This window comes from Eupeodes corollae, chromosome 3, assembly GCF_945859685.1.
Source record: "Eupeodes corollae chromosome 3, idEupCoro1.1, whole genome shotgun sequence".
Lineage (NCBI taxonomy): Eukaryota > Metazoa > Arthropoda > Insecta > Diptera > Syrphidae > Eupeodes > Eupeodes corollae.
The window spans coordinates 114640575-114712663 of NC_079149.1; the positions used below are offsets into that span (position 1 = coordinate 114640575).

The 72089-nt window shown below is 32.4% G+C and overlaps 4 protein-coding genes and 1 long non-coding RNA gene across 5 annotated transcripts; 2 read left to right on the plus strand and 3 right to left on the minus strand.

Moving 5' to 3' along the window:
- Nucleotides 1-12875: 12875 nt before the first annotated feature.
- LOC129952334 (uncharacterized) lies at nucleotides 12876-13472 on the plus strand. The gene is made up of 2 exons (XR_008782295.1): nucleotides 12876-13207; nucleotides 13268-13472. It is a non-coding gene; the product is annotated as an uncharacterized LOC129952334 (long non-coding RNA).
- A 4718-nt stretch (nucleotides 13473-18190) lies between these two features.
- LOC129952581 (phosrestin-2) lies at nucleotides 18191-24209 on the plus strand. The gene is made up of 5 exons (XM_056065238.1): nucleotides 18191-18555; nucleotides 22567-23132; nucleotides 23206-23447; nucleotides 23518-23647; nucleotides 23710-24209. The coding sequence occupies exons 1-5, from the start codon at nucleotides 18447-18449 to the stop codon at nucleotides 23767-23769; spliced, it is 1107 nt and encodes a 368-aa protein (XP_055921213.1). The 5' UTR covers nucleotides 18191-18446; the 3' UTR covers nucleotides 23770-24209.
- A 7264-nt stretch (nucleotides 24210-31473) lies between these two features.
- Nucleotides 31474-33867, minus strand: LOC129951193 (protein croquemort-like). The gene is made up of 5 exons (XM_056063228.1): nucleotides 33699-33867; nucleotides 33323-33625; nucleotides 31884-32683; nucleotides 31725-31818; nucleotides 31474-31656 (listed from the first exon to the last, which is right to left on the minus strand). Exons 1-5 carry the CDS (start codon nucleotides 33825-33827, stop codon nucleotides 31513-31515), a joined length of 1470 nt encoding a protein of 489 aa, XP_055919203.1. The 5' UTR covers nucleotides 33828-33867; the 3' UTR covers nucleotides 31474-31512.
- A 9173-nt stretch (nucleotides 33868-43040) lies between these two features.
- LOC129950316 (venom serine protease-like) lies at nucleotides 43041-44939 on the minus strand. The gene is made up of 5 exons (XM_056062211.1): nucleotides 44784-44939; nucleotides 44506-44723; nucleotides 44037-44361; nucleotides 43552-43810; nucleotides 43041-43424 (listed from the first exon to the last, which is right to left on the minus strand). The coding sequence occupies exons 1-5, from the start codon at nucleotides 44803-44805 to the stop codon at nucleotides 43070-43072; spliced, it is 1179 nt and encodes a 392-aa protein (XP_055918186.1). The 5' UTR covers nucleotides 44806-44939; the 3' UTR covers nucleotides 43041-43069.
- A 6351-nt stretch (nucleotides 44940-51290) lies between these two features.
- On the minus strand, nucleotides 51291-58131 carry LOC129951386 (protein croquemort-like). The gene is made up of 6 exons (XM_056063507.1): nucleotides 58028-58131; nucleotides 57805-57962; nucleotides 57435-57737; nucleotides 55842-56644; nucleotides 55694-55784; nucleotides 51291-51549 (listed from the first exon to the last, which is right to left on the minus strand). The coding sequence occupies exons 2-6, from the start codon at nucleotides 57931-57933 to the stop codon at nucleotides 51400-51402; spliced, it is 1476 nt and encodes a 491-aa protein (XP_055919482.1). The 5' UTR covers nucleotides 57934-57962; nucleotides 58028-58131; the 3' UTR covers nucleotides 51291-51399.
- Nucleotides 58132-72089: the final 13958 nt, after the last annotated feature.

Genomic DNA, 72089 nt, shown 5'->3' on the forward strand with positions numbered 1-72089 from the left:
CCTTTTAGTAATGTGTTCCCGCAAAAGCTTCAAAATGTCAATTCCCAAAAGAAAAAATCTCTAGAGTTTTTATTTCTAAGCATATTTTAATCCGGATATCCTCGAGGTTTCAGCGCGTGATTGTAAAGAGCCACAGATCCACTCACATATGTATTAAAATTTTTAATAAAGTTACGCCATTTGTTGCTAATGAAAACAATAAAAGATTAAGTGCCGTTAAACGTGATTTCATGGCGAATTTTGTTTGTTGGTAAATTGTGTGTCAGATAATTTTTCAACTCAAAAAAAAAAAAAAAAAAAAAAACACTATAAACGTTAAAATGTGTTGTTTTTAATTACGAGTGTTAAAATATGATTTGTACCTGTACCTACTGATTTATATTCCTTAATTTTATTCTTTCCTTTCCTCCCCCTCTCCATTAGTCCTTATGTATCTCTGTAGAGTTGCACTCAACAACCGTGACACCATATTTTAATAAAACGAGTACCCTTCTAAGAAATAAAAATATTAAGTAAAACCCCAAATATAAATACACCACCTACCCCCAAGAGGGAAGAAGTACCGCACCGTTGCGTTGCTTAAATTTTTAATATACTTCCACCATAATAATTATATATGTTTCTACGTACATGTATATAAGGGAATATAAACAGTAACATACAGAGAGCCAACTTATGATTTATTAGACTCGAGTAATTGTCGCATTACAAAAAGATTACTCGCTTATATATTTTTAAATAAAAGTCGAATTAATTTTACGTTCCATGCGCATATTTATATTCTCGAGCATTAATTTTCAGAAAGAGGAAATTCATTGCCATACTTTATTAAATAAAAGAAATACACACACACGCACACACACGCACACACACACACAAAATAAGGACTTTTTCCTTGCTGCTTTATGCTGCGACTGCGAGAGGCTGTGAATGAAAATGCCTATTTTTCCGTTTTTCATTCTGTAGGTGTTGTAGGTATATAGTGGTACATCGTCTATATGGGGGTGGATGTGCGTGTGAATGTTTGAGTAACTCAGTGATAATGACGACCAAAGGATAACTTTAATAGGCGTGTTGTATCCTACGAGAAAAAAGAAACAAAAACACAAAATTTCAAAAAAGAAAAAGACCCAAAGAAAATGTATTTTTGTGTTTTTTTTTTCGTGAAATACTTTTTTATCTGAAAGGATGTAAATCCTCTGTAATCGTGTTTAAAAAACGAAACCAAAACGCGTTATTTTTATTTTGTATTTTTCTTACAACGGCAATAGAAATCAAAATATAATGTTTTGTTTGAATATAGAGTAAGAGTTACATTTATATCGTTGTATAGGTATATGTACAAAAAAGTGAAGCATAAAATAATCCCTTTGATAACATTGCTTTGTATAGGCTTAGATGGGATGAAAACGCTCTTATTTATGAAGTCTTGACACTTTTTTATTTTTTTTTCTTCATTTTCTTATTTCGTCGTTCTTGTGAGTTGTTGGAGATCGATATAAAAAGGGTTGAATTTTTTTCGTTAAACCGCGATAAAGTGACAGTGCTGAGAAATGATAAAGTTTCTTTGTAATAAAGTTTTTCTGATACGTAATTTAGAAACATTTGAAAACTTGAAATTAAAGAAGGAATGGTTTTTTTGCAGGGTGTTTGATGAAACTCATATGTTTTTGAAAAGATATTTGATATCCTTTTTAGCTAGTTCACTGGGATTATGATGAAGTTTGCGTCTTAGTGAAAGAGCAGGGCAAGTGCAGAGAAGGTGAGAGATTGCTTCCTCTTTTTCTACGTCCATACAGCTCCTAAAGAAGTCATTTGAGGCTACACCAAGTCGTATTGCGGGTCTGCTTATAAGACAGTGTCTCGTAAGAACATTAGGGAGCTAATATGAAGTTTGCTTTGAGATAACAAGTCTTTAGAGCGCTTTAGGTCCAGTGAAGGCCATATGAGTATTGTGGCTGCTCATGTTGGTAAATTGTGCCACCTAGAATTTGATATCGCAAAAGCTGTTTTTTTTTATTTGTAAGACCTATTTAAACTAAATCTAAAAACCATAATTGTCAACACTTTCTAAATCGTTGTACGTTTTTTTATTTAATGGCTGAAATATAAGCCCTATTTCGAATTGCATTGTTATCGGCAACCTTTACTAATCCCGAAACAAATTATAACCAAAAATGTACCTTCGTATTGGAAACTTTCTTTCAATTTTGCATTATGAATGGATTTCTTGATAAGGTTCTTCAGATTCGTAAAAGTTTCCGAATATGCATAAATAAATTTACTATTCTGATAATAAAAGTCTGGGAACACTTTTTTAAATAATTAAAAAAGAATTAAAATGTGAACCTTACTAAAAAAACTTACCCATTTGGAGTATTTTGTTTTAAAAACCGTCAGCCAATGACATTCACTACCGAACCCGATCGCGAGACACGGAATCAAAATTTAAAAACATTTACTTTCAACTACTACACACTTAAAAGCTTTTCTTTCTTAAAAAATTAACTTTTATTATATTTTATTTCACTTTTTTACAACACTATGGAAAAAATAATAAAATAATCACTAAACAGACAGAATTCAAATTTTCAAATAAACCGCCAATCCACGATTATCAACGAACACTACCGAACCGAATACGAATACCCACCCCCGACCCAACGAGCTACACGATGAATGAAAATAAAAAGAAAACGAATTGCATTCTATTTCACATTTTACACAAAAATACTTCACATAAAATCAAACTTTATAACTTTCTTAATATTTTGTTTTAATTTATTTAAACGCACATTAAATGTAAAAATTTTAATTAATAATTTTATTTTCAATTTGAGACGATCGCAGACACAAAGCACAAGAATTTACAAACTAACTGTTGCTGTTAATTCCCACAGATTAATGATCAATGCTGTCGAACGTACTGCAAAAGCAAAAGCAAGCACTATAACGAATTATGTACGCAAGTTAGAAAAAGAATTAAGTTCCAAGATAAAGTTTTGGGATGCAGAAAATAAATCCCTAGGAATTACTCTGCTAATACAATTTTTTCCAAATATAATTCAAAAACTTGTCGATGACCCTGGTGATAAATGGAGGGCTCTTTTAAAGTATGATAAGTATAGGTTTGAAATCCAAAGATTATTCGAGCGCTATCTTTAATTTAAGAAAACGCAAAGGTTTATAGTTATATAAAGTAGATATGTATCTAAGATTATTTTTTTTATGAATCAAAATCAAATGGGGTGGCGCAACAGTCCGTTGTGAACCAGGGCCTAGTGACTTACAACTCTCAACCATTCCTGTGTGCGAGTACTGTTGTCAGGAATGGAAGGGACCTACAATTTTAGGCCGAATCCGAACGGCTAGTTTGAGAAAGCACTTTTTCATGACAAGAATTACTCTTGAAGGATTTGTCAATTCCTCGCAAGAGGCAGTACCCGCGAAAATTAATTTTTTTAAATTAAGGTGGCACAGGCAGGGATTGAACCCAAGACCCCTTGCATGACAGTCCAACGCACTAACCATCATGCCACGGGTACTACTTTTTTTTTATGAATAAAAATAAAAATAAAAAATATGAATTAAAAAAAAATGTATGCGTATTGCTTTTGTCCAAATATTATGCAAATTTGTTTCTAATGTTCTGCTTTGGAATTTTCCAAAACGACAGCACTGCCAAAGAAAGAAGAAGGTGAACATTGTAGCTGAATGAAACAATGAATGAATTAATGAATTATGGTGCACTAACACTTTGTTTAGGTTAAAAGAGTGGATTGAGGGATTGAATCGAATCTGAATGTAAATTTCGATCCAAGGTACGCTACATGATGAAAAATTCAATTCAAATGGAATCGTAATGAAATTCATTATGTATAATAAATATACATGCAAATATTTCATAATTTAACAAAATTATGCAAAACTTGGAATTTTCTTCAAAGGAACTTCAAAAAACAATCAACAATGAATGTTGAATTTGATTTAGTTGAGATATTCGGGACTCTAAACGAACTAATTTTGACATTTTTGATTGATTTTTTTAACAAGATCATGAGTTGCAAATGATGAGGCCATTTTTAAGGAATTTATTTAGCCTAACGGATGATTTACCTAATTTTAAACGATTTTAACATCTTCTATGTCTTAACAATTTGCTTAAGTCAACATCGTCAAAATCCCAGAATGGCTACTTAGCCTTTAAGCAATTTCCTAGATCCATATGACACCTGTGCAATTATTCCTATTAGAGGATGGGATTGAATTTTCCAGTCAACAGTAGGGAATTCCCATTTATAGGTCCGTTTAAGCGTATTTGCTTTGTTTATTTTCACGAACTGTCACTTTTTAGAAATGTTTGGATACTCGTTTTTTAATAAAAGGAAATTAGAAATTTACTTATTAGCAAAACAGAAAGAAAGCTTTACAAACGAACAAGAACAATGCTTGCAATTACTGAATTTTATTATCAATCAATTTGTTAAGATAGTTCATCGCGGGCTTCTTCTGAAATATGCACAATTGTCGATTTTGGAGTGAATATCAGCCAGAAGCATTGCCAGAGCTACCAATGCATCCAGAAAAAGTAGCAGTTTGGTGCGGTGGCATCATTGGACCGTACTTCTTCGAAGATGATGGGAATCGTAACATAACTGTGAATGGGGAGCTCTACCGTGAGATGATATCCACCTTTTTTTTTTTTGCCAAAATGTAAGAAACATGTGGTTTTAAAAAGACAGTGACACATGCTACACATTGATTTATTGAGAGGCGAGTTCGTGCGATTTAACGCCTTTAGACTTTTTTTGTGGGGTTATGTTAAAGCTCATGTCTATGTGGACAAGTCCGCTTCAATTGACGCATTGGAAGACAACATTGAAGCATTTATTCCTGAGATACCGGCCGAAAAATTGAAAACAGTACGTCAAAATTGGACTTAGCGGATAGACATTTGCATGAAATAATCTTCAAAAATTAAATTATATGAACCGTACTATCGATTTAAATAAAGATTTCATGCAATTTTCTTGAAAAACATTCCTATAGCTATATATGTATATAGTAATTTAGAGCATGTTTGCAGTATCTATAGACAATTGACCATTCAAAGTCTCGATTAAGGATATCATAGAGCAGAGTTGGGGAAAGAAAATTCAGTTCGAAATAGAGCCGTCGAATCTCTTTGGAATAGAGAACACAATGCAAAGAAGTGTGTAATGTTTTCTGGTTCTCCGGTGTAACAAAGGCTATAGATTTGTGGAAGATCAGTTCGATGTCGCATAGAGTTCAGATTCAGTATTTCGACTCGGGCTATAAATATGTAACTAATAGCTTCACATGGAAACTCGTTACTGAAATAATTAGCCTTTAATGTTATTTGATGGTTGAGGTTTCCAAACACATTTCTTGATAATATTGTTGAGGCTCTTGAAAGATGTTCTCTGAAGATATGTTCATCAGTTATGGCGATCAGATTATTGAACATGCTGTGCCATTGATTCAAATTGGACTCCAAAAAGAATAGATTACTGCCACTTGAGGAAACTATCTGGTTTCATTCCTTAAACAGGAAGGCATTTGCTTGTAATAAGCCTTGTCATAATAGATTTGTGAAGGCTTCCCACTTAATAACTTTCAAAATGCACTCTGAGTTAGCATAATTGGGCAATCTGAACAAGCGTTTGAAGAAATACCTTTGCACGGCCTCAAACTCCTCCAGTTGTAAATATCCAAAAACTTGGGTACCGTAGCACATGCAGCAGTTCAAAGTTGCTTGAAAAACACGATATTTGGATTTAAGATCGATTTTTGCTTTGAGTAAAACTTAGGCCACTTCAAGCTTAGAACTATATTTTCTTTCACGTATTTCGAAACATTAAGATTGTAAGACAGCAAAACTTCAAGATATTTAAAATAATGAACTACCTTAATAGGCGCATTGTTTAGGGACAAGTTTCCTTCTGCGACTTTTCTTCTCTGACGCGGTTCAAAAATCATTATTTTTGTTTTCTTAGTATTGACTCAGATACTCCAGGATTCACTAAATGTATTAAGTTTGTTGATTTGTAGCTGAACGGAAGATGGATTGTCACTTTCCTTCCTAATATATTTTATAAAGCTTTCACAAATAATAAGGTTGTAATCTTAATGTGAATTATGAATTAATAAATATGAATATGAATATGAATATGAATATACAAACTAATCAATTACAGAGAAGCCGAAACATTGTCACTTTGAGTTATTCAGTCCTTTAATAGCTAGAATTTTATCAAAAAATTCAGTTTTTGTATTCTATATAAAATATATGTACATTTATGTATATGATAGCAATTAATTCCTTAGAACTGGAAGCTTGCAATACAAATTTATTTTACTCACTAATATTAATTGTTAAAGAAATAATTTTTTTGCACAGCACTTTATCGACAAAAATGATCACTTCTGGATAAAAATTTCTCAAACGAAGTTGACATTCATTCAAAGATTGGACTGTATGATTAAAATTTCTATTGAAAATAAATATTATTAAAAGTCCTTTAAAATAAATAAAAGAATCATTTAAAAAAAAAACATTTAGATAAATACAAAAAACAGTGTTGGAAAAAATGCATAATTTCAAAAGAAATCACTGTAAGAATCTAGCAAATAAATTTTGTATATCATCAAAAATTTCCATCGAAATATTATGTCCTTAAGGATAAAACTCACTGCTACATACTTACTCTCATTTTGTTCCATATATAGAGTTCTTTATAAATGTACATAACTTCATAATGTACACATAGTTCATATACATACATATGTATAGTGTATACCCGCTATAGTATGTTGGATTATTTATATAAATGTTTAATTTAGAATCGGGAACCCGTTCCTTATAAGAGTATACCTACAGAGAGCAAGAGTGTTGCAAGTTCCATGCATATAGAAAGCAAGCATCATCATTTAAGCTACCTTGTTATATAAACTTACTTGTTATGCGTGCCACAACGTTTTACCAATTTACCCTTTTCCCGTCTTTATTTTTTGGCGAAAATTATAACATAAAATTCATAGCAAAATATTATTTAGTTTTTAAGTACGAGCTAGAAGACTCCACAAGGCATATAAAGACGTATAGAGTGGCGCACTGATGTACTATTTTAGAGGAGGGTTTGTTTTTTTTTGGGAACACATCACGTATTTAAGTAAGTATAGAACATAAAGCGTATATCCTAAATATCCGACCGTCTTAACAGAATTAATTAAATATTTATGTGGTTTATGAGTCTCATATGTATGTACATGTACGAGTATACTATATACGGTACATAGGGGGGAAAACGAGAGATTCTTAGCCTTAGTTAAGTTAAGCTTCTTAGCACATAATTTATAAGTTTTTATGAGGTGGAAAATGGTGTGTTCTTTCCTATGTAAAAATGCAAACATGTACAAGTAGATTAGGGACCCTTATACAATATAGGAATGTTTTTGGAATTTTGTAAAAAAAATTGTGTTTTTATCCTTGACGTTATCTATGGTTGAGATTTGTTGATTCATTATGTGTGACAAAAAGTGATTTGTCCTCTATAAAGCTTGAAAGGTGGCGCAAAATTTGTCACCATCCAACAATCACGTTCAGTACAACTATTCATGATATTTTCACATGTATTTGGTATTTTTTTAAGTGGTATTCTATAACTTTGAAAGGGAATACAACATAGCTTAACGGTGAAGAATGTAGTACCCGTGGCGTGATGGTAAGTGCGTAGGATTTGTATACTAAAGGTTTAATTGGGCTCATTCCCTGCCAACTACAAGTTGGTTGTTTATTTAATGAACAAAAAAATTAGTGCGGTAAACACTGACTGTACCTTTCAGGTTAGTATCGCTTTTAAAAAAGAACGGACCAATTATTTCACCAACCAATAAAGCACACATAAAAGTCAGTTTTTGTATATGTAAAGGTGTTTCAGCATACACTTGAAGAATTACCATCGTTCCAAATATGGCTGTTTTAAGTATTGGCATTCAACCAAAAATGTGCCTCATCGCTAAACAAAATTATGTCTTTCAAAAGTGAACAAAAATTGTTTTTGAAATAAATTTGCACAGTTTTGGAAGAGTTGTTAGTTCATAAAAGTTTAAAAACCAACCAATATAAAAATAAATAGAAGCTGGGATGCGACAAACACTGAGAACTTCCCATCCCGTCTGTCGATTTGTCTTGCTTGAAAAGTTTGTAGATTTACGTGTTTTGTTAAAAAGTTGGCAGTTGAATTTTCCTTAAAGTTTAAAATTGCTAACAGTATTTTTCTTGATAGTGAAATAGTTTTTATTTCTTATATAAACAAATACAATTGGGATGAATGAATCTAACTCGAATTCAATAGCTTCAATTGTTCACGAGATATCTAAACCGAACATCAAATTTTTACCAATTTTGCGTACTATTTTTTGTAGATTTAATTTTTTTTTATGAAGAAACGGAGTGTTGGATTTTTATAAAAAATGTTTCGAATGTCAAAAACAATATTTTAGTAAATATTTATTTATATTATATTTTTTAGTAAATATTTTTAATTTTTGAAAAGATATTTGAGTCGAAAATCAATGTTTACCAACTTTTGTTTACTTTTTTTAAGGTTTTATTTTTTGTAAAGACAACTGTCAATTCGATTTTTATCAAAATTTTACCCAATGTTGAAAATAATATTCTTTATTAGAAAAAATTAGTTTAAAGCTAATATTTCAAAGTTTTGGAAAGATATTCAAGTCGAAAATCAATTTTTACCAACTTTTGTTAATTTATTTTAGGCTTTTAATTTTTTTTTAAAAACTGTCCATTCAATTTTTCTCAAAATGTAACTGAATTCTGATACCAATATTTTTTTAAAAGATACAATAAGTTTAAAGCCAATATCTCAATGTTTTGAAAAGATATTTGATTCGAAAATCAATTTTTACCAACTTTGAAAAATGTTGTTTTTAGGTTTTATGTTTTTATAAAAAAAATGTCCATTCAATTTTTCTCAAAATGTAATTGAATTCTGACAGCAACATTTTTTAAAAGAAACAATAAGTTTAATGCCAATATCTCAAAGTTTTGAAAAGATATTAGAGTCGGAAAACGATTTTTACCAACTTTGAGTAATGTTTTTTCAGGTTTTTATTTTTTGTAAGAAAACTGTCAAATTGATTTTTCTCAAAATGTTCCTAGATGTCAAAAACGTCATTCTCCGTTGCACAAAATTGTTTTGAAGACATAATCATGTTATGTTCGTAAAATTTTCGAGGTGACAAATATTTTTTTTCAGATTTTTAATATAATAAAAAACATTAATTGGAAATGTTTCCAAAAATATATTTGTTTAGTAACGCTAGAGACTTGAATTATAAATTTATTTCAAGTCTCTAGCGTTATTGATTCGTGAGATATTTAGGGTTAACCAAAATGTTCCCCTTTTTTTTAAACTGCTATGGTAAAATTACCATCGGCGTAATTTTGTTAAGAGTCTTTTCTGCATCTTTTTGCATTATGTACATAACAAAGTTTTATTTGAAGTCGATATCTCTACTGCTTCTTGAGATATGGACGACGAAAAAAAGTCGCGAGCGTACGGACGTATGAACGTACGTGCACGCGCCCGCATAGACATTTCTCTAAAAATCTTTTATTTCGACTCTAGGGACCTTGAAACGTCGAGAAATGTCAAAATTTTTAATGCGACCAATTGGAGCCATTGCAATAACTTCCTGGAAAGTTAATAAATCACTTGACAGCTAATTGGCCGCCAGTTTAAATAATATTGCCAAATTAAACTTTTGTATCTCTAAAAAATCGACATTTTAACAAAAGTCAAATCAGATTTGACAGATGGCTACTTTTTGAAAAATTATAGCATCCATTAGATTTGTTCAGGCTATTTAAAAGAGAGATTGAATTTTGGCATTTAAAAAATTGAGTATTCTTTAATAAATATCAATTAATGTTTATCTAAATGTAAAATGGAAGATATTTTATTATATTTTAAGTGTTTGGAGCTTAATAGGATTATCAAACTTAAATTGTTTTTAAATGAAATCATAATTATTTCGAGGAACTAAAGCCAAACTGCATCATTTCGGCATCACTAACTACTACATCAACAATAATCTCCAGTGTTTTTAAGCGATACTCATGGTTTCCATTGTTCTTGTCACTAACTCATTTCAACAGCTCAATTTTTTTCAACACTTTTGCTTATGTATGACAATTCATTTAAATTATGACAATTTTGCAGTAAATATTAAACATTTCAATCGTTTAGTTTTAAGTATAATAACGTGTTTTTTAGCTGTCAAATGTCAAAAGATGACAGCTTCAAAAATGCCGGTTTCAAGGGTTATTCAAAATGAAACCTCTTACGTTAAAAGTCATTATTTTTAGTACATACACAGATTTACTTTTGGTATTTGTAAAAATAAATTTGACATACGCCACCATTTTGACAAATTATTATAACACCTCTGTCTCGACAAGATGATGACGTTTGTGTCACCTTATATCAAAACAAATGCGTACACAACAATTTTCATTAACGAATCTCACAATGATAATATTTAATTCGTCCTAATGCATAACCTAACATAGATTCAAATTGATAATTTTCTAAGTGCTTTCAATTTATTCTGACTTTTGAATTTTCTATGAATTGAGTATGTTAAATATAATTTGAGCACGAATTGTAATTAGCATAAATGACATTAGGAATTGTAATGGAAAACTTTCTACACACATCCGCACTTTCACGTTTATTTGAAAATTGTATCTGCATAATTTTAGAGTGCGTATAGATAATACTCAATTCGTACGTTTTCCATTGAAGAATCAATTCAAAGAAGGCTATAAAATGGTTATTTGAAAATTATTATCATTTGGACTTAAAAAGTTAATTGCTTTGCGATGAGTGTACTTGAATTCTATATATAAAAAACGCAGAGAGTGGCAGTAGCATTATCAAATGGATTTTTCTTGGAACAATAGTTACTACAATAATTGGGATTAAAATTCGGAATTGGAAATGTAAGTGCCAAAATGGTACGTATTAGCTTTTCACAATTTGAAATTCCAGAAATTCATTGCAAATTCTGTGATGATGTTCTGCTTTTCATTATAAAAGAATATACTTTGTGGACAAATTTAAGAGCATTAAAGTTTAGAACCGATGCTTTTTTCCAACTGAATTTCAATATTACGAATATGTGATATTTTTGTTTCTATAAATAGCGAACACTAAAAGGGTTTCGTATACCTTTAACATGCCAAGGACACAGTGTGAGGATTAGGAAAAGAGGGAAGGTTTGGATAGGAGGTGTTGTTGTACATTGAATTTGAATTCCTGAACAAGCAAGGCATTCCACATTCGCATAGTACGGCTTAAAAATGAATCTCTGTACTTAAAAGTACGGCCGAAGTTCGACCGAAGCGTAAACTGATGGGCATTCCTAGAAGCTCAGGTATTACAATTAAATTGTTAAAGGGGAGGAATGCTATTTCACTAGAGCCTAGTCCGTTAAACAGTTCGGTAAAAAAGATTGAGACAAGAAACTTTACGACGATGTTCGAGTGACATAATCGAGTTGATTACGTTCATGTCTCCAATCATTTTAAAAGCTTTTCTTTTAGTACTGTCCAAGAGGCTTAAATAAGTTACTGGAGCACCAGCTCAGAGATGAGACTTATATTCAAGTTCCGGACGTATATAGGTTTTGTGAATTGTAGCCAGATCAGACGGAGAGACAAATTTCTTGCACCGTCCCAAAAGACTTACACAACTTGCGGCATTTTTGACGAAATCACGTATGTAATCGCTTTACAAAAGGTGTTTGCTGATGCACACTCCAAGGATGTCGTCATCGAAACAGTTTATTGGATTAGAAGAAGCATAGATGAAATAATTTATAAAAATGAGGAAAAATGTCAGTGACAAAACGGATCCACACGGGTATCACACTTGAATCTGTCCAAAACATCTTGAATTGAGCGGTTCGAAACAAAATTTATAATCCAACGAAGAAGAGATTCGTCAATACTAAAAGCACGCATTTTTGATAAGAGAGCCTGATGGGAGGCTTTATCAAAAGCCTTTGAAATATCAAATGCAATAACCTTACTTTCTCCAAAAAGATGTTAAGATAAACTATGAGATCACCAGTGGACCTATTGCTACGAAAGCGGTATTGCCGGTCATTAAGAAGCTTTCGTTTTTCCAGATATTTCTTAAGCTAATAGTTAATCAGCGTTTCCATGTCCTTACAAAGAAGGGTAGTTAATGCTATAGGTGGATAGTTTGCGGGGGAATAAGATTCGCTCCCAAAAGTAGAAAACCAAACATTAAAATAAGACTTGGGAGCCATAACTATATTAAAACAGAACATTTTCAAATAGTGACGTTCGAATTTTGACAGTTGATGGCGGCCATTTTGTTAAAGCGTCATCTGTCAAGTTAGCTGGCATGTATCTAACATGGATATAGAACGGGGTGACCCATTTAGTGATTTCTTTTTGAATTAAGGTTCTTTTCATATGATTTCCAAATAAAATTATGCGTTGCTTTGTAATTAAAATATGAAATCCATCCATTTGAAGAAATAAAATGAGTCAAATTACAATGGTCACCTTTTTTCATTAGATTTTATTTAATGTCACCTTGTTCTATACGTACGATTAAAGTTACCACATTATACCCTTACCTTCTATATTTTTAGAATGTAAACAAATATAATTCCAATATTTAAGTTTTACAACATGATATTCTTATCAAAGACTATATTTTTCTTATATTCTGAGTCACATTTTTACTACAACTATATATTTTTTAAATCGACCCCAATATCTCAAAGAAAGTTACACAACGTGACGGAATCACCTTTTAAAACAATCAGACAATAAATCGATAGAAGATAATAAATAATAATAATGTGGTTTTGAATTTAGTTTAATTGGATTACTAGAACATTTAAGTCGTATTGTGATAACTTAATATCTAAGTTCTTAGTGTACCTTCTTGGTGAAAGAAAAATATGGCAACAACGGAAGGTAAAGTTCAAGGCTTAACCCAAGATGAAAAGACTCCTCTAACAACAAGCAGTGGTGACATTGGTGATTCATATACAACACAAATTGTGTCACTAAAATCACCGATATTGCCGCCGACACCCTGGTATGGAGATGTTTCAAGTATAATAATGTTACTTGGTTTAAGTTCAGTTTTATTGTTGGGAATTATTCTCCTGACAGCAATGGTTTCTACTCCAAATATCCAGCATATAGTTTTCGTTGCCTTTGGATTTGTCGTACTTAGTGTATGTGCGATTTTTGTAGAAGCGCTCATGAAGGAATCTTTTTTCTTTTAAACCTTTGAGGGTTGAATAATTTTTACTTTGAAAAAGTTTGTGTTTTGTGTTCATTCGAAAATAAAAACTAATAAGAAAACAATAGTAAATTGGAATTTTTTTCTTCATAGCAACGTTTTCTATCTTAGGCTGTCTTAAAAATTTACCCCCTCCCCAAATTTTTTTTTGACATGTGGTTTCAACAAGACGGTTTCACATGCCACACAGAACGCACAACAATGGACTTATTGAGAGGCGAGTTCGGTGAGCATTTTATTTCCCGTTCATGACCGATCAAATGGCCGTATGGATCGTGCGATTTAACGCCTTTAGACTATTTTTTGTGAGGTAATGTTAAAGCTCATGTATATATACAGACAAGCCCGCTTTAATTGACGCATTGGAAGACAACATTGAATCATTTATTCGTGAGATACCGGCCAAATTTTTTTAAAGGATATGCGATTATTGGATGGATGAACCATTTAAGGCGCAGTCAAGGTCAACATTTGCATCCAATAATCTTCAAACATTAAATTATATCGACCGTACTATCGATTCAAATATAAAGATTTCATGCATTTTTCTGAATTATATTTTTTTTTGAAAAAACTTTTCTATAGCTTTTGAAAAAATCACCCTTTAGTTCTATTATAAACCTCAATTTATTTCTTATGGTCTTAAACTGAGAATTATCGACTTATCAGTATTTAGTCTTTGTGAGATGATTGAATTTAGGCGATTATATATATAATGATCACATAAACACTTAGATCTTGCCAGTTATTCAAATAAAGGAAGCGCTTAGAAGGTGAAGATGAGATGAACTTTTCAGTAGAAGACAACGATGAGTACAATCCCGGTTTAGTAACAGAAACTATCAGTAGCAATGATACGGATTTTAGGAAAATGACACCACGTTTGATTCAGAAGTGGAACCTGAAGAAGCAATAGTATTTGATGTTCTATCAAAATCTCCAAAAAAGCAAAGAAAAAACCGAAAGACCATACTCAATGGAAAGAACAAAATGCTTCCTTGTTAAGAGCCCAAGGTAAGGAATATATTTTTTAAAAAGGTGTAGTTATGAAAGAAAAAAGTGTCAATAATGTATGAACCTGGCAAAAACATGCACTATCAGTATTCACAAAATATTGATATTTTATAAATTATATATTAACGCGAAAAATGCAGTGTTGTTGAGGAACATTCAAATGAAATCTCCAAAACGAAGGGCAACCTTAAGCAAAAGAAACATAACCTACGAATATCACGTTAATGTAGGATGTGCCTACTATCAATACCCCTAGTCCGTATGCCGGAAAGCGATGTGCCAATACCATATCATCCCATCATCTTCTGTTAATCCTTAGCACCGTTGTTAAATCATACGACAATCAAATAAACCACCAGCGAGACAAAAAGAACAAACGACCAGAGAAGAAGAACAATTACGAACACGCTACGGTTACGACATCATCGCGACGCATCGAAATTTCTTATATTATTTGATAATTTTGCTTAAAGTTTAATTTTAGTATAATATTGTTCATACTTAGCGCTGGTGTTGTTTTCTGCGTTTGGACCGAGTTTTGAAAGATAGCACCTCTAGTGTTGACGTGGGAGCTCTGCACTATTTTTTCAATCACGATATTAAAAAATCACATGTCAGCGCATCACCTTGTCTAAAACCTTTTTTGACATCGAAAGGTGCTGTTAAGTTGTTTCCAACTTTTAAGGAGCACACTGATAAGGACCTATCAGTTTGTTGACGATGGGCTGTAGACGTTCACATATTACGGCAGAGAAGGTTTTATAGGCGATGTTAAGTAGACTTATTCCTCTATAGTTGGTGCAGTTTAGAGGGTCTCCTTTTTTCAGGATCGGGCAAACAATACTGAGGTTCCATTCATCGGGCATGTTTTCTTCCGACCATATCTTACAGATAAGTTGGTGCATGCTCCTAACCAACTTATCTCCAGCTGCTTTAAAGAGCTCGGTATTCAAGCTATCCGCTCCAGCGGCTTTATTGGACTTCAGCTTAGATATGGCAACTTTTACTTCGTCTAAGTCGGGAGGACGGGATTGTTGGCTTTCGTCGTCTATGTTGAATCGATTATCCTGCCTGAAAGCGGAATTCGGTTCGTCACCGTTATTCAGTCTACAAAAGTGGTCTTTCCATATCCGCAGCATTGACTACGGTTTCACTATGATGTTTCCGCTTTCGTCCTTGCAGCCTTCGGTTCTAGGTTTGTGTACCTGTGAATTTCGTTTTACCTGTTCATAAAACTTTCAAACTTCATTCCTGTTTTTAAACCTCTCAACATCTTTGACCGCACCCTTCTCATGCCCTCTCTTTTTCCTTCTGAGAAGTCGGTTCTCCTCTCGCCTCTTCTGCTCATAGAGCTCACGAGCAGCTCTCGTCCTTTTATGCAGCGCCGCTTTGCGTGTCTGTTGTTTGGCTGCATTTGCCTGCTGACATTCCTCATCAAACCAGGGGTTCCTTGTTGGTGGCTGTTTGAAACCCAGCACATCAGAGGCGGCTTCTCTGATTGCATCTTGGCAATTTTGCCACTGGTTTTCGATACATTGTGTTGGCGGCAGAGAACTTCGAGAGAGGTTACTTGTAACTCGGTTGGAAAAGGATTTGGCGATCTCTGGCGATTGTAGCCGTTCGACGTTGTACCTTCTCCCAGCACCTCCCTGTTTTGCCTTGGGTCTGGAAATCCGAATTGCTACCTTGGCTACAACGAGGTAGTGGTCCGAATCGATGTTAGATGCTCGGAAAGTTCGTACATCCATGATGCTCTAAGCGTGTCTGGCGTCGATCGCAATATGGTCAATCTGGTTGACGGTAGATTGATCTGGAGAAGTCCAAGTTCCTTTGTGGATGTTGAGGTGTGGAAAACGCGTACTGGATACCATGGCGTTTCGCCCCGCAGCAAAATCTATGAGCCTGAATCCACTGTTGGAAATGTTGTCGTGCAGGCTGTTCTTACCGATTATTCCACCAAAGATGTCTTCAATTCCTAGCTTGGCATTGAAATCGCCCAGGACTATTTTAATATCGTAGCTAGGGCACTGCTCATATGTTTTGTCTAAGAGCTCGAAGAACAAATATTTGGTGTTGTCGTCTTTCTCTTCTGTGGGGGCGTGCGCGCATATCAGGCTAATAATGCCGAATTTAGCATTGATGCGTATGGTCATGAGGCGCTCATTGATGCACCTATAGCTCAAGACTTCTTGCCTAAGTCTGGCTCCAATGACGAAGCCGCATCCAAATAAGCGCTGTTGGTTTTCGTGGTAGCAGTCACCATAGTAAATATCGCAGTTTTTCATCCTCTTTTTGCCCGGCCCGTCCCATCGCATTTCCTGGATGGCGGTGATATCTGCTTTATCTCGTTCTAGGCCCTCCGCTAATTCTTCGGCTGAACTTGGTCTGTTAAGGGACCTAACATTCCACGTGCATATCCGAAGTTCGTTGTCCTTTATTCGTTTGCGTTGGTTGTCAAGAGTAAATCCGTCCGTATCCGAGGCTTGTTGGTTCTTCGCAACTATGAAAGCTTTTAAGTGGCCAGGAAGCCACCCCGACGCACAACCCCCAACCTGGAGGGCCAGATCCTAAGTATAACTCCAAGGATGGGGAGCCGGATAAAGCCGATATCAGTTATTTTTGCTTTAAGTTAATAAGGAATCCAACACCGTAGAGGCCTTTTGTTTCTCCTACGTAGCAAAAGATATCATGTTCATTATTTATTATTTTTTGTCCTAGTAATCTTGTTTCTGATAGTCCTATAATGTCCCATTTAATTTTCTCCAGTACTTGTCTTAATTCTTCGTGTTTCTCATCTGACGAAAGTGTCCTGACATTTAAAGTACAGATCTTTAGAGTTCCGTGTTGGTTCTTGTGGGTACAGTTTCTTGTTTCATTGTTCTTATATGAGGGGTGTTTATCTACTCTTCCCACTGTGATCAACCGGGTTGGAAAGGAAATATCATGTTAGAGGTACAAAATCAGATATGTTCGATGTGAACAGAAATATTTTTATTTTGACTACACTCATATCCAATATTTTTATGAGCTTAGAAAATTTAAAACCTACCAGCACTATGTACATATGTCCATAAACCTTTTAACAAAATGCTCTTAAGCCATAACACCTCAAAAGAACAATGAGAAAGTGAAAATACTGTATAAGGTATTGATTTTTGGATACATGGGTAGGTATGTTTATTGGCCATACCTTTGGCTTTGGTCTAAAAGTGATAATTGAAAATCACACAAAAGAAACATTTAAGCAAAGTGGGGGTTGAAAAACTAAATTGATTTTTTGTATAACTTTGAGCTTGAAAATCGAAAAGTTGAGAGTACTTAATTCTTGTATGTATTCTAATGTAAACTTTTAACAATAGTCTATTAATGAAAGTTATATGAAAGTATGGGATTGAACTTAAAGTTAGTATGAAAATATGCACTTTGCACTATCGGAACTTGTATGCTGCATTCTTATTCCTTCCACGTTCAAGTTCTATTCCGATTGTATAAGAAAGTTTATTTAGCTTAGTGATTTTTATTTTGAAATTCCATTCCTTTTTATACACGTTTTATATGTAAGTCCAAATCAAAATGCATTAATTTGCCAATGACATAAAGAACAACAAAAAACAAAGTCTTAAACCCTCATACACTATCTTAAACTTGCGCAAAATAAAACGAAAGCAAAATTAAATTCACCTCGAAGCCATAGAAACTTATTTCCGACGCACTAAATGAAACTTATTCAATTAGGGCCAGGTATAAAGACAATGTACAAATGACAGAAAAACTCAAAGTATTCTGCGACACGAACCACGAACAAACGACTAAACAAAAAAAAATAAAAATAAAATAATATTTTTTTTTAATTTAAATAACTTTGGATATTAATAATAGTAACAAGAAATAAATTCATAATAATAAAATAAAACTAACAAATACCTTTCTAATTTTTTCCAAAATTTCTCAGTGAAACAGGGTGACATTCCCACAGTTAAACCAAAAAAGGATAATTAATAAAATTAATTAAATCGATTAATAAAAATAATCATGGTTGTAAATTTTAAAGTTTTCAAAAAATGCTCCCCAAATTCAAAAGTCACCTTGTATATGGGACGACGAGAATTCGTTGATTCGGTTACCGTTATTGAACCTGTTGGTATGTAAAATATACATATAAGTGTATCTGTGTATATATATTATCCTTAGTATATTAACAAAATTTGTTTTATTTAATAAAAGGATAAAAAGAGAAAATTTCATAACAAATATCAAATACCAATTTATGTAATTGGATCCTTTTATTATTTATAACGAAGTGCTATTGTTATATTTTTTGGAATTTTGATTTTAAATTAGATTTTTTTTGTTGTGTCAGTTATTCTAATATAAATAATATCAAAATAATAAAAAAAAATCCATGCATACATTATTAATTACAATTTAATTGGATTTTTGACATGGAAAGAAAAAATAAATATGTAGGTTAAACGGACATAATCGCTCAATTTTCAATACTCAATTAAAATATTGTGTGTTACAATTAATTTAAAAACTGTATAGAAAACATAATCCTTTATTAATAATCAAGCAGAAGTTGGAAGAACTTGACTTAAAAAGAAGTTTAGAAATCATCAAAAACAAATTTGAATTAGTTTCATTTAGAATAGCCCCACTATTAAGGTAAATGTCACATTTGAAGCTGTCATCTTTTGACATTTGTCAGGTAAAAGTTACATGAAATTTGTTAAACTTCACTAAAAAATAGTGACACTTCGCAGTAAATTTTTCCTGGCCTTGTTACTTCTCGGCCTTGAAGAGAGAACATCATTTTCCTCTTTGCAGTGGAAAAAACTTCCTTTGTTTTATCTTAGAAAACACTCATGTTTCTAATACAAAGTATAGTTGATTTCTGAAGTATCACCTATGACCTAGATTTTGTATAAAGTGGGTCATGACTCATGGGGCTAACTTGCAGAGTTTCTTAAGTCTATTATTTGAACTCCAATGCTTTTCAAAAGTCTTCATAATTTCAGCGATTGTTCGTCAGTAAAGCTTAAAAAATCTTAACATTTAAATCATCACTTTTGAGAGTTCTAATAATTTGAACTGTTTAGTTTCTGAGCGTAAATAGAAAACATTCAAATTGGCTGCGTTCAATCTCGTGTTTTATAGAGTATCTTGGATAGGTGTATTTTTAGATACCTTGTTGAACGAGCTGTCAAAAAAATAAAAAAAACTTTTAGCTGTTCACAGAAAGCAGAGAAACATTTAAGCATCGATGTTTTGAAGTTTAAAAAATAGATCATATAATTACCTTCTAAAATTCGGAGGCAAATAGCTTCCACATCGTGTATTATGTACAGAACATCCTCAAATACAACTTCAACTAACATTTTGTATCCCTTTGTTTACCAGCAAATACAAAAAGCTGAAATCAATTTTCGAGTATCTTGAAATTCATGTGTTGAATCAGGTATTCTGTCAGATACCTACATACCCCAGAAATTCTTGAATACCTTTGGATTGCTTTTTTGACATCTCAGCTGTTTTTGATCAGCTGTTATTTTACACGTAAAACAGTAACAAAACGGTATCCGGATGCCCTATCTGTCTGAGATTGAACATAGCCATTATGACACTTCAAATGTCTGCTCAGCTTGACAGGTGTCACATTCCACCGCCACAAACTTAAATCCACCGCATTATGGACCATATACTTAAATTCCAAAGTGTATCTAACAGTATTAAAGTACTCAATAAAAGTCATTCAAAAAGGTATTGTGTGTGTACTTTGCTTTAACGACTTCTTGAAATTTAACAGCAGTGCGGGCTTTTTATTATGTATTATATAATATAGGTTATTGCTTCAATCCACAAATAGAGAAATATTAATTTTAAACGGGGATTAGTGACCTTGACCTGAAAAGGTAAGATTCTTATTTTTATATAAAAAAAAGCTGCTTTGGAGGTGTTAAGGAGCCTTACCTTCGCCTTTTATCTTCATTAAAATAAATTTTATTAAAGGTTTCTTTGGGATTTGTAAAAAATAATCATAATTAATGAAACAACATATTGTTAAGGTGCTAGAATTTTAATAGTAATACATTTTCAAAATATTTAGCAATTTAAAATTTTATTTTATAACTCGCTTTTGTAAATGCGTCTTAAAAGTGACAGTTCTTAAAAATTAGCAAATAAACCTTTACCTAATGAACGGGTCTTTAAGTTTAAAATGTCAGAAACTAAGGGGCCAGCTATAGCAATCATTGAAACCGATTCGGACAAATTTTTGAATCGATATTTGCTGGTGTTTCCCTTTGATTAGAAACGAAAATTATATTTCAACTGATCGATGGGAAAAAATGTGTAATTGCACATTTATTTTTTTCTCTAAAAATGTATTTATTTAATTTCATAAACAGCTGATAGTTTCATGTCCAAAAGTGGAACGAATTTTTCCGCTGATTTGTGTTCCAATTTCATACAATTCCAATGACAGATATCTGTCAGCAAAAATTTGTCGATGGATTTCAATAAGGACATTTATTGCAATGGAAGACATTTTTAATGATAGCTATAAACGACCTGTCAAACAATTTCAAATGTTTGTTTTGAATGATGAAAACCAATGATAAATATAACTGGAGTCAAAGAAATCACATGGAATGAGCTTAAAGTTCAAGTATTTATGTTGTTATTTATTAAAATGTTTAGAGTTAATATAATAACTAAATATTTTTAATTTAGTAATTTACTAAAAGAAGTCTGATAAATTAAATGAATCGTTTAAATGATCTCACGCCAATGTCTTCACAATCAGAAGATAATTTTTCTTAAGTGAAGATTTAAGATACCATTTGTTTAATACATGGATTCAGACCGTAAATTTAATTTTTTAATACAAGCGCATTTCCATGGTAAGTTAATTTTTTTCATTCTGGTACTTTCCAAATTTGAGTACTAGTATCGAGACTTGTACTCGTTATTGTTTTTCTTGTGCAGTTTTTCAAGTACTTTAAATTCCTTTTTAATTTCTTAATTATTTTAAGCCCTGTTAAATAACTTTTAATAAGAAAATAGTTGGAAAAATGAAAACTTATAAACTTACATACTTACTTTTGCAATTAAAAAGTTGTAATTTATCAAAGTTGGAAGTGTAGAAGAATTGCAAATACTTGTACTCAAATACTTCGTATACGATTAAGTTCATATAGGAATGAATATTTCAAACCCAGGAGATACACCCCTTTCTTGGGTTAAAAAATAGGGGATCAAATGTTAATATTTTGGTTGCAATTTTGTATGGCTTCATCAACATAACATAGAACACAACTTATCGATTTTCACTCTTGGTTTGCATTTTAAAATTTTAATCTTTAAATGTGCTTCATGTCTTAAGGCAGTAAGTTTGTATGCATTGTAGGTAGTAGATAGGTATCATTTCAAAACTTGTTGACCATGAGAAAGGCAATCTGAGTTCAAGATATCTTTAGCTGATTTAGGTCTTTTTGAAAGTTGTATAACAATATGTGATTAGATACCACCCAATTTTTTAATTTTATTTTATTAATGCAGAGATTTTAAAAGCTTAATTTACTAAGTACTTTTTTGAGCTAAGATTATAAATAAAAAATGTTTATCAGTTTTTAAAATGAACTAAATGTGTACAGTACTTCTTAGTTAAATATGAATTTTCAAAAAAAAAAGTTCATTTTCATTCATTTAAAATTCATTTAAAAATTATTTAAATTTACCGTTATTTTCGGAATCAAATCAAGATTTTTTGTAAGTTTTCTTGCGAGTTTTTGTATTTTTGAAAATACACAAACATTTTGAGTTTTTTCAAAGAAAAATTAACTAATTTCAAAAATAATAATACTAATGCGACAGCACTGGTAGTGTGAAAGCATCCAGTGAAATTCATGTTTTGCAACACATTTTGTATGGCTTATTGATAAAGTCAGTGCTGTCGAGTATTCTAGTGTTCAAAAATCGTACAAATTTTGAAATCTTTGAAAGGCTTGAAATTTTGAGTTTTTTTTCCGAAAAAAAGAAACTAATATTTAGCGTAAGGCTGTTACTATTAGTATATGCTCATTTTTAAGCAGGGCTAGCGATTTGTACTTTTCTTGAAAAAAAATGTATTTTTTTTTATTTTCATTTACAGATGGAATCGTCGTCCTAGATGATGAATACGTCAAGCAAAACCGCAAGGTTTTCGTCCAACTACTATGTAATTTCCGCTATGGACGAGAAGAAGACGAGATGATGGGTCTCAACTTCCAGAAGGAGCTAACTTTAGCTTCGCAGCAAGTTTATCCGCAGCAAAAAGTTGACATGAACCTAACCAAGTTGCAGGATCGTCTCCTGCCCAAGTTAGGTTCAAATGCTTTTCCTTTTGTTCTAGCAATGCCACTAAGCTCTCCAGCTTCAGTGGTGTTGCAGCAAAAGGCTAGCGAAGAAGGACAACCTTGTGGTGTCCAATACTTCGTAAAGGTGTTTACGGGTGATTCGGAAGTTGATCGATCTCATCGCCGAAGTACGGTAAATTTGGCTATTCGTAAGGTGCAATATGCACCAACGAAGCCCGGAATTCAGCCGTGCACGGTGGTGAGGAAGGATTTCCTCTTGTCACCTGGCGAGCTGGAACTGGAAGTTACACTGGACAAACAGCTGTATCATCATGGGGAGCGTATGGCCATCAATGTTTGTGTTAGAAATAACTCAAACAAGGTAATAAAAAAGTTTATAAGAGATTTAAGAACGATTATATATAACAAAAGATGGTTGTTTCAAAATTTTCAAGGTGGTGAAGAAAATAAAAGCAATGGTACAACAAGGTGTAGATGTAGTGCTATTCCAAAATGGTCAATTCAGGAATACTATAGCTTTTGTGGAAACTAGTGAAGGTTGTCCAATACAACCGGGCTCTAGCCTGCAAAAGGTTATGTACATGGTTCCAAATTTGGCTGCAAATATCGATCGGTCGGGAATAGCTATTGAAGGTGATGTTAAGCGCAAGGAAGTTGTTCTAGCCTCAACAACTTTGTAAGTTTTTTTTTAACATATATGTACGAATATTTTAATGTAATCGTATTGGCTTTTTGTTCATTTTAAGACTGGCTGCCCAAGAAAGTCGAGATGCATTCGGAATAATTGTTTCGTATGCAGTAAAAGTAAAACTTTTCCTTGGCGCTCTGGGAGGAGAACTTTGCGCTGAATTGCCATTCATATTGATGCATCCAAAGGTAACAGAAAATCATTATATTTTGTTAACAAGTCCTTAGACTTAACAATACTTTTCTTACAGCCAAGTCGCAAACAAGAAGAAGCCGGCGCTGACCTTAACTCTGAGAAAAACATCATTTAAGCAGACAATAAACAAACATTTATAAAAAAAAAAAAAACAAAAATAAAAACAAAAAAACGGATGATTTTCTAACGATGGACTGACCGAGCTTTTTAACGAAGGAATACGCACGCTAACGATTCTCTCTACTGAAAACTTAACCTTTTGGAGTTTTCAAAGAAAAAAAAATTATAAGAATTTTTGTATATCTCTTTGATTTTGAGATTTTGGTTTTTATGTTCAATTATAGCAAAATAATATAATAATTTTTAAGATGTCAATGCAAAATCGATCACATCGTCGGTTTAAAAAATAATTATAATAATTAAAATATTTAAAGTAAGAATGGTGACGTTGCATAGCAACTTTATTATTATGTAAATTATACATAAATATATGATAAGTTGTTGCAAATTGTACCTAATTAAAAATATACTATATACACCTATTGTACCTATCTATATATATAAATTATTATTAAATCTATACTATATTCCATAGTAAGATACTTTAATACAAGTAAGAATGCAATAAAATCTTTTCATTGTTAATTTATCAAAAAATGAAAAGACATATATTTAAAAAAAGAGATGAATATGATTTTTAAATAAATTTATTCTACGAAAATGTGTTTGTGATAAATATAGGAAATGAAATAAAATACAAAAAAAAAATAAAACACAAATTGATTCTAATTTAATTTAGGAAAAAAAAACTGCAATCAATCTCGGTTATCTCTTGTCATGTTTTATTAACATATAAAATTATAGCAAGCCATTTAGACAGTTGTCAACTTCTGACATTTCACTAACTCACTACTGGCGCTACATGTCATTACAGTTTAATTGATTTATTAAAGGAAACGTTTGGTAATTGCATTATTTTACATTTCGTTATTGATTTATTTGCTTCGAAAATCAATTATTGCCAGTTTTTAGTAATTTTTTTTTCTGAACAAGACTGTTCATGATTTTCTAAATAACACCAAATGTCAAAAACGTTGTTATACGTTGAATTAATTTAATCTTTAGGTAATATCAATAAACCTATACAAATTGCAGAATCACATCTCAGGGACAAATTTTGTGTTGACCTTAACAATAAATAAAATGTTTCTTTTTTCAAACACCTATAGAACTCCTTTACCAATTTTTTTTTTCAAACTGAATAGATTTTTTAAGTCAGAGAAAATCATTAAATGGGTCAAGAGAAGACTCTGTAATATCTTACCCTAAGTTATACGCAACCAAAGTAAATTACATGGAATTTACATTACAAAAGAAAAAACTTACCGCCTTAAAGTATTTTTCTTTATCATCACAAAATATGTAAAATAAACTAAATCTGGTTTAAATTTACGTGACGGTACACTTAACATTCTTATTGAGATTACAGAAATTGGGTATATACTATAAGACCATAACACCAGTTGATTTACAACATAAATAAGTGTTTACCATAATATTTCCTATAATATAAGTATAAACATTCAAGGACCCATAATAAATAGCTATTTATGTCGAACAAAATTTTAGTTGAATTTTTATTCACACAATTTGTGATACATCATCATAATATAATCGAAAATTTACTGTGTCTTAAAATATTCTAATTTTATATGAATACAGCTATTGTATGCGTAGAAATAATGGCGTATTGTTATTATTATTTGTCCTACAATATCCATTCATGCATAATATTATTTTAGTACTCGTATGTGTACTTAAAATAAACATAATCCAATGATAATGCTAACACACCATAATAATCGTAATAATTTTGAAGGAATTTTCATATACCTATACAATGATGATTTTATAAAGGTTAGGACTTGGGTTAAGGACGTAAAACGTTTTGCTTGCTTTTTTACTCAATTGTTTTTTGTGTGATGGTTGAAAGATTTGAATGTTGCTTTAATAATTTTAAGCTCAAGAATTTTGAACGTTATGATTATCAATATTGAAATAAAAAGTAAGACTCATAAAAAACATGGATTTCTAAAAGATCACAATCAATTTATTGTCAAAGAGACACATTTTTAGTGCGAAATGACTTTAAGAGTTAACTCTTCAATCCAGTTTATTAGTTGATTTTAGTTCAGGAGTTCAAAATAAATCACCCAGGGACTAATTTCATTAAATTTATAATATAAATACATAATTTAAAGTTAAACTTAGATTCTTGTTGACAAATTTGAAACCTTTTTTGCTGTCAGGTTGACAGATATTTTTGTTCACATTGAACAATTTTTAACAAACAATGTTTCAAAAGAAAAAGAATTATATTTAGACTATTCGAATTTTATTTTTATTGAATATTAGTTTTGAATTTATTGAAAAACTTTACTTTTTTTAAAATAAAAGTATAAAATACTTCAAAGATAATATATCTAAAGAAATAGTTTTGTTAATGGGAGTAGTTTACTTGAAACAGAAAAAACCTAATTCAGCAAAGTTAGCATGTTTAGGTACTCATTGAAAAAAATATCAATATAAATTATAATCCTTAAATTTCTTAAAAACTAAGAGTTTTCACATAATTGCAATTTTTCTTAAGAATCAGTTTTTTTTCCTAATTATATTCCAAATAAGGAAATAAAAACTTTACGACTTCAAACTTGTTTCATCTTAAAGGGCACTTATAACACTGTATTTTTTTAATTCAATTATAACTAATAAATATAAAAACCTTCCACATTACAACCAACAAAAATATCTTGAAACACATTATGACATTGGCGCAACATTTTTAGCAACCTACTCTTATTGTTAATAGTTTAAAAATTTACTAGTTAGCAATTTGCTAATTATTTAGCAATTTACTAAGGGACTGCAAAACTATAAAGCTTTCTTTTTGTTTTGCTTATAAGTAGATTTTTAAATGCCTTTTATTTAAAAACAAGCATCCAAATATGTCTAAAAAGTGACAGTTCGTGAAAATAAACAAAGCAAATGCACTTAAACACACCTACTGTTGACTGGAAAATTAAATCTCCAGTTCTAATAGGAATAATTGTACAAGTGTCATATGGATTTAGCAAATTGTTTAAAGCGTACCTTGGATCGAAATTTACATTCAGATTCGATTCAATCCCTCAATCCACTCTTGTAACCTAAACAGAGTGTTAGTGCACCATAATTCATGCATTCATTCATTGTTTCATTCAGCTACATAGGTCATCTTCTTCTTTCTTTTGGTCTGCGGAAATTAACAGCAACAGTTAGTTTGTAAATTCTTGTGCTTTGTGTCTGCGATCGTCTCAAATTGAAAATAAAATAATTAATTAAAATGTTTACATTTAATGTGCGATTAAATAAATTCAAACAAAATATTAAGAAAGTTATAAAGTTTGATTTTATTTAAAGTATTTTTCTGTAAAATGTGGAATAGAATGCAATTCGTTTTCTTTTCATTTTCATTCATCGTGTAGCTCGTTCGGTCGGGGGTGGGTATTCGTATTCGGCTCGGTAGTGTTCGTTGATAATCGTGGATTGGCGGTTTATTTGAAAATTTGAATTCTGTCTGTTTAGTGATTATTTCATTATTTTTTTGTTGTGTTGTAAAAAAGTGAAGTAAAATATAATAAAAGTTAAATTTTTAAGAAAGAAAAGGTTTTAAGTGTGTAGTAGTTGAAAGTAAATGTTTTTAAATTTTGATTTCGTGTCTCGCGATCGGGTTCGGGAGTGCATTTTTAATATCTGGCTGACGGTATTTGAAACTGAATAGGTACTTTAAATGGGTAAGTTTCTTTTTTTCTCTTATAAAAATGTGCAAAATTATATAAAATTTTCCAATACGAAGGAAATATTTTTGGTTATAGTTTGTTTTGGAATTAGTAAAAGTTTCCGATAACAATGCGATTCTTAATAGGGCCAATATTTAGCCATTAAATTAAAAAAAAAGTACAATAGTTAAAAAAGTATTGACAATTATAGTTTTACAGTTCAATTTGATCTTACAAATTGAAAAAGAGGATTTCTTCAATGTTGGCATTAATGATTACTTGCAATGTTTGGTAAATCGAATACATAGGGTTTTGCAATAAGGGCGGGTAGATGATGAAAATTGTAATTATGGCGTTTGCTGTGGGGAACGGACATGCCGCTGCCGTCCTGCTCGAACCACATGTCGTCTTAGTCCACATGGTTTAATTTGGCCTATAAGAAACTAGTTATCATCGTTATGTTGCTCTCGCTATTGACGGTGACCGTCTCTCTAAAGTATTTTTTAAAAAAGTACGGACCTAAAATCCACACCAAACGGTAACTTTTTGAGGATGCATTATCACCTGGTGAAACTCTCGTAGGTTGTCCCTTATAGGGAAATTTAGCTTGTTAACACTTCCATTCATTAAAAAATGCGCCTCGTCACTAAAGATGATTTTTCGGCCAAAATTGGGGTCCTTTTCCAAACGATTCGAAGCAGAGTCAGCGAACAAACGGCATTGTCCATTTGAGCTTCAGGGTCTTGGAACCGACGCAAAATTCACCAAAGTGAAGTCTGTGACAGGCCGAGTTCTCGAGCACGGCGGGGACTAGACTCCCTAGGGGTTCTGCTGTACACTTTCACTGACCACAGCGATGTTCTCGGCCGATCTTTCTGTCTTGAGTTCCTTAAACGTACGGGTGTAAGCTGATTATTTACTGAACCAGTCGTCTCAAATTTGGCCTTCAAACGTTGAAAAGTCTACTGTGAATGTGAAGGGCCACCACGTTTACCGTAAAATAGGCGCAATGCTCCTAATGTTTGCCAAAATCTACCCGCTCCAATTTATAAACCCCATACTACAGGTTGTGTGGTTTACCGCGATATTAAGTTCCAATTTTAAATTAAATCCTTTTAAGGTCGGATTTTGAAAAAAAAATTGTATGTTTTTTCAATGTTTGTCCCTGATGAGTCCATACATTTTCTATAGGATTAAATTCAGGATATTGCAGGGAAGTTTTAAGTTGCCTTTGAAAACTAAAGAGCAACCACTTACTAGTTTTGAAGGCTTCGTTTTTTTGAAAAACAAATACATTTTTAAAAAACAAGCTTTCAACATTGTCATTTAAATGACTACGCAAAATTTAATGTCAAGGTACGTGTCCAGATATGGACATTAAAATAGAAACACCAAACAGAGTTTTAAAAATTAAATTTTTATTAACTTAAAGATTTTTTTGTCAAGTTTGTTCTTCATTTTATTTCTTTCAAACTAAAATTATTCATTATTTATATTAAAATTATAACTTTAAATATTCTAAATTCATAAATGTAAAAAAGTAACGTATATCTTGGACATTAAAATAGATACACAGATTTAAAAAAATTAAATTAAATGCAAAGCTTTTCTGGATTTTAAAATATCTGGTAAACTGGCCCTAAGTTTTAATTACAGTGTGACATCTTTTGGACACTGAGTCAAATAATCGGCGGCATCTGTCACTTAAAATATTGTACTATTCCTGTTAAACCATAATCCACAGTTCGGTTGTATTTTTTATTAAATGTTTCCCAACCGCGCATTTAAAATACTTTTTATCAGATTTAGATGTGTGCTTAAGTTCGTTGTACTGCTGTAGACAACTTTGAGAGGCATTTTCTCGTCCTCATAAGGTAGCATTTTATCCTTCATGATATTCACTTTCACATTTTGATCCATGATTTCATTGAAATGTATTGGTCCAACGAAATATCAAGAAAATTAACCCCAAAGTATTTGGGATTTAGTTCTTTCAAAAGAAGCCTTCCAACGGTTTGTCTACCATCACTTCCGAACGAATTTATCTTTATTTCGTTTATCCACAAATTATTCCTCCACTTTTTGCCTTTTTTTGGCTCTTTCCAATCAAGTGGGCGACTTTAAACCGCGTTTTTATATCTGCGATCCTTCTGAACAAGTTAGCTTCAACAAGTCTTCAACGATATTCTACGCACAGTTCTGGAAGTTATTGAAAGCTGTAGTTTGTTTTTTATTTCCCTTGATGACTTGTAAGGATTTTTTTAAGTGCAAATGATCTTCTCAATCTTATTTTGGGGTTGTTTTGCTTGCTTTTCCCAGCTGTTTTTTTTTTGGCTCAATTGGTCAAATTGCTTTGGAAGATTTGCTGATTATACTGATTATTATTTCCCTCAAAAATTTTACCTCACTTTGGAGAACTAAAATGACAGCTTTCACTTCTAGGGAACAATGTTTAACGCGACCCATGTTTTAATAAGGATTAATGTTTTAAGAAACACAAATTGCCTTAAGATTTTCAAAACTCTCTTGATTTGCTAAAATGCGTTTTGGCAAATTCCATGTGTTATTTTCCATTCACTTAAGAAATTAATGGCTTTTTTTCGCAGCTCTTCCGTAATACATAAAAGGCATTTATATATGTAAAGACTTAACAACTTTTTGAACTCATAACACAAAAAAGTTCGTTTCGATAAAAACGTGTTTAAGAACAATTCTTAAACATTTTCGAAGAGTTTCGATGATAAGTAAAAGCTTAAGCTTGTAGATTAAAATATTGAATGGGGTTATGACATAAGATATTTTGGGCAATGGTTCTTAACTAGCTGTCTCCAGCTTCGCACGCCAAGTTGGTTGAGGTCTTCACCTGCCTGCGTGCGCCACCTGAGTCGTGGTCTTCCCCTACTGTGCAGTTCCTCGGAGTTGGATTCAAAGACCTTCCGGGCTGGAGCGTTGATGTCCATTCACTCTACATGACTTAGCCATCTAAGCCGTTGGAATTTAATTCTGTTAACGAGGTCAGTGTCACTTTACGTGAAGCCTGTACATTTCGTTGTTGTTTATTGTCATCTACTCTCCATCTATGCAGACGGAGATTGATTTCAGCGCTGGTGTCCTTGTCTATGTTTATGGCGGTGCCTAGGTAGACAAAGTCCTTAACTCCCTCGAATTGATAGCTGTCCATGGTCACGTTTTGTCCAAGACGTCGTTGTTCAATGTCCTTTTTTGATGACAGCATATACTTGGTCTTGCCCTCATTGACCACTAAACCCATCTTCTTCGCTTCCGTCACAATGCTCTAAAACGCTCCACTGAAATCACGCTTTGATCTTCCAATTATGTCAACATCATGAGTTTTACACAATTCTTTCCAGAACGATATTGAACAAGTTGCGTGACAGTGCATCGCCTTGTCTATAAAATGCATCGGTGAGATCTTTTCCGACCTTGATAGAACAGCGTGCATTGTCCATCGTCATTCTGCACAAACGGATAAGTTTGATAGGGATGCCAAAACTAGACATTGCTCTGTAGAGCTCTTCCCTATGGATTCTGTCATAGGCGGCTTTAAAATCTATAAAGAGATGTTGGTTATCGATTTCTAGCTCCTTGGTTTTTTATCCAAGATCTGCCGTAGTGTAAATATTTGGTCGATAGTGGACTTTCCTGGTCTGAAGCCACACTGATAAGGACCTATTAGGTTGTTGACGGACGGCTCCAGACGTTCACATAATATAGCAGAGGTTATATTGTATGCAATGTTAAAGAGACTGATGCCTCTGTGGTTTGCGGCGTTCGTCGAAATGTTTCATGGAAATACCATGCAAAATTCAATAAAAAGGTCTGACATAATAACTTTTGATCTGAGAACATACATTTGTTCCTAAGTGTTTTACAAACTGGAAACAAATATCCACCTCTTACCTCTTTTTGATGTGTCCTTTACGTTAATTTTACTTGAAACTTTTACGTTTTTGTCATACGAAAAAAAAACATTCTTGTAATAAATTTGTACCTTAAATTTTATTTTATTATACCCTGTTTTAGTTCTTTATCAGACCATCATTGTCGTGTCTCTTCCAATTTCGAGTTATAGTCAAGTAAATACCAATTATTAGCATAATCGCCCCAATGGCAGTAAAAGCAATTCCACCATAAACTCCATAAGACGGTAGATTCAGCGCAAGCTATGTGAACAATAAAGAAAAACAATAAAATCAAAGTCATTTTTAAAATAGACTTGATAAAGACCTACCCTAACTTCAGCTGCTAGTGCCTCATCAATTTCAGCCCTCTGTGAAATTGTAAAGAAAGGAGCATAGAACTCCTCGTGAATATTTCTAAAAATCCTGTAAAATAAATACAAAATTTGGTTAATTTATGTAATTATCGAACCTTAATCATAGTAACTTACTTAAAATCATCATCCCTGCGAATTCGCAAGCTTATCATGACATCAGCATGAACTTCTAATGGCACTCCCAATGTGGGCTCCATCAAAATTGAAAATGCATGTTCTTTGGGATCCGGTGCGGTTCCAGTGATATTCTCCCGATAACTCGGATCGGCCAAATAGAAATGAGAATGTGACATATACATTGGAGCTCCCTCCGTACATGGTCCCAAATCAATGACACCAGTTTTCTGACAATGATCACTCTCCTTCGGACAAAAACACTTCATATTCGGATACTTTTCTCCACTATCGAATGTCATCTCATTGGTGGCATATTGAATCGCATCAATACCCAACTTACGTCGATTTTCGCCAGCAAACAAATTTATGTACCTACAAGTGTCCGGAATAAACATCGATATGGCTTCGTCTCTTGGCCGATTCGGAACCCATAAATCTCCAGTACTTCCGTTCACTTTACCACATTCACCCTCATAGAATCCGGTGTGTGTACTTCCATTCCAATGTGTCAACTGACCCATTTGTGATAAATCACCTTGTCCCGTATGGACAGTGTAGGTGCCTTCGTAGTCTTTTGTGCCATTTCTACCCAAAAACAAAGCGAAATAGGGTGATTCGATGGGTACATCAGGTCTATTTAAACCGACAGCAAAATCCAGAAATTCATCATAGAAGCCTTTAAAGAGCCATTCTTCGGCTGTTTTAGTCCATGTCAATGAACCACCATTTGCATTGAGTAAAGTATTGAGAAGCAATTTTTTGGCAAAACCTTCATCGTACATTTGACTTGCCACTGACTATGGAATGCAGTGAAGAAAAAAACAAAATTTATTTAGTAACACTTAAAATATCTTAATTTATGTGTGTTTTTAGTTTATACTAAAATTATGCAATTGATATTTTAAACTTTGACTTTTATGACAACTCAACCTTTTGTGGTTTATCTTTTTAAAAAACGTTTGTATTACTTTTGTTATAGGTCTCAGGTTCTGATTCTTTTCTTAAAAAAAAAGAGTGTCAAATGGTATAAAATCCTTTTATAATTTTTTAAAAAACCACACAAAAACACATTGTGCATTAAATTAAAAACAAACACTTAATTTTTTGATTTTTATCAACATAAAATAGCTGAACAACGTCGGCTAGTTCAGCTAGTAGGTAATAAAACAGACGGTTTAAGAGAATTTGGTCTTAAAATTGATAAAATCCAGTTGTCCAAAGGTACACTGGGGCTTATACGAACTTTTCATTTTTATTTAGCATAAAAGAGCGATCCTGGGATGAATTTTAGAATAAAAAAAACTACACAAATTCCATAAAATTTTAAATCTCTTAATTTTATCAGACTCACTGAACAAATATTTCTTCACTTAATCTTGCATAATGAACACTTTTCAACACACTTGAACTTTTTGGATAAAGTCGCACTAACTTACCACTGAGCCAACATTAGGACAAGTAATCAAATCATCTAATGTTCCATTGGTCTTTTCTGGCACAAAAAACCATGTTCGTGTTCCAAAGTAAGTTACAGTCTTATTCTCATGCCATTCGACGTCCTCTTTGATTTTTGCCTCACGAAAAACATAAGGTCCCATTGGTACGAAATTCGGTTTGACATCAGGATTTGTAGCTTCTTCTGGATTTGTCCAATTCCAGAGATACATGTGCATATAAATGGGAATAGGTGTTACAAACCATTTGTCGTAGGTCCTTGATGTTTTTGACAATGGTAATTCCTATGTTTTCAAAACATTTGTTTATTAAATTCTTCGAAGGATAATTGAATATAAATTAATTTCTTCAACTAACATTGTATAAAATTTTTCGAATTAATCCAGGCCAAACACAAATCATTAAAATTCCAAGGACTAGAAAACTAGTTCCTAGGGTGAAGACCCATATTTTTCGTTGACGAACACTGCAGCAGTTACAACACATTATTATGCACCAGATCGACTTTGCTGTCGAACTAAGACTTTGGTTAAAAAATTTTATTCTTTTAATAATTATGTTGGAACAGTAAGTGGTGTTGATTGCGCTTGCAGGTTTGATAAGAATTCTAAAATCCCAATACAGATTAGGATTATCTGATCAGAAAATTTATATTTAATCGATGTTTTTTTCTTGGTCTTATCTAAAAAACAGTATGATAAGCTCTAAGTAAAGGTGAAAGCAAATACAGATTAACAAAAGAGCGAAATGATAACATTATTTAAAAGAGCTTAAGAATTTTATTGTAGGTACATTCGCTTAAGGTTAAACGATCTTGATGGAAACTTCAAAGGAGGTGTAAAATGTATAAATCTTAAGGGATTTATATATTATTTTTGTTTTAACTTTAGGGAACGTTATGTTAGCTGATAAACTTCAGGTACATATAACTCACCTTGAAGAAAAGAAAAAGCATGGCAGCTCACCTAGTAGACAATAGGGAAGGGGAATATTAGAAATAGTTCTTCTAGTCTAGCCTAGAAAGTTCTTTTGAGAAACATTTAATCACACCCTCCTCTCTTTTGAAAATAGGTCGTGCAACAGTCCATAAAAAACTAGGGCCAACTCTCAATAATTTTGGTGTGCGTGTTATTTTGTCGAAAATGTATCAATAGGACATTAAATTGTGAAATTTTTGAAAGCCATACTGGAATTTTATTTTTTATTAATAGCGTTTTATAATTAAAAGGCACTCAATCCAAGATAAAAGGAAAGAACGTTTTAAAATCAACTTGGTAAAAAAAGGTTATAGCATTATGGTCTAAAGAAGGGTTAGGGCATTATGGTTTTCAATTGTAGTTAAATAGTAGTGGCCAATATAAATAAAATGTAGGCTATTAATTTTGAAACATTTAACGGAAATTAACTAGGAACAGATTAAGTTCGCCTAAAAATATGCAACATATATTGTATGGTCACAAAGCCTATTAATACGCTATTGAATTACATACCTTGTTTTAAGGTTTTGTTTGCTTTTTTCAACTTAGTTGTTGTCATCTTTTCACAAATGTACATTATGTCATGTAATTCCTTGAAACTGATGTTTACACTGTGTGATGGAAGGGCTGTCATGCCAGAGGTCTGAGTTAGAATCCTCCCTGTGCCTACTATAGTTACAGGTACCGCTTCTTGCTACGGATTAATAAATTATCCGAGAGTTATATCTTGGTATTAAAAGTTATTAAACATTCGATTTACCATACACTTTTTAATCACCTTCATTCCTGAAATACAGGAGTGGTTCAGCATTTTAAGTCACTAGGCACAGGTTCTCAACTAAAGTCCAGCAAAATTTTATTTAATTGTTTGGACTCTTTAAAAAAACCAAACGAATTGATCTTTAAAAGAATAATTATGTTCTTATAGTTCATGAAATCTTACTGAACTAATACCAATTATTGCATTCTTAAAAAAATCGAACAATTTTACTTGACCCCTAAAATCTGAACCATTACACCAATTTTTAGTTTTTTTTTAGTTTAGTTTAGTTAAGTTTATTTTCATCAAACAGAGTTCAACTCATACAGAATACTTGAAAATGTTAATATAATAATTAATTTAAATATAAGTAGGGTTGGGCATAAAAACCCGAGACATTTTAAGGACCCCTGGCTCCGCCTTACCGAGACGCAAGATATTCGCGAGAACGGAAAGTAGATGGTTGAAAGTTTATTTTTTTCTAAGTTGTTCAGTGTCAACATGGAGAAGTGAACCGCTCCGCAGCGTGCGTTCGTTTGCGATCGATTTTTCATTACAGATTCTTACACTGCGTGAATTTCATAAAAAGTACGAATTAAATCCTCGTGATTCGGTCGCGTCGCGGAATACGGTTAAGCTATGGGTTAAAAACTTTAAAAAACCAACCACGGTGCGTACACCAGAAAACGTTGACCGAGTTAGGAGTGCTTTACAGAAAAGTCCTCTCCGTTCGCCCGTAAAACATTCTCAAACGTTGAACATTTCTCGAAGATCTTTCAATAGGATGTTGAAAGCAATGCGCTTTAATATCTGGCCCCTACCTCTTCACCGAAACCGTGAATACAGAGCGCTATGTCGAAATGCTACAGTCGCTTTTGGTACCACAGTTGAAGCGGAGACATAAACTGAATCGTACTTTTTTCCAACAAGATGGTGTCACTTGCCATACCTCACAAGTTACGTTGGAATTCCTATGCAAGCACTTTGGCGACAGTTTAATCTCTCGAAGCACCGAGTTTCAGTGGCCGCCGTGTTCGCCAGATTTATCCATCTGTGACTACTTTTTGTGGGGTTATCTGAAGCAACGCGTCTACATCAATAAACCGCGCACCTTGAACCAACTTAGGACGAATATTGAGACCGGTCAGGTTCTTATGACCAACCCTTTATATGTACAAAAATAATAATAAATAAAAATGGTAGCAATAGATACATCTTAATTACAAAACAGATTACGATAACAAACCAGACATAACATTTTTTTTAAAAACATGTCTTGAAATATTAGAAAAAATATCTATAGCTGTATGAAAAGTCTCTCCTGTATGAAAAGTCTCTCGCAAATAAAAATTGATGGAAAGTAAAAAAGTATTCGTTCTAACAAAAAAGAACATTTAAAACGATTGCTTATAAAATCTTTTACAAACATTATTGAAAAATATTGTCGAGTTACTTCAAGCGTTTGAATGTCAATAAGCAGTCATCTAGATGGATAAGACGATCCATATTCCAATTTAATTTATAAAAGCATACCTAGTAAAACTTTTTTGTATTTTTTCTATTCTAGAAGATATAATAGGGGTTCCAAACTATGCTGCAATATTCCAGTACCGATCTAACAAGTGCTTTTTATAATGATTTAAGGGTGTAGTTTCTTCTGATAAACCCTAGCATCCCATTAGCTTTACTGACTATGTGATCGATGTGCTTATTAAACGAAAGCTTTTCATCTAATACAACTCCCAAATCCTTTTTTGCCGTTACCCTACCTAAACTCGTATTGTTGATATTATAATCAAATATGAAAGGTGTTTTTTTTTCTATGGCATGTAAGGCTCTGACATTTGGCAACATTCAGGGACAACTTGTTAGATTCACATCATTCAGCCAGTTTTTGGGTATCCTCTTGTAGAAACAAACAATCTGTAGAAGATTTTATGAGCGGGAAAATCTGGACATTATCGGCATACATAAGATAGTTCGAGTATTTAAAGTTTACCGGAATATAATTTATAGAAAGGATAAATAACAAAGGGCCAAAATGACTTCCTTGCGGAACACCTGAAGTTACATCAATACTCTTGAATGTAAACTTTCCCAATTTTACAAATTGCACCCGATTTTTTAAATATGAAGAAATCTATTTTATGAAATTAGAATCGAAACCGATTAACTCTATCAAAAGCTTTTGCAAAATATAATATCAGTCTGTAAACCATTTTCGAACCCGCAAAGTACAGATTGGCATAGCATTGAAAGGTAGATCTTCCAGAAACAAAACCATGCTGGCATTCGGATATTAAATCCTTAACACAAAAATATAAATTTTTACGGACAAGCATTTCGAAAATTTTTGGGATCACTGGTAATTTGCAGATAGGCCTATAATTGGTCACATTTTGCTTCGAGCAAGACTTTAATATTAGAGTTATATAAAAGATCTTCGAACAGCCCAAAAACTGGCCACTTTTTAAAGACTGATTGAAAATCAAGCTGAGTGGTAATGCCAAAGAAACAGCGCAGTTTTTAGCGCAGGAGTTATGTTATCTTACATCAAGACTAGCTAGAGCTTTAAAAACATCAGAAACAGTTAAGTCTATACTTTCAATATCAGAAGGTTTACAAGGCGCAGAAGGAAATTAAAAGGATTTAAAATAATCAGCAAATAAATCGTAATCATGTAGTACCCGTGGCATGATGATTAGTGCGTTGGACTGTCATGCAAGGGGTCTTGGGTTTAATCCCTTAATTTAAAAAACAAAAAAAAAAATTAATTTGCGCGGGTACTGCCTCTTGCGAGGAATTGACAAATCCTTCAAGAGTAAATCTTGTCATGAAAAAGTGCTTTCTCAAATTAGCCGTTCGGATTCGGCCTTAAATTGTAGGTCCCTTCCATTCCTGACAACAGTACTCGCACACAGGAATGGTTGAGAGTTGTAAGTCACTAGGCCCTGGTTCACAACGGACTGTTGCGCCACCCAATTTATTTATTTATTAAATAAATCGCATATCACGTTCATATCACAGTTGGTGTGGTGGGAAGAACGGAAGTTCACCAGATGCGCTTTGAGAGAGTACCTTAGAATTTGCATTCTTATTACCTTTTACTTCGTTTGAGTGAGAGGAGGATGGAGACAAACTACTATGTTTCAGAGACAGACGATTTTAAGCAGGAGATGCACTAAGCAAATTGTTTTGCTTATGAATTCTTTGACTTTTTGTTTTATCTCTCAAACCTATACTCACAATTAAGTTTACTTTATTTTGCAAAATGTTTTTTTTTTTTATTTTTGTCTGAGCTCAACAGTTCAAATTGTTTAAGTTCACTTATTGAATCTTGAAGAAGAGCGAAATATTTGTCTATTTTGTTTATGCAATCGATCAAGGCAAAGTTCAGACACTTTTCACATTTGTAGACAATGTTATCACTTAAAGTTAGCAAATTGAGTTTGGTTTTCATTCAACAAAGTACACTTAAAGTGGTAATTGGCCTGGCAAATGACATAAGACACAGTATCGTCTACGGTCAAATCAGTAAAACACTTTTGGCACTCATTTTACACTCATTGTTAAGCGATAAGACTATGCATGTGAAGGCAATGAAGAACAAAACTGAACTGAACAATTGTGTTCAAACTGGGAAATAAAGGTCCTTAAGCAGATTCATATTAAGCCTTTTTTTTCTTAAATTTCTTAAAACCAAAAATAAAAGAAGTCCCCACAAAAATTTGAAATTCGGTCCCCCATAAAATCATAAATTGTTTGTCACAGGAACTTTTAAACCGATATTAAAATTTTGTCCTCTCTGAACTAGTTGTTACATTGCTTTGATATTTTTTTATGATAGAACACTATTTTCGTATTTTATTTTAAAGAATTTTTCGAAATTTGAAATCTTAAAAACCATGTCAACGTTTTTCCAACAAAATTCAACAAAGTTCAATATATTCTCGGTATCGGGGTGAAGCTGTTGTTATATATATAAATGGACTTATTTATCAAGTAATACTATTATTTTAGTGCATTCATGTAAAATTTCATATAAATGTGATTATCATTTGCCGTTAAATCTCTATTTAAACAGAATCGTAATGGCAACTGAGACGATGATGGTGAAAATTGAGCATCGCGCTTTAATTAAATTTCTCACTTACCAAGGAAAAAGTCAAAAAACTATTCATGAATAAATGGTGGCAGCTTACCAGGGTTCCGCACCTTCATTATCAACTGTGCAAAAGTGGTCAAGTGAGTTTAAGAGAGGCAGAGGGAGCATTGAAGACGACCCCCGCTCCGGCGCTCCGGCTAGTGCTTGTACGGGAGAAAGCATAAAAGAAGTCGAAAAACTTGTTCTCGAGGATGCCCGAATAAAGGTGAAAATTATGGCAAAGATCACCAAGCTTTCGACTGGTACCATTCACACCATCCTTCATGACCATCTTAACCTTTCAAAGGTCAGTGCAAGGTGGGTGCCACGAATGCTCACATCGCCTCAGAAAAAAGTGAGAATCGCATGCTGTAGAGAGCTTTTGGAGATGTGTAGTGAGAACGCGGACGGTGTTATGCATTGGATTGTTACTGGGGACGAAACATGGGTTCACCACTATGACCCTGAAAGCAAACAAGAGTCCATGCAGTGGCATAAAAAAGGAACAGACCCCCCGAAGAAGTTCAAAGTCACTCCGTCTGCCGGGAAGCTCATGGCCACAGTTTTTTGGGACTCAAAGGGAATCTTACTCATTGAGTACAAAAAAAGGTGAAACCATCAACGCCAAATCCTACGCTTCCACTTTGCATAATTTGCGGGAGGAAATTAAAAAGAAAAGACGGGGTAAACTCAAAGCGGTTTCTTCATGACAACGCTCCTGTTCACACGGCGCGAGTTTCCAAGGCTGCTGTGCAAAATTGTGGTTTTGAAGAAATTCAACATCCACCCTATAGTCCAGACCTTGCCCCTAGTGATTACTTCCTGTTTCCGGATTTGAAAAAATGTCTTCGTGGAAAAAGATTTTCGGATGATGAAGAACTCAAGTCGGCAATAAATGAGGGTTTAAAAAAACTTATCTCAAGATGTAACAAATGCATTGATGTTAGGGGAGATTATATTGAAAAATAAAAACAATTTAAATTGAATTCGCATTTTCCTTCATATCGATACCGAGAATATATTGAACGCCCCTCGTATGTTTATAGCAAAAATATTTCAAAAACGAACCTGAAAACATTTGTATATTCAAAATTAATTTAAGAAACCCACTTTAACCATTTTCGAAAAGGATTTGATTGTATTAAGTGTTTTTGAAAAATTAATTGCTAATTAAATTTCTTTAACGCTGAATAAAAAAACCTAATGAAAAATCATTGTTGCCTCATAATTAATTAATTTTAATTTTTGTATTTATCAAATTGCTTTCATTAAAAGAGCAGGGCAGATTCACACAAGGGTGGTCCCAGACTTTTCATATTTGGTCACACACTTAGATGTTTTTACTCACCGCTTAAAAACGTTCTTTAATGTTTTGTAAAGGAGGCTAACAAAATTTAAATACCATAATGTGTACGAGTATATTAAATTAACCTTTACTCATTTCAATTGCTCAAATGACAACTTTAGTTATCAAATTATTTTACAACACTGTTGTCCAGCAAGGTATGGTCTACCTATTTAATTTGGATGACTCCTTACATATGAAAGCATTCCTAGATTCCAAAAGTTTTCTAAAAATGCCATATTTAACAGCTAAAACACAATAGTTTAGGGGGTTTTTGCTGCATTTCAAGCAGAAATGTAAGAAATTGTTTTGAAACGTTGCTTTTTCACCAAAAATAAAATATACTTTTCTTGTATCCATTTCTATTTATGCTTGGAACCCTAAAAAATTCAAAATTCCAGAAAATGAGAGTGGATTTGATATGAAGAAATGTCAGAGTTTTTTCGACAAAGTCTTTTCGATCTCAATTTTTGGGAGTCGCAATCAGTCTTCTTACTCGTATTTCTCAGAATCTCTTTTCACTTCAAATCTAAAAAGATTCAAAGCCTTAATATAAATAGATATGAAACGTTTATAATGTTTTTCAGTTAGCAATTAGTTTAACACTTTTGCTATTTTTGGGACATTTATATTATTGAAATTCGTCTTTAAATCTCAGTTCTAGAGCATACAAAGCAAATTCACTTCAAAGGTAGATTTATTTAATTTTTTAAGATCTTTTGTATGCAACAGAAAATCAATTTTGAAAGAAATAAAATGGACGACTTGCTCGATAGAACTTGCAATTTTTGTTTAAAAATATTTCCTATCTTTAAACATTTAAAATGTCCCCGCTAAACAAGTTTTTCTCAAAAATTGAAATGCCATTTTTTTCTCAAAAAATTTAGTTTAGCTTATTTTTTTCGTAAATCATTTAAATTATAAATTTTGTCTAAAAATATTTTTGTTAAGCAATAAAATAAGAGCTTATAAATATATGTACATTTAAAATTTAAATTTCGTCAACGAATTTTTATCTCTTTCATAGATATCCAGTTATGTAAACAAAATTAATATGTTTTTAAAAATAAAACAAAAATACATTTTCGATCATAAAAATTATCATCGATTTGATCATCAACAAGAGCTTGCACAGAAAGAGGAGATTATTGAAATCGGTCCATTAATTCTTGAGAAAACTTAAAAACAAAATAAAGGTTTTTTAAGGGTTCCCTTCTGGAGCAATACCAAAATATGTTTTTCTTGTAGAAAGAAGCCAAAATAAGAACACAAAATTTAGAGAAATTTAAGAAAAATCACATGTTTTAAGAAAAAAATTTGTATGGGAAAAACTGTTATTTTTCGAATTAATAAAATGAAAAAAAAACGCGTTACGCTTATCGGCTGAAAACCTTAATTTCAATCAAGACAATTTTTTGGGATGTAGGAGCCAGGAAAGACAGACAAGCGAACGGAATCAGGGTACCCACTTTTTCCACTTCTCTACCGTCGTAATGTCGTATTTGATTAAAAGTCCTAGTTTGAAATTGATTACTAATGCAAAACATACCCTATAGTTCCTATATGGCGCAAGTAAAAATCACTTCAATATTCACTACTTGTCAAAAAAATGTAATAATAAAATTGAATGCATGTGTCTTATTCATGGTTTGTTTTTAAAAACCTGAATATTTGCTCTTTTTTAAATACAATTTTTACGAAAATAATTTGAAGGATGTCATACGTTTTTTCAAATTCTAAATTGAGCGAAAGCAAACATTATGGCTCATATGACCCCCCTCTGGATCCGCCACTGGATACAAATGTCAATATCATCGACCTTAAGTGTTTGAATCGTTCTCAGAATTTTGCCACAAAATTGGTTCCTCACGGTTCCAAAAAAAAGTCAAAGGAGGTAAAATCAAACGTCCAAGGCAGCCAATTGATATCACCAAAATGAATGATAACTCGATGTGGCAATTTGGTTTCTAAAAGATTGATTTCGGTAATCCATTCTGTTTGAATCTGAGACTCTCCAAATCCATAAATACATTCAAAATTATAATCCGAAATCTCTTAGCGGAATTCTTCTAAAATGTTGAGCTGTTGAGGTCAGTGAATTAAGCCACACATACTCTTCTTTACCAAGGATCTACAAAAGAAACCCCTAAAATCAACCCAACTCACTTTTAGACCAGAACAATTCGAAGAGTTCCTCTTAGCACATTTGAAAAATAATGAGACGTTCTGCGTTCTCGTGGGACTCGTCCATCTTTTCGGGTCACCCAAAATTAATTTTATTTCGAATTTTTGTAAAATTTACTTAAACCCTTATTTTTTGGAATATTGACAAAATCCCAGGCTTAAATTTTGTTACAGAGAAGCAAATGTTAAAATGCCATAATATGGTTTTTGGTCGACTTTCAATTAAGGTTTTATTCAAAAAAAACTTAAAAAAAGACAGAAACTTTTGTATTGAATTTTTAACAACGTCTTTTTATTTGCATAAATAACTAATAACAGTTAATTATATGGTTTATAACACAAATCTCCATTAGCCATATAATAAATCCATTCAAGATAAGACGTTACTCTTGCGTTGATTCCAAAACCATCGCATGATTTACCTCTATTTATTACTCCAATTAAATACTCTCGAACAGTTCCTTTCAATGTAACTGGTCCACCAGAATCTCGTTGGCAAGTATCCTTTCCATTAGCATATGTACATAATTCTGATGGTTGTTCAAGTTGGCATTGAGAATTGGACAAAACATAAACGCTGGCTGTTTGAAGTGTTTTTGAAAGACTTCCCGCAAAAGAAATTGTCCCCCATCCAACTGTATCGACTTTTGTATAGTTTTCAAAAGTATTGTGTCTGAGGAAGAATGCAAAAATTAATGACAAAGATAAAGACAAATATTGTAGAAGAGAAATTTAATTAATGAAAGTTGTTAATTAATTAGCGTTTAATGTGTTAATTATTCTTAATATTATGTACCCACATTTGGTCAAACGGCAGGCACATAGGTCCAATATAACTAGACCATTCCATGGAAGTTTTAGTTCTTATGAGAGCTATGTCGTTTTCGTCCCCTCTTGATTGATTGTAGGAGGGATAAATTGTAATTTCTTGAGCTTCATAGATCTTTTTAAACGAAGTAGTCCCATTCGATTTGAAGTATCCAGCCAATATGAACATATTTTCTGGATTTCTAAAGAACACCGCACAATGGGCTGCAGTGACAATGTAACGATGGTTAACTGAAAAACAAAAATGCTGAACGATCGAGAAGTTTTCAACCCTATATCAAAAAATTCCATCCTTATCGGAAATTCGTAAGGATCCCGAAAGAAAACTATTACCAAATAGAAAAGTTCGTAGGGCATTACGAACGGATTTGGTGGTAGTTTTTTTTCGAAATACGTTTTTGGAAAAAGTTTTCAATAAGTATGGAATCTACGATAGGGCTTGACATTTTCAACATACTTATAGTTCCCCCGCAGTTATGTTCTCTTGTGTTTTTATCCCGAAGACTAACAATTGACGGATATTCATATTGGGTGGCTTCCCGGCCTCCAACTATTCTTGTTTTTGTAAACCAGCCACAGTCACACGCTTGACGTCTAGTTGTTAATTTACAAAAGAAGCGACCACCTGGACTGTCATATGATGCACTGTAAGCTAAAACAATTTTGTTAAATACCGAAGTCCTTGTTAGATTCCCAGAACCACAAATTTGCTGAGCTCCATTTAAACTCTGGTCACCATCTCGTGAGATAAAGAAAACATCTGTTGTACATGAGTTTCCTCCCTAAAACGTCAACATTTTTATGATGAATTAAAAAATCCACGACCATAATGTTGACTTACAACTTATATGAAATAGTATATTTTTTAAGCTTACTTACGTATGAAGTTTTGCTTCTTTGAAATATTTCAAAAACCTCATTATTACCTTGGGAATTGATAAAGTGCAATCTGCAACAATTTCATAATCTTCTGGAACAGTTATTGTATACAAACAGGAGGTCCTTGGCATATAATTTTCAGGGTAAAACGGTGAATATAAATTATAAATCCGATTAGGTTCCGAATTATAATATGAATTATTACAATATTCAAAAAGTGCAAATGAAACACCAAAATTACATAATATTAGAAAACCTATTATACCTAAAATCGAAATTTATTAATATTTTTTTACTTAAATTTATGATTTTACGAGTTACTAACATTTATGTCTCCAGGTAAACATTCTCACTTTTTGGTTTTTTAAAAGTTTTTAAGAAAAAACTTCACAAGAAATTTTGTGTTGCTTTTAAATTAACACGCTTTAATAAATTGTAACAACTGTCAACTGCAGACCTTGAAAGCTGAAGTGATACTCAATTTTTTCTGTTTTAAATTTGTGCTCTTCATTCCTAAAAAACATCAACATCTTCACGTGTTAAGATACTATTAAAATAAATAATAAAATATTTAAAATATTATAATTGTAATATAATTATAATAGAATTACAACACGTGAATATTTTTGTACGTAAATAACTTAAATTTAGTTTTTTCTTTTTTAAATATTAAAGTTCTATATTAAAACTTATCTAAAAATTGTTATTTTACGTAACGTTTTTTTTTCAATATATTGAAGGCATATTAGAAATATTATTGCTGACAGTTTTTTAAGTTTTGGAAATAAAAATTTCACTTAAAATATTTAATTTTTCAACTTTTAATTTATTCATTTTCAACATATTAACATATTAACTCAAACAAAATTTAAAAAAGAAGGCTCTTCAATACGACATAAGCTATCTTAACACCTTTGCCAGAGTTTGGCTTAGCTATGATATTTTCTAAAAAAAGTACCTTCGACAGGACTGCTTTTTTTGAGTTATCAGAGTTCAAACCTACGAGAATTACGCTTGGCTATGATTTTTTTGAATAAGAGCATATTCAACGGACCTTTTGTTTCGAGTTCTCAGGATTTCGATTTCGGAGTCTTATTTTCGAATCCGCTCATTCAATAAAGGTTTTTTGGTAATAGGAATGCAGGATTTCAACTTCAAAATAAAAAAGAGGCTGGGATGCGACCCACACTGATAACTTCTCATCCCGTCTATCAATTTGTCTTTCTTAAAAGGTTTGTACGTTTTCGTGTTTTGTTAAAAAAGTTTTCAGTTAAATTATTCTAAAAAAAAAATAAAAATTGTCAAAAATATTTTGCATAATGATGAAATAGTTTGATTTCAAAATCTATTTTTGTTATTCAAGATTTTTAGTCGAAAACCAATTTTTATCAATTTTAGTAACATTTCTTTAAAGCTTTTTTTCTTTATATGTATAAACAAATACAAATAAAATTAATTTGAAGTCAATATCTTCTATTGGTTACGAGATATCGAGAAACGAACATCAATTTTTAACAAATTCTTGTAGATTTATTTATTTTTTATGAAAAACGGACTGTTGGATTTTTATAAAACAAATTACTGAAAGTCGAAAACAATATTTCTTATAAGGTAAAATTAGTTTGAAGCCAATAATTTCAAGTTTTGAGTCGAAAATCAATTTTTACCATCTTTTGTTTTATTTTTTTTAAAGGCTTTTAATTTTTTGTGCAAAATCTGCCAATTCGATTTTTTTCAAAATTTTACGGACTAATAAAAACAATGTTTTTTGAAAAATAAAAGTAGTTTAAAGCTAATACCTTTTTTTGAAGTTCTGAAAAGATATTTGAGTCGAAAACCAATTTTTACAAACTTTTTTTCGGTTTTTAATTTTTTGTAAAAAAACTATCAATTCGATTTTTTTTTTTCAAAATTTTACTGAATGTTGAAACAATATTTCTTATAAGATAAAATAAGTTTGAAGGTAAAATTAGTTTGAAGCCAATATTTTCAAGTTCTGAAAAGATATTTTTTTGAGTCGAAAATCAATTTTCATCGGATTTTATTAATTTTTTTGTAAAAAATAGTCAATTCGATTTTTCTCAAAATTTTACTGAATGTTGAAAACAATATTTTTTAAAACAAATATTTAATTTGAAGCCAATATCTCAAGTTTTTGAAAGAAATTCAATTTTTCCCAACTTTTAGTAATGTTTTTTTTAGGTTTTTATTTTTTATAAAAAAAACTGTCAATTCGATTTTTCTTTAAATTTTATTAGATGTCAAAACATTATTTTTCGTTGCACAAAATTGTTTTGGAGATGAAATCATATTTTGGTCGTAAAATTTTCGAGGTGACAAATTTTTTGTTCAATTTTTATGATTTATAAAAAAAAACTGCTAATTGGATTTTTTTTCCAAAATTTACATTCAAGTCTCTAACGTAATTGGTTCATGAGATATTTAGGGTTAACCAAAATGTTCACCTTTTTTTCAACGGCTATGGTAAGAAAAACACCCACGCAATTTCTTTGAGAGCCCTGTCTGCATCTTTCTGCTTATTATGTGTATAACAACATTTATTTGAAGTCGATATCTCTTCTGGTTCTTGAGCTATGGACGACGAAAAAAACGTCGCGAACGTACGGACGTAAGGACATACGTACATACGTACACACGCACGCACAGACATTTTTCTAAAAATCTTTTATTTCGACTCTAGGAACCTTAAAACGTCGAGAAATGTCAAAATTTTTAATTTGAAAAATCGGACCCATGATCGATACATTTTCACGAAATTTTCTCTAATTTATTAACTTCCCATAGGCAGTTATTGTAATGGGTCCGATTTTGTTAAATTGAAAATGTTGACATTCAAGGTCCTTCGAGTCGAAATAAAAGATTTTTAGAGAGATGTATGTGCGTGTGTGTGTACGTACATACATTGGTACGCCCGTACGTGCGGGAAGTTTTTTTTCGTCGTCCATAGCTCAAGAACCAGTAGAGATATCGACTTAAAATAAATTTCGATACACAGGTAATAATGCACAAAGATGCTGAAAGGGCTCTCAAGAAAAACGAAAGATTTTGAGAAAAATCTAAGTGACATTTCTTTTACAAAAAAATAAGAACTTAAAAGAAAATTTAACAAAAATTGGTTAAATTTATTTTCGACACAAATATCTGTTCAAAAATTTGAGATTAAGGATTCCAAAAATTTTTGCTAACTATTTTACGAATTGTTTTCAACATTCCGAAAAATGTTGAAAAAAATCAAATTGACTGTAAGAAAAAACAATACCTAAAAAAAACAGTACTAAACCTTTACTTTCGAATCAAAAAGCTTTTCAAAAATTAAAAATGTTGTCTTCAAGCTTTTTTTTTATTTTATAGAAAATATTGTTTTCGATATTCAGTAGTTCTTTTTATAAAAATCCAACAGCCGGTTTTTTCATAAAAAAATAAAACCTACAAGAAATAGTACGCAGATTTGGTAAAAATTGATGATCGGTGCTTGATATCTCTCAAATTAATTTTATTTGTTTAACGTTTGTTTTCGACTAAAAACCTATTTAACATTTAATTTTTAAGTTTTTAAGAATAATTCACCTGACAACTTTCTAAACGCAATACGAAAACCTAAAAACTTTAAAGCAAGACAAATCGACAGACGGGATGGGAAGTTATCAGTGTGCCCCATCCCAACCTCTTTTTTCTGTCTTAATTTGGCTTTCATCAATTTAAAAGAACAGTTATTTTGTTTTTAAATTCCTTCAAATTTGTAAATTGATTCAAAAAAAATGATTTTATTTGGTCAAGCTCTAACATTGCTTTAATAAAATCTTTTGGTCAAAACATTTTTCTTTTGGATCTAAGAATTTTTTTTAAAATTTTATATCGTAAAAATGGTTGAATATTTTTAACGAAATTCAAATGAAACGTATATGAATAAAAGTACCAAATCACCGCGAACTCACAAAATTAAAAAAATGTGAGAATACAAAATTAATTTAAAAAACCACTGTAACTATTTTCAAAAACAAAAAATACATAAATTTAAGTTTTCTTAAGAGTTTTTATAGACAAACTTAGTTTTTAAGCATGTGTATTTTAAAAATTTCAAAATATGAGGTACCTATCTCAGACTACTAAGGTTGCAAATTTGCAGAAAATGAAAGACTTTCCAAGTCTCTGTGATTTCTTTTTGAATTTCTACTCTTGTGAGAATGCATTTTTTAAAAAAGAAATTGTTGGTTTTGCGCATACAAAAAAGGTGCCACATTCATCAAATTCAAATAGCCAGAGAAGTATATACAAATGGTTTCTTCTAACTTCACTCCCATTTTCTTAATCAGATAGATTAGGATTAAAGAATTTTTTTGGACATGTTGATAAGATTGTAAATTTTTTTTTTTACGGTGTTATTCAATTCAATTTTGCTTCCATATTTTATAGTGTCAAGCATAAATCATTAAAGAATTCATTCATCAGCATTTAAAATACTTACATAATAATATGTACAATGTACAACTTTCAATCATTGAACTAGTGGGTGTTTTTTTTTTGTTTTTAAGATTCACAAAAAAACTTAAAAGACGATTAAGAGCTTATCAAAAAATTAATAATGTTTTAGTCATACTTAGTGAGATGTAGTTTTTGATATTATACACATACCTTGAAGATTAAAATATTAATCAAACAAAAGGGTAAATTTAAAAAATGTTAAATCATTCTCCATCAGTCATAGCAATGATTAAGCTTTTCATAAAGTTAATAGTTAAAACATAATTTGTACAAAATGTTCGGTTAGTCATTGTAATTCACATCTATCATACAAACATGGGTAATAAATTTGTAAATAAAACTTATCTTGACATGTTCAATGTTTATGTCAAAAATTTTACAATTTTACATTTTTTAGTTTGTTATTCTACCTTTACTTACGTTTTCAGAGATTAAAATACTTTAGAAAAACTTTAATGTTCTTATGAAAACAATTACATTTTATGGAAATTAGAAACGAATTGGTGCACAGTTGAAGACAATCTTAGAATTTGTCTAGTTAGCAATTTAAGAAATAAGCAAACTAATCCGACAAAACGAATCTTCATTTGTATACGGTCTTAAAATCTTAGAACAATAAAATTTAAGTTTTTAAAATAATGTATTTTTTTGAACAAAATTTAAATATAACAATTTTTTTGGGTGGAGATATTATGAGAATAAAATATCTTTGGGTTTAAAGAATTCCATCAAAATAACTTCTAAGGAATTATGGAGGTCCAAAATAATTTTGTTCGTCCATGCTTGGACATCGGATATATGTATGTGTTTGTTCAAATACACTTTTATTTTATTTGGGATAAGGCTTTAGACTTTTTTACAAGTGCTCTTTGGCGAAACACAAGAATTGATTCTTCCTGGTATCATTAAAGGTTGTTTTTAAAGCCTTAGAAGATTTAAAACCTTCATCACTATTTATAACAAAAGTTGTCAGAGATATTATAACAGAAAAAATTAACTTTATGTATTTTAGCAAAAAATATTATGGATTACCTAAATACTAATCCTCAGGTCTCGTTTCGAGCAGATAGATAACAGCATTTGTCCAGTCCATCACCAAAAAAAATGATTATCAGCTTAGGAAATATCTTGGGGATAGGAAAATTCGAATTGACCGACAATACGGCTTCTGCAGCCAAAGGTCCCACAGGTGATCTCATAGATCATCTCAACGAACATTGCAGATCTTTTGGAGAAAGTACGATTATTGCATTTGATATTTCAAAAGCATTTGATAGGACTTAGCATCAAGCTTTCTTGTCGAAAATGCGTGCTTTCGGTTTTCATGAATCCCTTCTTCATTGGCTTAATAATTATCAATCGGATCATTCAAAACAATTGGTATTGGATGGGTTCAAGTCTGAAAACCACAAAATATATTCTGGTGTGCCCCAGGGCTCTGTTTTATCTCCAACACTCTTTCTTATTTTTATTGATTATCTTTTGCCTGCAATTTCTAATTCAATGCATTGTTTCGCTGACGATATTACTCTTAGCTTTTTATACACTCGTTTTTAGGATCACATCCCTCTTCTTCGGATGTGGAACTGCATCGACAATATATGATAAGCTTAGTAAATTCCGATCTAAACAGCATTGTCTTGTATAGTTAAAGCGAGATTTAAATTTCCCCCGTGGAATCATCCATGGATGGTACTTGCATCAATGAGACTCTAAATCGTGATATTCTCGGTATTTGTATCACCAACATTTGGGGTTTTCTTAGGCGATTCAAGAAGTTTTTCTCCTCCTCTGATCTGGCTGTTATCTACAAGACCTATATACGTTCAAAGCTTGAGTATAACTCCCATCTCTGGGCTTATGCTCCTGCAACTTAAATAAGCCTCTTAGACAGTGTTGGAGGTATAGCATTTAGATAATTTGGTGATAATACCATCATCGGATCATTTACGTCACTTGATCATCGTCGTGAAGTTTCTGGTGTTACCCTTATTTTAACGGTTTATACTCCATCCCTGACAACATTACTCGCACACAGGAATTGTTGAGAGTCGTTAGTCATTAGGTCCTAGTTCTCAACGGACTTTTGCTCAATCTTATTTATTTATTTTTATTTCTTTAATCTTTTGAATTAACATAACATTGATTCTTCTATTCTTGTCTTTTGATTAAAAAGATTCAATCATTGACTTTATTTCTCGTCTTATCAGTCCCCTTAACTTTAACTTTAACTTAGACTTTTAAGTGTATAGGCTAAAATACATTTTTTTTGTCGTAACACATTTGTGCGGTAAAAATTCATTTCCGTTATTTTTATAATAGTTTTTATTGTTCTTATCAAAAATTTACTTAAATTATAGAATAATGTTAGTATCACATGCAAATTTCATAATTTCATTCAATATAACAATCATTACAATAACAGAGTATTAGAATATTTAATGTTTTGAAAAGATATCATCTCTTTTTCTGTTTCCTTCCCATTTATTTGTACAGGATAAATAGATTGCCATTGATAGAAGTATCAGTCCTATAACCAAAATTGCAATTCCAATTCCTAAGAAAATTCCTGGGAATTTGAAAAACAACTGAAAATAAAAATAAATTAATTTGTTAGTATTTTAAATTTAATTATCAATAAAAAAGAATACTGAAAAAATAACATGTTTAATTTTGTAAGATGTGAACCTTTAAAATTTTGGATTCTGTATTACATTTTTGTAAAATAGATTTTTAAGTCTTTCTTCATTATCTTGTTGTCAATGGGTAAAATTGAAAATATGGTAAAAATTGTATCAATAACATTTTTGTCATAATTGAAAAAAAAACTCCATAAGCCAAATTTTGACTTTTTTAGGTGGTTTATTTTAAAGTCAAAAAGAAAGAAGTTATTGCAATTAAAAAAATCTAATCTCAGACCCTCGAAAAATCAAATGAAAATAAATGACAACGACCTAGTAACACATTTTACGCAATCAAGCAGACATTTTCAAGTGGGCTGGTTGAGTGGGGTATTGTGACACTCGCCAATCCCCCCATAAAACATTGACTCATTTGTTGTGCAAGTAACGTTTATATTTTTTGAAGTGTCTGTTATACGGATATGTTTACTTTATATAGAATTCAATATTTATTTAAATCTTGTGATACTATAATTAATTACCATTTTTTACAATTTAATTGCGTCCCATAAAATACCTCCTGGAGGTGAACTATCTTATCTACCTCTTTAACAAACTAATAATTATTTATATTGAATTGTACCTAGAAGTCCGTTCAACTTGAAAAACAAATCATTAAATAATTACATATTTTCTGATTTTTACTTCCATACAAATATTATAAACGATTTGTTTACAAGTTTGTATATCTTATATATTTAATTTAAATTCGTTTTGTTGCCAAGGCAGTTGAAGAGTGTTCTTACGTTTGAATAATGTAAACAAAAAAAAAATATTAGTATTAAATAAATAATTTAAATCATTGAAATTAACATCCTTACAGTTCAAAACTACTTTAATCATAAAAGATGCAGCTGCAGGATTCATTGAGTACTATCTGAATATTACGGGTTATCCATTTTGCGGTTTCAAAAGTATAGGGCTGGAATTCAACATCTGTCAAACTTAGTTATGAAACCAGTTTTTTGTTTGTCAGTTAAAAGTCTGAAATTTACAAAAATGCACAACGCATTAAAATTCTTAAAACGAACTACAAAAATAGTGCCTCCACCACAGCCACATATTGCGCGTTACGAGGAGATCAAAGTTTCCATAATCGTCCAACTACGCACGCAATTGAAAGGTAAGGTTAGGCTAAAGTGACTGTCCATGATAGAATGGGACACACTTGGGCCAGTTCAATGGCCCATTGTGATATCACATGAATCTTGAGGCTTCCTCCTAATCTCAAGGGATCCAGTTTGAGTCCCATACACACGTGAGAGGCTGATTATGCTGATATGATTTAGATCGTTTAGATCGTTAAAGAAGAATTCTCCTAGGTGATTCTTGCGTTTTTGAGATAGAGCAGGGCATGTACAGAGAAGATGAAGAACTGTTTCCTCTTCTTCCTCGTCCAAACAGCTTCTGCAAAAGTCATTTGAGAATACGCCTAGCCGTGTGGCGTGCTTTTATATTAGACAGTGTCCGGTTATGACATTATAGAGCTTATATATGCGATCTGCTTAGACTGCTTAGACATAGCAAGCACCTTGATTAAATCTAGTATTGGCCAGATGTTTTTTGTATCCTGACACCTGGTGTTTGCCTTCTTTATATTGCTTTGCATTAGCAACAGTTTACAAGTAGCGATTGGTATGCCAGTATGAACCAAACGTGGTAAGATGGGCGGCACTATACTGCTCCTGGCTAGTTCATCTGTCTTACATTTACCTGGAATGTCTCTATGGCACGGCACCCAGCAAAGGTGAATATTAAACTGTTGTGCTATCTCCATTAAGATGATCAACAGTTATGGACTGTTATAGAGTTTGTAGAGACAGAGTTCAGAGATTTGATAGCGGCCTGAGTATCTGAGAAGATACGGATATTAGATGTTTATATCACGTTTTCTTTAAGCCAGGACAAGACTTGGAACACGCTGCAATGATTGGGAAGGCGGAATAAGAGACTTAATTTCCGTCGTTCAAAGTACACACCTCCACCAACCCCTTTCTTTCTTTTTAAACCATCTGTATACAAATGGATTGACTCGTCTTCCAGGAATGCCCTGCCGTCCCAGAAAGATCTGGGAGGTAAAAACATTTGCAAGTTTCTGTCGAATTGCAGTTTGGGGATGCTGTAGTTTGTGTGCTTTGGAATTGATTCTAAATACCTAAGAATTATGGAGTGGCCAATGTTGTCGTTAGTCCATTGCGACGGAGCTTTGCGGCGAATAGCAAAGCTTTCGGCTATTTGTTTGCTAAATATATCACGCAACTGGAGAGACTGGTTACAGATATTGTAGGGCCTGTGCACCATCGTTTGGCTCGTACCACTGATAATGTCGCTGCTGTAAGTGAAAATGTTGCCGAAGAATCGAGTGTGTCGATTCCTCGTCGTTTTTAGGAATTAGGACTGTCTTACGGCAAATTATGGTGTATTTTGCATTTTGATCTACACTTACATCTATATGAAGTCCAGCCCACAGATACGTCAATTGGGTTCTTCAACAAAAGGCGATGAACGGCGATTTTTCGAACAATATTTTCTTCAGTGACGAAGCACATTTCTCATTAGGTGGCTATTTGAAGTTGTCGTATTTGAGGTTCTTAGAAATCTCAAGTATTTGAAGAGAGGCCATTACCTACACAAAATGTCATTGTTTGGTGCGCTCTTTGATCCAGAGGTGTGGTAGTACCTTACTTCTTCTTTGGAACGACTGTCACCATCAATTCGGAGCGTTATGGTCATATGATAACTTACTTTTCCTCTTGCCTGCTATTGAAAAATACAACTTGAAGAATATGTGGTTACAACAAGACGGTGCCGCATGACACACAACTCGAATTAATATGGCTTTTTTGCAAGAGACATTTTCTGACCGTGTAATTTCTTGTCTTGGTGATATCCACTGGCTACCAAAATCATGCGATTTGACACCACTGGATTTTGTTTTGTAGGGCTACGCGAAAGATCGTGTTTGTGCCTATAAAGTTTTAACTCTTAAGCACTTAAAAACGAAAATTCTTTAAATTATGGCTGAGATATAACTTAATTTAGCAGACCATTGCAGGCTTGGGTTTAGGTTGGTATTGAAGGTGAAATTTATATTAAGGCTAATCATGCAATGCTGTTAAAACACTGGATAAGTTTATCATTTGTTTAATGAACTGTCAAATTTGTTATCAAAAATGTATTACACAATTTGGTTAAAACTCTCGAAGGTATTTAGTGGATAAAATTGTAAATATTTTGTTGGTAAACGTTAAAAAAACGTCATTCTAAATTTCAGTTACAAGAATTTCTCTTTCTCAAAGAAAATATACGAACCGTATTATTTTCCAATGTTTTTTAAAACTCATGATTGGACTTGAGATAATAGATTGTTTTTATTGATTGCAGTTTAAAAGTTAATTTTAAATTACTTTGTAACTTGGTGTTCGTGAACATAATATAAAAAGCTTAATTCTAATACAAATATCACCATTTGAGAATTTAGAACCTTTATTATGTATGAATTTAAAAAACAATCAAAAACATGTCGTACTCACTTTAAAAATTCAAAAGATTGCATTCAAATAACTTACTGGCTTTCCTTTAAAAATTATTTTCAAATAATTTTTAAAAGCAATCTAATTTACTTTGAGGCTTCAATCATGACTTTTAAAAATGGCTTTTATGTTAAAATTTAAAGTTCTTTTAGAAGATTTTAAAAACAAAGTCAAAGTGATGACATAACAGAAGTCTCTTAAAGACTTAAGTTTTTCAAACTCTGTTCCAAACGATTTATTTTTAAAGACGAATTTTTAACTCGAAATTTTGCGAAACGGAAGATTTTCTTGAAGGTGTTTAATGCCACTTTACTATTTGATAAACATTTTCGTTCATTTCGTACAAAATTTATGATTTAATTGCATTTTTTTTATTTTTCTGTGAATTCCAACTATGTTAAAGTTTCTTTTGGGGTTTTTGAAAAATGTTTTACAACAAAATCGTTCTCTTATTGAAATATATGGACTTCAACTGTCTGACCTTAATATTGAAATATGACTAGTTTTAAATTTCTTACCCTGACAAGTATTGCAAAACTTTCGTCTATATCTCCTTGTTCTGACAATATTATCAAAGGTGCATAAAATTCATTTACATCATTTAGCATTCTAAAAAAAAATGTAATATGTTTTTTAAAAAACTCGTCAGTATATCAAAAAACTTACTCAATACTATCATGTGGTTCCACAAGCATATTTATTTGCATATTAGCATTACCCGAAAGTGGGCAACCCAATCTTGGCTCAAGTATCATGTAAAAATTATGTTCTTTAGGATCAGGTTCCATTCCTGTTATGGCAGCGGCATAACTAGGATCAGCATTTAAAAAATGTGGCAGTGATAAATACAATGGAGCTCCATACAAACAAGGTCCCAAATCAATAACTCCAGTTCGCGGGCATTTACTCTCATCACTGCCCGAACAATAACACTTCATATTTGGATAAAGTTGCCCACTGTCAAATGTCATATCATTGGTTGTATATTTCACAGCTTCTATATCACGATAAATCATTTTTTCTCCAGGGAATAAATTTATCGAACGACAAGTATCAGGTATAAATACCGAAAGTATATCATCGGGACCATGTTCTGGTGCAAAAAGATCTCCAGTACTTCCATTTATTCGACTGCATTCTCCTTCGAAAGAATTAGATTGATTTTTACCACGCCATTTGGCAAGTTCACCCAACATGGACAAATCTTTTTGACCAGTGTGAATTGTATAAGTTCCTTCGTATGTTTTTGATGCATTTCGTCCATATAAGAATCCAAACTTTTCCAAACGCAATGAAGTTAGCTCGGTTAGGAAAAGTCCAACAAATTCTGTCATCGGATCAGGGAAGCCTTTGAAAATCCATTCTTCAGCTTTTTTATTAACTCCCAACGATCCACCTTCGGTCTTTAGGAAGTAGTTTAATATTTTCTTTACATAGCGATTCATGTTTTGAACTTCTTTTGCTGCTATCTGTGGATTTTAAAATAAATTAATGAATGTCGCATGAGTTACACAAAAGTTTAAATTGAAGTCAGACGTCTTTTAAAAAACTACTTAATGGTTAACATTTGTCTTAAATTCTACAATGCAGTCTTTTTAAAAAAATTAAAAAACGGTGTTCAAAAATACGACAAAATTATCACAATGTCTTAAACATGAACATGAAGTTCTAAATGAAAATATTGAAAAACAGGAGTAATATTTAAAAATAAAAGCGTACACATTTTTAAGTTGACTAATCAATGTCTTATGAAGCCAACGACAAACAAATAAAGAAGAGTATTCCCTTTTTGACAGCTGTCAGTTTGAGAGAGAACTGATAGTAGGAAGTAGTCTAAATCAACAATGTTTTACTCTGTAAACAAGGAACAAGTACTTTCGACAGCACTGTTTTTTTTTAAATTGTGTTTATCAGCCCGGTACAAATTTCAATCAAAATCGTTTGAGCGTTTTGAGATAAACATTAAACATATTTAGGAAAACCCCTAATGCAGACGGTTGATGTGTATCTGATTAATATAAAGCATATCTCAAAGCACGTGTGAATTTTTTAGCTTGGTGCACCAACCGAAAGATACAAGTCGGCAAAGCAGAAATAGTTTTTTAATGTTTAAGTGTTTGTTTTTACTTTTGGACACTTCGAATCTTCTAACCTCGCTTCCCTTTAGTTTCACTGAACATACACAAAAATATATGTCCCTTTACTTCAAGAATGACTTCTACACTTTTTTGAGTAAACACCTTTTAAGTAACCACTTACCACAGTTGGTGGATGAGGAAGAATAATAGCATCATCCAACGAGCCACCAGACATTTCCTTTTCAAAAAACCACGACCTACGATTGTAATAAGTCATAGTGTCATTTTCATGCCAAATGATATCTTCTTTAGACCTTGTCTCACGAAAAACATAAGGACCATGTTGACTGAAGTTTGGTTTAACATTACGGTTTGTTGCCTCATGCATATTTGTCCAATTGAATAAGTACACACACATGTAACTTGTCATAGGTGGATTTAACCATTTGTTGAACATCCATGAGTTCGGACTTAGGGGTAAATACTGAAAGTTGAATTTGTATCACTTAAAGGTTATTCCTAAAAACATCTATGAGAAAGTATTTTCTTACACTATGGGCAATGTAATCCTTTGAATGTGGTGAAAACACGATTAAAGTTACTCCAATTACTACGCATAATATTCCAATTGTTATAACCCAGATTTTCTTCTGTAGCACACTACAACAATTACAACACATTTTCAATCATAGATATCGATGATTTTAAACTAAAGTAAACAAAAAACAAATTCAAATTAGACATTTTGAATATTATTAAAATATATTAATTTACTGTAATTTTTAGAAGATATCTGGGAAGTCCGATTTGTATAACGTAAGAAAACCATTTAGAGACTGAAACTTTAATATCGGTTAATTAAAGAATTTCATTGAAATCAAAATTATCATTGAAAATTGAAAAAAGAAACTATTATCAAAAAAGATATCGTCTGTCGGGTCGATAGGCCTAATTTGTGTCCAAATTATTTAGTTTATATACAGTTAAACCCAGATATGTAAGTGCTTCTCGATTATGTGCTTATTTTTTAGAATACAAAATTGAAGGTTTTTTTTTATAAAAATGATCTAATAAGTACCTTTAGCTTAACTATTTTTCCCACTTAGCTTTTTTTATTTTGTATAATTTTTATAAGTTTTACTTAAAATAAATCTTTAAAGTTAATTTAAAATCAGATTAAAAATAACATACACTTTCTTACTTTAAGAAAAGGTTTTCTTTTGTTGTATGTGCTTAAATTCAAATATAATGATAATAATCTACTCCAATTTTGGATGAATATCTCTTTTTAAATCATATTTAAATGTTTTTGTTAGGTTTTAATTTTTTGAATTTTTTTTTACGTATTCATAAATATAAAGTGACTATATGAACTTAGGACGATAGGTTTTTTTAAACTGCTTAACCCGGAATAGCGCATATCAAACCGAAACTATAAAGGCGATGCACTTATCCGGGTTTAACTGTAGTTACTTTTGGTTTAGTCGTGCGTTGAAGATTAAAGTTCAATTTATTTATCTACATATTTCGTAATTGTTAACATATTAAATTAGTTCATGCTACAGATATGTGTCACCTGATTTTAATTATCTGCCAATTAACAGGAAAAACGTATAAGTTCTTAGATACCTAATTATAGATTAATACAAAATTGAATTAACACTGATTTTGGAAATAAAAATATATAATCTTATTTTACATATAAGTGAAAATGTAGTTTACTTAAAAAAATGTTTTTTCTGCATATATATTGGCCTTTCACCAACGTCTTATGAACTAGGCTTGTAAAGAAGAATTGTAATCTTCTGTGGAAGCAATATTTTGAAACTGGAATACTTGTACAGATTACATGAATTGAAATTGGTTCTAAAAAAGATAGGGATTTAAATTTATGCTTCAATAATCATTTGAGATAGTAGTAACCGTGGCATGATGATAAGTGCGTAGAACTGTCATGCCAGAGATCTGGGTTCCTTCCCTGCCTAAACATAATAGGTTTTCACTAGTACTGCCTCTTGACAAAAGCCCTAAGGGTTATACTTACTTACTTACTTAAGGTGGCGCTAAATTTCTATGTGAACTAGGGCCTCACCCAACAAACTTCTCCATCTAGCTCGGTCCCTAGCTAGATGTCTCCAGTTTCGCGGTCCAAGTTGGGTGAGGTCACTTTCCACTTGTGCGTGCCACCTGATTCGCGGTATTACTCTACTGCGGTGTCCTGTGGGTGTGGATTTGAAGACTTTCCGGGCCGGAGCATTGTTTTCCATAAGCTCTACTAAGCCATCTTAGTCGTTGGACTTTTACCTTTCTGGCTAAGTCTACGTCGAGGTTCAGCCCTACAGCTCGTCGTTCCATCTTCGTCTCCACTCCCCGCTTTTGTCAAAGTCCATGCTTCTTCCCCGCACAGCAGGACGGAGATAATATATAGCGACACTTTGGTCCTTCGAGAGAGTACTTTTCCATTCAATTGCTTTCTTAACCTAAAGAAACAGCGGTTAGCAAGAGTTATTCTTCGTTTGATCTCAGCGCTGGTGTTGTTTTCTGCGTTTAAAGCGGAGTCTAGGTAGACAAAGTCATTGACTACCGCAAAGTTATGTTTGTCGATGTAGAAGTTTTGACCAAGACGTCGGTATTATAGGTACTTTCTTGACGACAGGATGTTGTGTTAAGTTGTTTCCAACCTTTATGGAGCAGCGTGAAATCTCCATGGTCATCCTGCACAAACGGACGAGTTTGGCAGGGATGCCAAAACTAGACATGGCTCTATACTGCTCGTTATTGATCGCTATTGATGCTGTTGTATGCGGCCTTGAAATCGATAAAAAGATGGTGGGTGTCGATTTGGTGTTGTTGGGTACTTACGAGATCTGCCATAATGTGATTATTTGATCGACTGTGGATTTTCCTGGTCTAAAACCACACTGATAAGGACCCATCTGGTTGTTGACGATTTCTTTAGACGTTACCATATTACGGCAGAGAAGATATTGTAGGCGATGTTAATTAGACTGATTCCTCTATAGTTGGTGCAGTTAAGAGGGTCTCTTTTTTTCAGGATCGGTCAAACAATACTGAGGTTCCATTCATCGTGTATGCTTTCTTCCGTCCATATCTTGCAGATGAGTTCGTGCATGCTCCTAACCAACTTATCTCCAGTTGCTTTAAAGAGCTCGGCATTCAAGCCATCCGCTCCAGCGGTTTTTTAGACTTCAGCTTAGATATGGCAATCTTTATTTCGTCTAAGTCGGGAGGACGGGATTGTTGGATTTCGTCGTCGATGTTGAATCGATAATCCTGTCTGACATCGGAATTAGGTTCGTCGCCGTTATTCAGTCTGCAGAAGTGGTCCTTCCATATCCTCAGCATTGACTGCGGTTCCACTATGATGTTTCTACTTTCGTCCTTGGAGCCTTCGGTTCTAGGTTTATGTAATCTGAATTTCGTTTCACCTGTTCATTAAACTTTCAAACTTCATTCCTGCTTTTAAACCTCTCATCTTCGATCGCACACTTTTCATGCCCTCTCTTTTTCCTTCTGAGAAGTTGGTGTTATACTTGTCATGAAAAGTGTATTTTAAATCTGTTGGTCGGATTCGTCTTAAAACCGTAGGTCCCCTTCATCCCTGACGCAGGAATGGTTTGAAGTTGTAAGTCACTAGGCCCTAGTTCTCAACGGACTGTTGGGCGACCTTGTTTTTATTTTAATCATTGGAGATTGAAAAGATTACATTGATTGTAATTTATTGCTGAAAAATGTGACTAGAAGCAATTGACTGCAAATATAGGGTGTTTTTTAGGTAGCATGAGAATATTCGGTGATTTGACAGTTGAGAATGTCAAACTGTATTGATTAAGTTCATAGAATATTTTTACCGAAAAAGTCAGTATATTGATGAGGATAATATAAAATTAACTAAACAACTTCGTCAATTTACAAACCTTCTTCTTCTTGAAACAATTCAGAAATCAACACTTTTATTTTCAGAAATAGTCCTGAACTGATAGTTTAGAATACTGTTTTTGGAAGAAAAAAGTTTGACAAAGTTATAAAAAACTTAATTGTTCATTGATTTCAACTCTTTATACAGTCATAGGTTGCAATAAATTTTACAATCAATTCAAAATTTTTAGAGCACTTGAATAACTTTTAGAATAAAGATTCTCAATTATTAAGTCTCAAATATCTCCTCAACTTTGTTCAAATATTTCATTGACATTGCTTTATAAATTTGATCTGCCTTTGAAGTTGAAAAACTTGCAAAATTTTCAAATTGATGAATTCATATAGAAACAAATTTATTTAAAAAACCTCTTAACTGAAGCCCAAAAACGATCAACCAACCGCATCACAGTCATTGAAACTCAAAAAGACATCGATTAAGTGCGGATTCAACTTTTTTTTAATTGGCAATGCCAATACTCGCCGTACAATCTACAACAACATAGTTTTATTTTCTCTCTATATCCTTCTATGATGTAGAATTTCAAAAACTCATGCATTCAAATCGTTGGTAAAAGGGCCTTCGTAATAGATGGAGGCTTTCAACTGGCGTAATTTGATAGTCACTCTTTTTTAACCTTACATCCCCCTCCATACCCATAGATATTTTTTAATCGAAACGTTAACTTTTTTTCTTTCTTCTTTCAATTTCTATTTCTATTTCTTCTGCTATGCCGATTTGCATATGAACTTATGGAAGAAGAAGGGTGATTGGGATTTTTTCTCCATTTGGTTTTTGTTTTTTTGATTTTTTTCGCAGTGGTGTTTTTGAAGTAATTCCAGAATGGCTTTCTTGGCAGACACATATACTATCCATTCATGGTCTGAAGGACTTTGGAGAAAACATTACTCATCTTCAAGCATGAGTGATTTTTTTACTATCTCTCTTTCAAATGGTTTGGTAGATGTTTAGGTATTGAGGTTTTTGTGCTTTGATTCATATGCCAAGGATCTCTTGGTTTCTGCTTCAATAATGAAAAGTGTATCTCGTCGTCGTTTTATGAAAGTTTTGAAATTTTGAGGTTTCCAGATTTGAATTGTAGATAGGTAAACCTTTAGCAGTCGAAGCACTATAGCAAGCAATGGAAGAGAAATGAGATAAGAGAAAGTTTAGAAAAAAAAAATCAAAAGCAATAAGTCTAATGCCAATAACATTTTGCTTATCCGTCTGAAGCTTTGATTAGGTGTTTTGATTTTAGGTTTTTTTTCTGATATTCTTTTTTTCTTCGTGATAAGATTGGATTGTGTTAATGGAGTAGGATGGGTAAGGCGGTTTTTTTATATCAAATGTCTGTAACAGTAATAATTGTTGCTATTTATTTCGAAAGATTGTAGAACGTGTTTTGTTATTGTGAATTGTAAATTTCTGTGTATAGGGTATATCATTAACTGGTGTCTATTTTTGTATACACAATAGATAATGCATTTTTAAATTCCATTTTTGTATACTAACGTTCTTGATAAAAAAAAAAACTTTTTCAACACTAATTTTAAGATTATTTTGGGTGACTTTCGAATGGAAAAATGATACAACTGGCAAAATATAATTTGTTATGGTTTTTAATGTAATAAAGGTTAAAGTTTCATTGAAGAATTGATAATGTGCAGGTCTAGTTTCTTTCAAATTTGGAGACTATTTTTCACGGTTTAAAATACCATTACTAAACAAACTTACGTTAAAACTTAAAACCTTGAACACATCAACTTATTAAGATGAAGGCGAATATATTTTGAAATATGTCAAAATTTTCCATTTCTTTATTATTTATTTCTTTTATAAATATTTTTAAAGGCATTGGATATTGATTCTAAAATCAATTATTTTTGCCTGAAAGATTTTTAAGCGTTTTAGACTTAGTGTAAATTTAATAAACAAAAATTAGATTTTGATTTATGTCACTCTGCCCACGATATGTTTACTGTTCAGGAAAAAAGACGAAACCATCAAAAGTATCAAAATACAAAAGATTGGACTCGGTTAAACTAGACCGATACGTTACAGAAACGAGACTGAAAATATTCAATTTTGATGAGACCGAGACGAGACTGGCAAAAGTCTATATGGATATTTTGTCGTAACTAGCCCATCTGGCAATTGACCTCATCTTCGATCTCATAGAAGGTCAAAATTCAGAAGAAAAGAAAACACTTTTAGGAGAATTTCAAGTGGATTGTTAAAAAATTGGACAATTTTGTTCACTCCGAAATTTGCTTATTGATTAAAATTGATTTTGGACAGGAGTTGTTGTCAGTTTAGATTGTTTTAAAGACGATTTAGGGAAAATACAGACATCCATTATATCATTTCGTTGTATATTTTCGATTTTCCTGAAACTTTTAAATTAAGTTGAATTTGGCCACGATAGCCCAATTCGTCTGGCTAAAGGTAAACATTTGGATTACTGAATATTACCATAACCGCACAATATGTACGGCTTGATTAGCGGTAAACTAAAATATTAGAAAATTATGGATTTTCAAACTATAAGTCCATTTTTCTATTATGATAATATTTATATATTTCAGTTATGTATGTAACAGAATATTGGCCAAATTTCCACAGCGACCACAGCGGCACATCTTCATCCGATGGTCCCAATTTTCGATAATGCTGAGATATAATTTTAGTTCTATGCCGTTAATGTGCCGAAGTAGTTAATTCCTTTTCTTATCGACATACACCTATTTGTTGCATACACCACCAGCAAGCATTTTTGAAAAGCAAAATAGATATTTCTCCCGTTACATGATGGATTAGAAAAAAAAAACAACTATGGTAAATGGGGGACTATTTTGTTGACAACAAAATATAAAATTTGGGATTTTGCTTACGAAAAAATTTGTAATCGAGTCAGGGTAGGGTAGGTAGAAATGGCGATCTCAAGGCAACCTAGACTGAGATTCAATTAGCGCTGTAGTGCGCCGTTTTGATACCAAAAACTCGTTTGACCTATGATTGAAAGGGACAGATTTATAGAGAAGCTTCATACCGATTATGTTAGAGCCATTTTGTAGCATTGAGAAAAAAGATTAGGTCTCTAATCTTTGTCTCAGATAGCTCATCAAGTTCGTGAAAGAATGCTTTTCCAAAGTATTTCATTCTAGTGTTTGCCAAAGCAGGACATTTGCAGAGGAAATGGATTATCGTTTCACTTTCTTTTTGGTCACTACAGCTACGACAAAAGGTGCGTTGTAAGAGATACCCAACTTCTCTGCATGAACTCCTATAGGCCAATGTCCGGTACAAACCGCAACAATCCTGGCTATGTCTTGCCTTGGCCTGCATAGAAGATCGTTTGTATGGGTTTTATTATAGGTGGGCCATATCAAAGTTGCTCCACCCTCGGTTTGATTCAGTTTGGTAGATAGAAAAGATTTTACCCTTCATAGCACCAAGAGGAATGTTAACCATTTCCGCAAGTGAGCTTTGAAGCGCCGGTCCTTGCCTGGCTAGCTCGTCAGCCCGTTCATTTCCCACGATACCACTATGGCTCGGAATCCAGATCAGGGTGACACCGTGGTTAATATTCAGGCTCGCAAGCTCGCCACGACATTGCTGGACCAATTTAGATGAGGATATGGCCGAGTTAATGGCTTTGACAGCTGCCTGACTGTCTGTAAAGATAGCCGCATTTCCGTTTTGGTTTGGGCTTTGTTTAAGTATCTTACATGCCTTCGTTATTGCCAGCAGTTCAGCCTGAAAAACGCTAGCAATGTCAGGAAGCCTAAAGGATTTGGCTACATTTAGGGACTCAGAAAAGATCCCAGAACCAACTCCGCACTCCATCTTTGAGCCGTCAGTAAAGATGGTTGTGTCGAAACCTATCGACACGATGTCATTCTCCCAATCTTCTCTGGATGGGAAAATAACCTTAAACCCTTACTAATGCTCAAAGTAGAAGTGCAGTAGTCAGTGTCTACCGAGATAATATCTGAGGGAGTCAAAAATATGTGAAAATAAATCGGGTCATTAAATTAGAAGCAGTGAATAAATCGACGTTGTTTTGTGAAGTGCATACATTGTTCTTGATGAAGCGTTAATAGAAATGGGCAATCAAAAATGTATGACAGTTTGAGGAAAGAGCAAGATGTTTATTGCTCTAAAGGTCTTTAATTCTTTGCTATAGCCCGAAAAAAATCGAAGTGATCATCGTGTCAGTATTCATTTGAAAAAACATCGTTTTCTCGAAAAATTATAAAAAAACCGTGAAGTATCCTTAAAATAGCGTCAAATTCAGATTTATCGGCAGCTAAAACTAGGGAGAAAGCTTATGTTAAGGCCAGTTTATCCACTGTTAAATGCACAATTCGTCATGCTAAACACTTAAAACACCTGAAGTTTAAGAAAAAACCACCACTTAATGACGCAAGGAAGAAGCAACCTCAAGTAGCACAAAATTCTAAAATACACCAAAATATTTGGGGTATATTTTACACTTTCGTGATATGCATTTTGAATATAAAAAATACACCACTTTTTGGTGCAATATTTGAACATTTAATTTAGATTCAGTGTAAATTATACCGCGTCACCGTTTAAAATTTGCGTACGCTTGTGTTCCGAGAACGATCACATGAGCTGGGATGTGCAAATGGAATGACTGCAAATGATTGGCGGAAGGTTATTTTTTATATTATTATTTCCATCACCTGAGGAAAGAGTAGTGATTTTAAAACCGTCATCATAGGCGTTATCGTCTGGGGCTCAATTTTATTGTATGTTGCTATAGATTTGATAGACAAAGATACCAAATGACTAGAAAAACATACACAGCCTTCCTGGAATCAGTATTCCCCAATATTATGGAGTTTTTTGAACCAATTCTATGGATTGTTCAGCAGGAAAGCGCTCCCATACACACAGCCTGAGAGGTAAAATCTCTAATTGCAAACCAAAACTTCCACTTGCTGCCTTGGCCAATACATTCTTCGCACTTTAACTAATTGTAAATGTGTGGGACTAGTTTACACGTAAGGTGCATGAAAGAGGAAAGCAATACGATGACAAGGAAGCGCTAATTCATGGTATCAAATTGCCCTCGAGTGAGATTTCTTTGGTCTACATGGAATCTCTTTATAAATCTTAAAAGATAGAATGTTTGAATCGTAATAAAAGCTAAAAAAAAACATAACAAAATACAAACACTTGCATTTTATTTCCATTTTTTTGATGAGCTTCTGCTACACTCGGAAAATAATGACCTGATTTATTTTCGCATATTCTTGACTCAAATAACAATTTTTCATAAAAGTTCCGTAAGCTAAATTTCTCCTTTACCCACATTTTATATTTTGTTGTTAAAAAAATAGTCCCTTATTTACCATAGATATTTTTTTCTTATTAATCATGTCACGGGAGAAATGACGATTTTACTTCTCGAAAATGCCTGCTTCTAACCTTATGACTGGCAGTGTATAACCCCAAAGAAAGAAATCCAACAGTCTCAGATTACATCATGTTGGTGGCCAATTAACATCGACGCCACGTGAGATAACACGGCTATTGAATTTTATAACCAAAAGAGCCATTGTTTTGTTAGCTGTATGGTAAGTGGCACCACCTTCTTGTTGAAATGACATGTTCTCCACATCCATGTATATCAAATCTGGCCACAAAAAGTCCGTCTTACTATAGCTAGTAACTTCCTGACCAGCCTCATTTTGGAAAAATGCCACCCGATGATGCTGCCAGCCATTTTGTTTTCGACACCACAGAGGTGAAAATGTGCTTCATCACTGAAGATGATTTTCGTCGAAAATTGATTATCAACTGTTGCTATTTCTTTACACCGTTTTGACGATTGACAACGCTTGAAATAGTCAAGAGGCTTTAGTTCTTGATTTAATTTTTAACCAATTATTCAGCCGCACTATCGCAAATAGTAGCAATATATTATTATACAGTACGAATTGTACTAGTGTTGTCATATCTCCTAGGGACACGGTTTGCTCAAATTTTTGAACGCCCATTTTCATATTAAGCCTCAATTTTGATATCTTTCCATGGTTTAAATTGAATTAGTCTTACATTAAGAAAGTTCAAGGGAAATGCCGAAAAAAAACTTGACATTCAGGTGTTGTGCACATTTAATATCGGCCCTTAAAATTTAACCAACCTTTAGTTTTAAAAATATTCTGAGAAAATTCCAAGCCTATATATCTTTTACTCTTAGAGTTGTATACGCGAATACTCATAGGTAAAAAACGCCCTATTTTGATCTTTAAACGCGCGAAAACAAATGTTTGTTTACCCAAATTTTCAGGATTCCCTTGATATGTCTTCTTAAACACGAATTTTTGTACTTGACAGTATGGCTGAAGTTTGACCGGGTTTGCGTTTGCTTTAAGTTAAAATCTTCTGAGCACTTGAAATCTATTGCCTTGAAGTCTTTTGTAAACAGACAACAACGTCGATGATCGTTTACCGAACTAGTAGGCTAAAATGGAATAGTGATCGGAATTGTGATCTGATTAATAGAACATCAAATTTGATATAGTAAATTTAAAACACACTGATAATAAACAATGGCCTATTCGGCATATGCAACTTATACAAAATGGCCGCTATCAAATTAAAGTCAATGTTAAATTTTGGCACTCAAATTTCAACTAGAAAAATTTCAAGGAGTGTTAAGTGGTACCTTTTTGTAACCTTAAACTTGAATTCACAACATTTTGAAAAATTGACAAAGAAATATTGAAACACGTTCTTCTAAATTAAAATGATAAATGAAATCATATAAAAGACACAAAGTCAGTTTGAGATGTTTAAAAAAAAAAAAACTCATTGCGCATAAACATATTTCTATGTCAATTTATTTAAACACTTTTTGAATTAAAGTTTTAAGTAGGTATTAAAAAAGAAATATTTGAAAAAAAGTAATATAACCTAAGTTTTATATGTGCTTCAGTTGTACAAACAATCGCATTCGAAAATTGCCATCGTGACCACCAAGGCAATTGTTTTTTTATTTTTTCTAAAACATTATTTTTTTGTTTTCTTACTGCAACAGTGGCCAACACAAAGCACTCCAACCAATGGATTCTTTGTTGTTGTTTTTTTTTTTAACTTTTGCTCTGTTTTCGAAGTCAATAAAAACTAAAATTACATCAACTCGGTTGAGGAATAAAAAGGAACAGTACACTTAAAAGAGTCCACAATCCATTCCATTTCACTATTTAAACATAAGATAAAAGTAACCTCACCGCATTACCACATACCCCTATATACAACTACCCCAACCCTAATATCCAAGCTCAAGTCCAAGCTATGTTGATGTGCTTGAATGTTATAGGTAGACAAAAGTTTTGTTCCTTGAACAAAACCCGATCACGTCGTCGAGTCGAATTTCACCAAAATTACTGCTCTACTATGTTGTTTGTAAAGTGAGAGACTGAGGAAGAAAGAGGGGGGGGGGGGTATGAAATTTTCCAAGTGTGACTGAGCGGTCAGAAGACATAATTTAAGTTCTCCCATGAGGGTCCAAAATATACATATAAAAGTCGAGTATGTAGAAACTTATATAAAAATGGACCACACAGCAAAACTGCGAAATGGAAAATGCTATTATAGTCCACCCCAAAGCGAAACCATCGGCCAGCTATTATAGTCCACCGCCATCGTCACCACTCCGCCGCCCGGTCGCCGCCGCTATCATCAACCGCTGACCTGTTTCTTTTGGTCCAGTATAATTCTCAATGCAGCTATGATGGTGAAACAAAGTAAGTTCGTGAAAAAGGATGGACTCAGGCAGGACTCTAGACAACATAGATATAATCATACATAGTCGCAGTTCGGGTTCAGTGCGGCTAAAGGCTGTAGAGAATTGAAAGCTCTCCAGCTTCATTTCAAACATTTTATACAATATATATACAAAAGATACATTCCATACAGACATTTATACAATAAAACTGGCCACGCGGGTGGTAAAAAGATGATAAAAGCAAACAATGTACTTTGGACGTGGAAGTACCATTCGGAGCCTTTGAGTTTAAGCTGTGGTCGCTGGATGGTCACTGAACGCCCGTTCGTCGTCGTTGGACGTACGCCTTAAACTCTTTGTGTATTATGTATGAAAAATCCAATGAAATAGCTTAACATTTTAATAGAATAAAGGACTTGGTGAATATGGTTGTTATAGTGCATGGAGCATACAGGAAGCATTTTCCAGTACATAATGAATACAAAAAAATAAAACAATGGCGTCGAAAAGGGGAAAAAGAGTTAAGTGCCAGTGCACCGAGTGCATTATCACGAATATGTTAAGGATATCTAAACCTTAATTTTGCTGTAATTTGTCGGTAAGAATGCTGATAAATTGGTATAAATACCAGTTTCCTGAAATTAAACCCCATTATCCTTGTAATTCAGAGAAATTAAGGAAGATTTAAACATAGGTTGATGTCTATATCTTCACAAACTAATATCTACTATACTATCTGAGTTTGATGCGAGGAATTATATTTTCATTGGAATTAAGTTTGTCTTACTTTCATAACACTTTTAGCAAGAATTAATCTTTTAAAGAGAAATATAATTTCATAAGATAGGGATTCTTAAGCTTGTGATTCACTTGAAATTCGTAATAATGATTGACTATTCTGATGTAAGCTTGGCATCTCCACAAAGTGAATAAGATGCTATTTTCCATATTAGCATATTTCACAGTCAGAGAAGGATATCAAGGAATTATTTCTCTGAATCAAACCCAATGCGGTTTATTTTTAATATGAGTTTCACAGGAAAAACCTTATTTTATAAGTAGAACCTAAAAGCATACTATTTTTAGTTTTTAAGATCTATGATGTTTTTTCTTTGAAAATATTAGTTTCTCAACGAAGTGAGCAATTACATAATTGCGATTTAGGAGCTGCCTTCAATATTGGATGTTACATAAATAAAAGATTAAAATTTTAAATTATTGTAATCTTTATTGCCTCTTCAAACTCAATGTCATGACCTATAGGAACTATGTATATTGTATATGGTAAGTTTTGCATTCGTGCAAAATTTCGAACTCGAAGAAGTCGAAAAAAGTTGGTCCCGCGATTTTGTCCCGTCTGTTTTGTCTGTATGCCCACGCTCCTACAGTCTAAACCATTGGGTCAACTGAGTTCAAACTTGGAAGTTAAGGTTAGGGTTTTTTTTAATTTTTTTTAAAGATCAAAACTAACAGTGGCGCCCATACAATTTTTTTGGTCAAAAAACACAAATTGGAATTTTCTCAAAAACAAACCGATAGATTTTCTCTAAATTTTCTCAAAAATTTTATTTTTAAGTTGGCTTCTTTTACTAAAAAAAACAATTTTTTGTATTGCTCAGGAAAGGTACCGCTCATAGAACCGTTACTTTGTTTTTTAATTTGCTCAGCATTTTTTTTATAAGCTCTTATATTGCCTAAACAATATTTGATTATCAAAAGTGCAATTTTTTTTTTGATTTTTAAAAAAATATTGAATTTTGTTTTTTTAAATTCTGTATTTCAAATACAGGTCAACATTTTTTTCAAATGTAGAGCGTATTTTATAGTCACTAAAAAATTGCATACTAAACATATTTTTAGAACAATATTGAAAAATGTTATGTATACAAAATTAATTAAAAAAAAACCGTTCTAACGATTTCCAAAAAAATAATTTAAAATCAAAAGTTTTTCGATTTCTAAAATGGCATTAAACTTATTTTTCAAGTAAAATTTTCAATTTTAAAATGATATTTTTTTTTAAATTTTTTTAACTGCATTAAATGTAAAGAAAGAGCGCATTATTTGCCAAAATTTTAATAACATTACAATCTTTTATCGAAATTAATGCATTTGGTACATATTTATGCATTTTTACAACTATATTACTATTGTAAATATCAACGATGGCCGTGTAGCGCCACAGCATCGGATTAACGAATATGATATTTAATTAATCAAGAATCAACAATCTATTTAAAAGTGTCCATCAAGAAGTAATATCTTGGTACCTTTGTATATATGATTTTAGAATATTATTCTTATACTTGCTTTCACCTAAATAAAAGAATAAAGACTTAGTACAAGTTAAAGAAACGGGCCAGAAAGAGTATATGTATTTTCTATTAGAATCACTTACTCAACGTACACCTATATATTGTATTACCTACAACCTCTCCAGCTACTCCTTACGTGTCACCTCATAACTAAAATCCAAAACGCAAAAGAGCCTGACTGTAAACAACACATGAATAACAATTTCTTGGACCTGTTCGTATACTTGTTTTTTCTTAAAAACTTTAACGAAAAAAATAAACCCAACGTAATAACTTAATATTTACGCTGAAAACTTGTTTATTATCATCATAAACATGTCTTTAACTATAATATCTGCATAAAGCTGAGGACGCAAATGACCTATTCTTTATTCGTTTTAGACACAATTTAAACATAATTTGTCTGCCTCTTTCTTATCTTCAGATAATTTATTTTCCATCCTGGTTCTTCTAATATGAAATTAAAATAAAGCTATGAAAAGGAAAAAGCTTGTGAACGGACTAGTTGAATACACAATCAATTGTTTGTTGTTAAATATGCTTACAAGTATTTTTCAATTCCGCGATGAGTTGTCCTAAGATGAGTTGTGTCTTAGGATAAAACTAGCTTACCGACAAAAAATGGTGTGTATTCGATAAGTTCATTCAAATACACAAACCATTTCCCTTAACATAGGATCTTACGAGTATTTTATATTTTTATTATAATAAAAAGTTAAATTTGTTCAATAAATTATAAATTAATATTCAATAAAATGCATTTCGCATAGTCTACGGAGAATTCTCTTTGTTTTGGCACCATTTTTGTTAAAAGAAGTT

Excerpts from the sequence above, each read along its gene's own strand:
- LOC129950316 (XM_056062211.1), bottom strand. The coding sequence starts at position 44,805 with ATGTTTACCTGGAGACATAAAT. Across the intron at positions 44,724-44,783 it reads GTTTACCTGGAGACATAAAT|GTATAATAGGTTTTCTAATA; the intron begins GTTAGTAACTCG and ends TTTCGATTTTAG. Across the intron at positions 43,811-44,036 it reads TAACTGCGGGGGAACTATAA|TTAACCATCGTTACATTGTC; the intron begins GTATGTTGAAAA and ends TTTGTTTTTCAG.
- LOC129951386 (XM_056063507.1), bottom strand. The coding sequence starts at position 57,933 with ATGTGTTGTAATTGTTGTAGTGTGCTACAGAAGAAAATCTGGGTTATA. Across the intron at positions 57,738-57,804 it reads AGGATTACATTGCCCATAGT|TATTTACCCCTAAGTCCGAA; the intron begins GTAAGAAAATAC and ends TTCAACTTTCAG. Across the intron at positions 56,645-57,434 it reads TTCCTCATCCACCAACTGTG|ATAGCAGCAAAAGAAGTTCA; the intron begins GTAAGTGGTTAC and ends TAAAATCCACAG.
- LOC129951193 (XM_056063228.1), bottom strand. The coding sequence starts at position 33,827 with ATGTGTTGTAACTGCTGCAGTGTTCGTCAACGAAAAATATGGGTCTTC. Across the intron at positions 31,819-31,883 it reads CGCAGGGATGATGATTTTAA|GATTTTTAGAAATATTCACG; the intron begins GTAAGTTACTAT and ends TTTATTTTACAG. Across the intron at positions 31,657-31,724 it reads CACTAGCAGCTGAAGTTAGG|CTTGCGCTGAATCTACCGTC; the intron begins GTAGGTCTTTAT and ends TTGTTCACATAG.
- LOC129952581 (XM_056065238.1), top strand. The coding sequence starts at position 18,447 with ATGGTTGTAAATTTTAAAGTTTTCAAAAAATGCTCCCCAAATTCAAAA. Across the intron at positions 23,133-23,205 it reads TTAGAAATAACTCAAACAAG|GTGGTGAAGAAAATAAAAGC; the intron begins GTAATAAAAAAG and ends AAAATTTTCAAG. Across the intron at positions 23,448-23,517 it reads GTTCTAGCCTCAACAACTTT|ACTGGCTGCCCAAGAAAGTC; the intron begins GTAAGTTTTTTT and ends GTTCATTTTAAG.